This window comes from Pinus tabuliformis, chromosome 9 (genome assembly GCF_031772625.1).
Source record: "Pinus tabuliformis cultivar Carrire ecotype Pingquan chromosome 9, CPIR1, whole genome shotgun sequence".
In the NCBI taxonomy this organism is placed as follows: domain Eukaryota; kingdom Viridiplantae; phylum Streptophyta; class Pinopsida; order Pinales; family Pinaceae; genus Pinus; species Pinus tabuliformis.
The window spans coordinates 205,136,485-205,208,573 of record NC_142307.1 but is presented as its reverse complement, the minus strand read 5'-3'; the positions used below and the strand labels follow the sequence as shown (position 1 = coordinate 205,208,573).

Sequence of the window (72,089 nt, the reverse complement as noted above, 5' to 3'; positions counted from 1 at the left end):
TTCAAGCCTACAGAGAACATATGGCTGAACATGCAGTGATTTGCAATTTCATGGGATTCTGGCCAACAGAAAGAGCACTATGTCAATGGATCAAACAGCAATGGAAACCCAAAGGTGATGTTAGATTACACCTAGGAGCTAAAGGTTTTTTTACTGTTGTTTTTTCGAATCTAGAAGATAAGGATAGAATATTTGATGGGGGACCTTTCTTCTTTGCTTCGGCAGATCTCTATATGAGACCTTGGAAACCCAACTTTGTGCCAGAGAGAGAAACTTTTACACAGGTCCCAGTCTAGATATGCCTTTTCTCCCTTTCAATAGACTATTGGGGCTATGCAGCTCTAAAGCAGATAGGAGATCATCTAGGAACTTTCATAAAAGCTTCGAAAGCCACGCTGCAGAGAAGGTACACTTCCTGTGCTAGAATATGTGTGGAGCTGGATGTTTCAGGAGCTTTACATGAGGGACTATGGTTGGAATACAGGGATGAGGACTATTTCCAAGCTATTAACTATGAGCAGATCCCTTTTCGCTGTAGAAAATGTCATGAGCATGGACATTTAATAAGAGAATGTCCATTAAACAAGAAAGAGGAAGAACCTAGAGGAGAGCAGGTAGGAAAGAACAGGGATACCTTCATAAGACCCAAAGCAAAACAAAGAGCAAACAAAAAAAAACCAAACAGAACAGGAACAACACAAGGCAACACCAATAATGCCTTTGAAATATTAGATACGGAAACAGAATCAGAAGAGAAAAATAAGGAACCAAATACTGATGAAGGAAATAAAGAAACAACAAATCATACAACCAAAAGAGTGGAGGATCATCTTAATAGCACAGAAGTTCATATGCAGGGAATAACAGAAGGGCCAGATGAAGATGCAGAAATGATGATTAATGATGTTGGAAGTGAGGAAATGGAACTGAATGAGGTTTTGGAATAGGAAGGTGTTAACCTACCAGTAATGATAGAAAACTGGAAAACGCAAGGAATGGAAAACGTCCCGGAAGAGGAGATTAGAAAAATCAATAAAATATTTATTACAAGCAGAAGGCGGAGCTGGATAGGCAGAATAAGAAATTGGGTATAGCGAAAGGATTGGGAATCCACACAAAAAGCCCACTTTATTCATCAACCAGCTCGAAACAAAGTAAAAGAAGAGGTCGCAGAACAAACAGTGAGACACTGCAGGACCTGGGAATATTAATGATAAACTCTTGTAAGATGAAAGCTCTAGAAGCTTTCCCTCCTTACCAATAATCTTTTTAGTTTTAAATGAAGGTCATCTCATGGAACGCTAGAGGGCTCAATAGCCAAGCGAAACAAAGACTCCTGAAAAGGAAGATCCAAAAAGAGAAACCAGATATCATGTTTGTACAAGAAACCAAATGTGCAAGCAACACCATGGAGACTATCCGCAAAAGGCTTGGTAAACATATAAAATATATGGAAACTACCAGTCATGGCTGGAAGGGAGGTCTAGTTACCCTATGGGACACCCGGGTGATCAACATTCTCTCAACAGAAGCGACCAGATCCTTTATAGCTATAGAAACTCAATTGATTGGAAATTTTGAGACATTTCTATGCACCAACGTTTATGGACCTCAAAAACTAGAAGAAAAATTCATATTCCTACGTTCTCTTACAAATTTAAAGCTCAGATATCCCAGTACGAAGACAATCATGGGTGGAGATTTCAATATGATAAATTCGCTTTTGGAAAAGAAAGGAGGGATTAGGAAACTCAACAAGGACTCGGAAGTTTTCACTGATTTCATTGGTTCAGCCAAACTAGTGGACATCCTACCAAAAAATGGAGCCTTCACCTGGAATAATAGGAGAGGAGGTGAGAAACAGATAGCCTCTTGGCTTGACAGGTTTCTTGTTTCTGAAAGCATACAGTTGGAGGGAGTAATAGCGGAATCAGATATTCTTCCAACTGGGGGGTCAGATCATTGGCCCATCTCTCTTGTGGCTGCTATCCAGGGGAGTCCTAGAAACAAGCCATTTAGACTCGAGAAATTTTGGCTTAATCACCCGAATGTTATTCAACTTGTGGAGAAGTGGTGGCAGGAACCGACGGACTTAAGAGGAACCAAAATGTACAAACTACAAAGCAGATTAAGATACATCAAAAACAGAATCAAAGAGTGGAATGTTACAGTTTTTGGGAACATATTCAAGGAGAAAGCCATAATTGAGGAGAAATTAGAACAAATTCACAAAGGTTGGACAAATGGGGACAGTGACCAAGACTCAGCAGACCAAGAAAAAATCCTAATGCAACAATGGCAGCTCCGCTGTCAACAGGAAGAAACACTATGGAAACAAAAGTCCCGGATACAATGGCTCAAGGAAGGGGAACAGAACACCAAGTTCTTTCATAGGTCTGCTCTGGATTATAGAGGGGCCAACAAAATCCTCAGTCTCAACAACGAAAGAGGAGATACTCTTCAGAATCATCAAGAAGTGGCTACCCTGCTCACAAAACATTTCAATAATATAGCTCAGGAGCCTGAAGTAGACAGAACAAAAGCAATTGATGAGCTTACCAAGTCCATTTCTAAAACAATCACCAATGAGCAAAACCTGGCTCTAACTAGGGAAATCTCGTTGGAGGAAGTGGAAGAAGCTGTTAAGAGCATGCCGAATGACAAGGCACCTGGGCCTGATGGTTTCACCATCAACTTTTATAAGGCATGCTGGGAAGTTGTTAAAACTGATGTCTGGGAAGTGGTGGAAGACTCTCGGCGTTCTAGCTCGATTCTCAAATCGCTAAATTCTACCTTCCTCGCCCTGATTCCCAAAGAAGCAGAAGCCATCACCCTAGCGAAATTTAGACCTATCGCTCTATGTAATGTAATTTATAAAATCATTTCTAAAGTTATTGGCAACAGATTGAAACCCATTCTTCCTGGCCTAATCTCTGAAGAGCAATCTGGGTATGTTGAGGGAAAACAGATTATGGACAATATATTACTGGCCCAGGAGATGATTCATACTCTTCACACCATGAAAACAGCAGGGATGATGATGCAATTGGACTTATCTAAGGCTTATGATAAGGTCAACTGGAACTACCTTGAAGCCATCTTGAAATCTTTTGGTTTTGACAATCAATGGATTAAATGGATATTGGCACTGATCAAATCCACTAAGTTTTCTATCCTTGTCAACGACTCCCCTGCCGATCCCTTCTCCCCCTCCCGAGGTATCAGACAAGGAGATCCACTATCTCCTTTCCTCTTTGTCATCCTGACGGAAGGTCTGAGCAGACTCATTTTCAGAGCTAAAGAAGAAGGAAAGATCAAAGGATTACAGCCTTTACTGTCAATTCCAGCAACAACTCACCAGCAGTTTGTTGATGATACAATGCTGCACGGGTCGCCTACTGTTAAAGAAGCCCTGTGTTTTAAGAAGATTCTCAATCTGTTCAGTGAAGCCTCAGGTATGGAAATTAATCTTTCTAAATCTACCATATTTTTCTTCAATACGCATTTAGTTGTTCAAAAAAATCTGTCTAGAATTTTAGGCTTCCGCAGGGGAAATCTCTCCTCAAAATACCTAGGTGCTCCACTTATAGATAAACCCTGGCAAAAAAAGCATTGGGAGAAGATTCTCGCTAATATGGAGAAGAGATTTCAACACTGGACCCACAGAGCTCTCAATTTTGCAGGGAGGCTTGTCCTAACAAAAGCAATTTTGCAAGCCATTTCTCAATACCTGCTCTCCATTATCCCTGCTCCAAAAGGAGTATTACAGCAGATGAGAGTAATTCAAAGATCCTTCGTATGGACTGGCAATGCAGAGAAGAAAAAATGGGCACTAGTGGCTTGGAATAAGTTGTGAAAATCTAAGAACTTGGGAGGTTTAAATTTGTTGAACCCGTCTACGATCAGCAGAGCTTGTGGTGCCACGCTTTGGTGGAGATGGCTGAAGGAACCCAATCTTCCGTGGGCAAAACACTAGAAGGAAAAGTATGCTCCAGGGTACAACAATCAAGACTTAATCAGAATGCAAGAAAGTCCAGATGGTTCTCCAATTTGGAACCTTACCAGAAGAAATCGAGGAATTGTTCAGGAACATAGCTTCCCAGAAATTCGCAATGGGGAGACAGCTTTATTCTGGGAGGATGCCTGGCAACAATTCCCGAAGCTGGGAAGAGCCGAGTTCGCAGACCTACAAAGACAATGTCAGGAGATGGGGAAAACCACAGTAAATCAGTACTGAAACCACAGTAGCAGGGACCAGGAATGGAGAGAATGGATGATTAACGAAACAGAAAACACAACTGAGGCGAACAACAATGTCAGGGACCTGCTTAACCTTCTAAACAAAAGGAAAATAAGGAAAGATGAGGACAAAGACCAACTAAGATGGGGCAAGAAAGGAAGTGGCAACTTCACGCTCAAAGAAGCCAGAGATAATCTCGAAAACTCAGAGAAAATTGAGGAGTTTAAATGGAGCAGAAAGGTCTGGGATTCTTTGTTTTGGCCTAATATTAAAACTTTCCTCTGGCTCCTGATGTGTAGGAAAACACTCACCTGGAAGAATCTCCGCAAGAAAGGGTTTCACGGCCCATCTAGGTGCCCCATGTGCAACAAGGAAGAAGAATCGATGAATCATCTCTTCAACACATGCGCTTGGGCTTGTCACCTATGGAACTGGGCGGAAAACATAATGCAACAGACAGACAGAACTAGAGACTCTATCCAGGATTCCATTATGAATTGGCGAAGCATTTATTCCAGCAATTCGAGAATCAACAGTATATGGAGAACACTGCTAGGATTTATTACCTGGACAATTTGGAAGGAACGAAATAGAAGAATTTTTCTAAGCGAACACAGAGACATAAATCATTCGCTAGAAATAATAACCCAAAATGTGAGACAATTAATTCTGGTCAGATGCAAAGCAGAAAAAGGTAACCAAGTTTCGGTTAGAGACTTACGTATTTTAAAAGCTTTCAAACTGGATGATGGAAGAAGCATGGTCACAACGAACTGTCAACAGGAGCCGAACACCACGTCAACTTTCTGGAAACGACCTCCTGCAGGCTTTCTCAAGCTAAATTTCGATGGAGCGTCAAGAGGCAATCCAGGTCTGGCAGGTATCGGGGGCATCATTAGGAACAGTGCAGGCGAGATTCAACATATCTACAGCAGAGCCTTAGGAGAAGGAACAAACAACGAGATGGAGTTCGCTGCCATGGAGCAAGGTCTCAGAATTCTCAGAAAGATTCAGGTTGGTGCAACGGTGGTTGAGGGAGATTCTCAGCTGGCGATAACAGCGGAAAGAAAGTTATATGCGGGAACAAAAGCAAGCAAGGTAACAAAACACTGGAGACTTGCCAAGGTGACTGAAAACATAGCAGAACATCTGGGGGAGCTGAAAGGCTTGATTTTTCAGGTTGTGCGACGTAAAGCCAATATGGTTGCGGACCATCTGGCGAATTATGGAATTGAGCACCCAACTAGCATGTGGGACAGCCGTTGGCAGGACGTCGCATGCCCCGAATTAAAAGAGAAGTGTACCTTGCTCTCAAGGCAGGATTTGGCCAACGAAATATGAGGCTGTTGGGTCGGTAATCTAAAACCTTGTCATTCCATGAAGAGGTTTGTGCATACCACAGCCACTATTAAGGAAGGACAAGCAGATCAGGAGCATTCAATGCTCAAGCAGGAGTTAGGGAGTCTCATCCCACATATGATTACTAAGGATTTGCGCCGTCGACGCCCCGTCAAGAAATGGGACACTTGGCATGATCCGAAGGAGGAGAGAAGAGGTGACAGCAAGGGAAAGAATTCGAGACATAACCAAAACAAACTGTCACCGCACAGAAGTAATGATGACAAGACATGCAAGCTAAAGGGGAAGGAACGGTCTTCTGCCGGTAACTCCTCCTTCGACATCTATATAGTTACAGCAACAGGCAGGGGCAAAAGCATTGTTTTATCGTGTTGTAAGCTTGAACTCGTCTCTTTCGCCGGCAGAACTCAGAGCTATCTTGTGTGTGTTAGTGAGATCATGGCAGGGGAAGGAAGTCGGAATGCCTCTGCCAATAGGGACCTAAAGAAAGCCAGGGAGGCATATGAGACCCGCACTTCGCGGAAGGACAAGCGGAAGATTGAAGACCTGGAGGCTAAGGTCACTGAAGAGGAAAGGAAACTGAAAGAGCAAGAACTGGAGAAGGAGGTGGACTGGATCCAGGATCCAGGCTCTGTAACCACACGCGCCACCCAATTTGTAAGAACGCAAGCTGAAAGTTGGAGGATGAAAACTCTGTTAGCCAAAGCCCTAAATATGCAGGGAAGCTATGCGGACCAACTGCGTCAAATCCAGCATAATATTGAGGCGATGTCTAAGAAACACATGGCTATCCTAGAGAGCTTGGATTTCAAGATAAGTGCCCTGTAACAAGAGGTTGAAACCATCACAAAGAAGCTCACGGTTCTAATTAAGCTCCTAAGGCAAACCATTGAGCAGGATGTTAGGCTGGCTGAGAACAGAAGGGATGATCATGCGGGCAACTTTCAGAGCAATCATCCCACACCTGCGCAGGCAGGAAATTCGATGACTGAATCAACTCCGGAAGCTTCCAAGAAACATATTGTGCTCAAGAAGTAAATGGCTTGGCTTCTGCCTTGGCTGGTTTTTTGTAATTTGGGTGGTCATTGGTGCTCTCTACCTGGTTTAATTGGTATGTCGATAGTGATCTCTGTTTGTTGCTTCAGTTAGGTGTTTGTTTAGTTAAATGGTTTGAGTCAAACCCCTTTTTGCTCTGCCACCCTGTGTGGTGTGCTCGGGGTCGTATGCTGGTCTCTTATGGTAATATTGTGGGGTCTTGCTATGCATTTTGGCAGCCCAGTGTCTGCATGAGCAGACTTTTTGTAATCTATGTACTTTTCTAATATAACAAGCTGATTTACAAAAAAAACCTCTTCGAGGGGGAAACCTCCTTTACATTACACAAATGAACAATTCTTGGATGATACAAATGACAAAACCTCCTTTCTATATATAGGAGTCTAAGGGGTCACAATATAATCAAAGCTGACATAACAATAATAATATAAGGGCACAACAATAACAATAGTGGGCTTCTATGGGGCACAATAATAACAATATGGGGACAATAGGGGCACAACAATAACAATAAGAGCTACAATGACAATAGTAATGGGGGAATCACTAGTATTATAGGGACCTAACATTGAAGCATAAAAAGTGGACCATATATAATGTTAAAGCCATATGTCAAACAGAGTATATGTTATATCTATACAAGTTGCCAAATTTAGGTATGGGAGGATCATCACATGCCCCTATGATGTTCTCCCAACCCTAGGGGGAGGAACGATTCCTAGGTTGGCCCTTCAATCAATAGGTGTGAGCGATGAGTGATAGGGTCTAAGGTGTAGTTTATGAGAGTTGGCATAGTCTTATACATGGGCTATGCAATACCATCATCCATAATTGCCTTTGTGGAAAGAGTGCTTACATTACTTGAGTTACACTAATTTTTCCACCCTTAACTTAACCTTTTTTATTTTCCTTGATTAGCAAGAATTCATTTCATTTCAATCCCCTTTTAATATGGGAAATTTATCGCTCATAGGGATTGAGATGTTTCTTTAAGTCCCTTTTACTTTAATAGGCTTGATAGCATGGGACTAGGGTGATGGCATCACATGAGGGGGTATGGCTCAAGTTAACTTGCCTTTTAGTTATTATTCATCCCTTGCCTTTTTTTTTTTGCATTTAACAATTGGTGCATGTTTTTAGCTTTCTTTCCTTTTACAATTGCATCCAAGGAGCCAAATGAAAAAAATCCAAGGTTGACCAATGATCAAAGTTGAGTATGGTTTGACCATGCTCAGAGTCCCTAAAAATAAGGAAAGGTTGTCAACTGAGCAAGTGTGGGGATGTAGGAGAGGCATTCAAAGAGTTCAAAAAGGATACAGATTGGGTCACATGCTAAAAATTCAGAAAATTAAAGGTCACAATATGGTTAATTGCATCATGTACCTAGTAGTAATTCCTCGAGACACGTGCATGTAGCAAGCATGTCTATGTACACATGTTTGTGCAAACTAAAATGTGCATTGTGTTAGGATTGGATGTTATACTTTATGCACCAACCTTAGTGTAGCATGAATGTGTCATGATAGCTTCAACAAGTGTAAGGGATGGAGTCATAAGTTCACATATGAAAATTAGAATTTGAGAAGTGTTTAATTGATATGGGTTTTAATGTTTCCATATGTTGAGGGTGATTTAAATTGTTATAACAATTAGGTTACAATCACTTTATTTGCCTTCTAGGCTCTTAAATATTCCTACATATTAAACATGCATACGACAATAGCAAAGTTATCAAAATGGAGTATCCATTATCCCTTTACAATGAGCGCATGTATAAAATATGTATGTTCAACTTCGGCCTATAGGTGAGATGGTTTGCGCAACACCCCCTCCCCCCCCAGGGGGCTTTCAAGGCTAAAACATGTCAAGCTAGTTATTAGTAAGCCTGCCACTTCATTATTCCCAAGTAGGTCAAAATGGATTCATCCCTGCCCCTAGTGGCATGGTGGATACCTTGCTTTTGACAGAAGAAAAAGAAATTTCTAGGTGATGTACCCTTAGGTGACAACGCAATTGAGACCAAGTGCAAGCCCTAGATAATTTTAGCATAAAACATACCCATTGTCTACAATTTCCAATGCAAACCCATTATTTCACATTTTTTTATATGATATAAATAGCAATATATAACATCTTTTGTTGTTAGGTCGTTGTGTATGTGCCCCCTTAAGGTCATAGATCAAGTTTTCTTTGGGATAAGCCCCTCTCATTATTAATAAAGTGGAGATGTTAATCCTTCCAAGAACACACATTTTCCAACCCTTTGTTAAACCATACATAGGTAACAAGTAACCGGCCCTTTGTACTACATAATAGTGGCAAGATTCTACACATAATCCAAGGGGCCAAATGGTAAAAAAAAAAAAAAAAAAAATCCAAGGTTGACCAATGATCAAAGTTAAGTATGGTTTGACCATGCTTAGGGTCCCTAAAAATAAGGAAAATTTGTGAACTGAGAAAGTGTGGGGATGTAGTAGAGGCATTCAAAGAGTTCAAAAAGGATACAGATCGGGTAACATGCTAAAAATTCAGATTGGGTGAGATGGTTTGCACAACACCCTCCCCCTCCCCGCCTGTCCCTTGGGGGCTTTCAAGACTAAAACACGTGAAGCTAGTTATTAGTAAGCTTGCCACTTCATTATTCCCAAGTAGGTCAAAATGGATTCATCCCTGCCCCTAGTGGCATGGTGGATACCTTGCTTTTGACGGAAGAAAAATAATTTTCTAGGTGATGTACCCTTAGGTGACAACGCAATTGAGACCAAGTGCAATCCCTAGATGATTTTAGCATAGAATATACCCATTGTCTACAATTTCCAATGCAAACCCATTATTTCACATTTTTTTATACGATATAAGCAATATATAACATCTTTTGTTATTAGCTCACTGTGTATGTGCCCCCTTAAGGTCATAGATCAAGTTTTCTTTAGGATAAGCCCCTCTCTCATTAGTAATAAACAAGTGGAGATGTTAATCGTTCCAAGAACACACATATTCTTATTCCCCAAACGAACAGTTAAGCCAGTGTTGAATAATGTAATATAATTAACAAAGTATCTAATTTGTGTCATATATTTAAATTTTTGTATCTTAGACTAATCTTTCATTTCATTTGCTTATAATGATTATGTGACATAGGTTCTTTAGCTCGTGTAAGCTTGCAAACACATATCATGTAGACCCACAAAGATTGTGTTATATTGAGATCCTTTATAAAGAATAATTGTGGTAGGTCAAAAAGAATAAGTCAAAATGTCAATTCCTTAATAAATCCCCAACCATTGATGGAAATGAAATGTCTACATAGTGTAACCTTTGGTGACAACATAGTAGATACAATGCAAGCTTTAGATAATTTAAACATAAAAGACACTGTCACCTACAACTAACAAGGCAAACTTGTTATTCAAGCCTCCTCCACTACAATACGATAAACTTTTTTCCTTTTTCTCCTAACAAAAGAGTGATTGTTTTAGTGTTAATTTGGATTATGTAATTAACAAAAGAATGCATTATATATAAAGTCATTTTAAGTTTATATGTCCCTACATTTATCTTCGAGTCTTGTTAACGTAAAGTGATTATACAATGTGGTTATTTAGGCTTAGCAAACACATAAACACATTATATACGCTCACATAATCGTTATTTTGAGATCATTTATAAATAATGATTATGATAAGATGGAATTTTTTTTTTATTGGGCTAATCACATAGTCATTATTATGATAGATGAAAATTTTGTGTCATTAGACTAATCTTTGAGCCCAGTAATGGTTATTCAATGTAAACTCCAAGCTCACTAGAGAACGTGAACTTGTAAATATATAAAGTCATATTAACTTTTAAATATATCAAGCCATGAAACCTACACCATGCAAACCCACTATCTTAATAAATGTAAATGGTTCTGTTCTTTCAAGCTTTCTAAGCATTGTAAACACATATGTAAACCCACAGATATCATTGTTCCTGAGATTATTAATTGTTTCTAACTTTATAAAGGATATCTTTATAAAGGATACTTGTGGTAAGAAATCATTGTTTTTGAGATTCTTAATCATTTATACTTTTTATATTGTGATAAGAAATCATTGTTCTTGAGATTTTTAATTATTTATATAAAATTTATACCTTTTATATTGTGGTAAGAAACCATTGTTCTTGATATTATTTATTTATCTTTTATAACAAATCATTATAATAAGATGAAAAATTATAATAAAATGAAAAAATTATAATGAGATGAAAAAATTGCCTTTTATAAAAAGTAAAGATGAAAAAATTATAATAAAATCATTATAATAAGATGAAAAAATTGTGCATCATTAGTAATTATTTATATCTTTATAATTCTTTATATCTTTATAAAAAGATGATTGTGGAAAGAAATCACTGTTTTTAATATTATTTATTCTTATTCACTATAAAAGAGAACAAATTGTGTATCATTAAGCTAATTTTTTTGGCCCCTGCTCTTGGGAGCCTGAAAGCTTTAAATACCCTTGGCCCAGTGATGTAAGCTCTTGGGAGTGTGCAAGATTTAAAAACCCATAACATGAGGACCCAGGAAGCTCACACAAAGCAAAGCCACCATCTTAATAAATGTAACTAGTCGGGTGGTAAGATCAAGTTAAGCTCACACCATGCAAACCCACTATTGGGTGGTAAGATCAAGTTAAGCTCACACCATGCAAACCCACTATCATAATAAATGTAACCGGTTCGGGTGGTGAGACCAAGTTTAGTGTGCCTTCGTAATTACCCCATCCGACCGAAAAGTGAATGAGACAAAATGGACCGTCATCAAAAACCAATGGAGTTTTATATAAGAAAATAATATAAAATTCAGCCAACAAAACTTCGAAATAAAATTTTAGTAACTGAGTCTATTTTTTTCAACAGATTCTCTGCAATTGTTAGGCAGGCGTGCTGATATTCTCCCCACCAAGATTTAAACATAATTTAACCCTTGATCCATATTTAAACAAGCAATATTTAATGCTCAGTTTATATTCCAAGTCTTCAATACTATTGTTACAATATGTGAAACTTCATCAAAAACTATGCAATATCCAATAATCACTTGTGTCCATCTCTTATTAACATTGCTCAAATTCAGTATTATAAAATACATATAGCATTGCTCAAATATAACATTTCTCAAATTCAGTATTCTAAAATACATATAACATTTCTCAAATTCAATATTCTAAAATACATATCTCAAATTCAATATTCTAAAATACATATTCAGAAACCCATCATTAAGAAAGGTAAATATGAATCAGCAAATTTTGATTGCGTGTCCGGGAAGGATGATTATCAAAATGCTAGAAACCAGAAATGAAATTCACGATGCTCTATTTCACTGAAAAGAATTGAGGCCGTGGTGGATGATTCCAAAACCAATCATCCCGAGAAAGAGAAATATGAATCAGCAATTCTCTATTGCATGTTCAGGAAAAAGATTCTTATAAAAATGCCAGAAACCAGAAACGAAGGTCGAGGTGCTCTACCTTATTGTAATTTTATTGAATTTCTACTATGTCTCATAAAGTGAACATTGATAGAGCTATAATGTATTTACATCTGTCCGGGTACAACATACAGTAGGAAAATAGAAAACAAAGTGGCATTTTATGCTCTCTAGCTGTCAAGAACATATGAACCTGTTCCTTTGCCTCGGGACCCAACATATACCTGCTGCGAAAGCCACACAATAATTCAGCAATGTTATCTTTTCCAAAAAAATGGCCTTGCTTATAGTTTATGATTTATACAGTTACAAAATTTACACAGAGCACAGTTGCTCAGCTTGAATTCTCAGGTCTGAAAATTCTTTTCACCCCTGAAATACACTGCTAGCTTTTTATCTATGGAACTTTGAACTGCATGGCATTGCTCTAATAAGTTAGACAAATTATCCATGCCATCGTTGGTCACCCAAGTTGGTTCGCAGATGGTCATCCTGCAGTCAATGTCATTTGATGGTAAACTGTCAGAAACTCTTTCATGTGATCTTCTCATCTCTCCTGGAACTAGAACTCTTCTTTCAGTATATGGTGTACTGTCTATAACAAACTTTCTAGCTGTTGGATCCAATACAGCTGGACAACCCATTGTAGTTGCCCCTTCTACTGCCAATGCAGTCTTCCTGATCTGTTCATTTACCTTTTCACAGAATTCAGTGGCTACCTTATCAAGCTGAAGCTCTCCCTCTGTCTGACCAAAATCTATAGTGTGCTGCACCTCATCAAGATCTGGAATTTGGTAGTTCACTTCTTCCATGCCACCTTTTTCTACCAAAAAATTGCTCATCAGAGGTGATTGCACAGGTGCATCCTTGAGTTCTCTGGTTATTTTATCCAATACCACTGATTCTTGATTGCCTTCCCTTGCATGCTGCACGAATTGATTTTTCAGAGTCTGTCCATTAGGTGCCAACCTTAAACCCCTTGATAGAGCCCTGGAACTTGCTTCAAGCATTTCATTTAATGAAGGTTCCACTTTGGTAGCACTTGCACTGGATATAAAGACTTGACGAGCAGATGAAAGAAGGTTCTTTACATCATTTCCTGCCGAAACAATGGTGCGTGGTCGTGAAACATATGCAACAGGAGCAGGTTCACTAGCTAAGAGCATTAACCGCCAATTGTAAATTTTCCGAAATATAGGAGCCCACTTTGGAATAATAAGACATCTAGAACCAATGCATTCATAAGAAGTGTTGTTTTGTACCATTGAATCAGCCTCCTTCAACATCATCAAATCACCTTTTCTTGCCAAGTTTATCTCAGTCAAATATTGACATAAGGATTTCTCAAGATATGTTTTCTGTTCTTGGACGTCATCCAATGCACTAATTTGAGGATGTAAATTCAATGATGAATATTCTTGCAATTTGACCCCACAAGAAACAGGACCCCAGTTTAATGAAGGAAAGTAGGGAAGCTTGCACACTCTGAGTGCATGAACAATTGAATCAATGTTAGAAGCCACGTTCCATCCAGACTTGGGCAAATATGAGTTTAGAAATCCACCTTCCACAATATCATCAAACACATTAATTTCAGGTGGCGGCCAACCAGGAACACTGTTCTGAGCTGCAGAAACAATGTCACTTTCAGTTCTTTCCAATGCCTGATTGAAAACAGTAATACAATCCCTCGGTGTCACTTCTGATGGCTTCACATTTAAGAGGGCGTTCAAATGAGGGTCCAGAGACTCTAAAACCAGATCTCGAACGTCTGAAGGATAAACATTTGGTTGTAAAGGAGCATGATGGGCAAGCCACAATAACCCCTCTCTTAAGCAATCATCACTAAAAAACCCTTTGACATCATTTTCATTCTCTCTAACAAGAATAACAGACCAGCTACTAATCCTCATCCTATCCAATTTATGAAGCTCTAACAGGTTCTCTATTGTGATTCCTTCAACATTTCCAGAGCTCAAGATCAGGAGAGGTAAGTGGGAACCCGGTTGAACACTCCTTACAAGAGACTGCAGTCTTGTTCGTTCAAGATCCCATCGAACATTGTCAGCCAATAGAAACAGAAGGCCGCTTGCTCCTACTAAGCTAGCCTCGTTGCTTTCAAGACTGTCAGCATCAAAAGCCACATCTCTCAAAATGGACAAACTTAACAAATCATGAGTGCCACTACCTTCAGTATCCATGGCAATCCATTTCTTCAAAATAGTCATATCTGACTTGCACTCTTTGCTGTCTATTTCACCATTGCTCATTAATTCAGCACGCAACCATCGCCCCACCATGGTGCTGTGAAAGTTACATGATTCCATAGAATGGCCTAATTTATCCCGCATTCGAGAACATGTCACTAACTTCCAACATAGACACTTGGCATGAGGATTTTTTTCTTTTAGAATAGGCATGATTATCTCAGGCACATCCAGTCTTGACCACATTCTTTCATGTCTCTTACGTCTTTCTCTTATAATCTGATCAATCTTGATCTCTAACACCGGTGGAGGACACGTGGGTATGCCTGCCATGAATTCTTCAGAGCATGCATTCTGTTACAGACAATGGGCAGTTATTTCCTGAAATGGAAGACAAACACTATACACATAAGAGACTATTGGAACAGAATTTGTTAAATACCACTTTGTTGGATCTAACAGGAGGGCCCAAAAAGAGAGAATTCAGAGCTTTAGCAGCCTTCATTCGACGCATATTGTGCGCCTTTTTTGCTGCCTGGCGCTTCCATTTCCTAGTTTAAAATGTCAAAAAATGTCAGGAACAAGCAAATAGAATCCTTACTACCTATAATAAAATCAAGTTGCGGATAAGAAACTACCTCAGGAAAATCTTCAATTTAGCACGATTAGCTTCTGCCATCCACATAGCCAGTCTTGCTTTCTCTTCTTCAAGTTCAGATTCAATTACGACATTCTCATCTTCTTTGACTCTCTCAGTACCATGTGTTTCAGCTTTATCACATAACGGTTTTGATACATCCTTTCTTTCAACTGGATTCACTAAGCATTCTTCCACCGGAATAAGACTCCTGTTAACTTCCAACTCTAGTTCAGAAGCAAACACATTTCTACGTTTTTTCTTTGGCTGATGCTCTTGCAGTGAATTCGACAAAGGTAGTTTAGACTTTCCTGCTACAGATCTGGGTGTCACATGTTCTATGCCCAAATTTGGCATGGGCAATGAGACTGGCAACTTGTCTGCTTCCTCTACCTCTTCCATTTGATGACTTCCAGACTCTTGAAGAATCTGCCAGTGTTGGACCTGATCTTCATCATTGAGTTGCCCATCCTCTTCATAATCAGGCATTTCCTCTTCTGGGGGGACAATGGAAGCAACTGTAGATTCTTTGGACTGAGTATCCCTATTAGACTTATCAACTGGAACATCCAAAGCCTTCATAGCTTGCCAAGTGCCATCCATAATTGGCACCTGACCAGAAGAAAACACGTCGAAGACTACTTTTGCAGACCTTTTCTGATGTACAAGTTGGGAACACTTGGTGGGAAAATCCATATCACTACTCAAGAATGGACCTTCTTTCACCATGTAAGCATCTTCATATTGCTTGAGAGAAAACCCGTGGTATTCTAGAAGACCTTCAATATCTTCTCCCTGTAATATGTTACAACTTCAACTCAGTTACACAACAGATATGAGAAGAAAATATAGTGCATAAAATGAACCAATTGCATCACATAACTAAGAAAAAAGAAATAAGACTTCAAGAAGAAACGTACCTCCATGCCTAACCACTTTACAACCTGAGCAACTGGAATACCCTGATTCTTCTGCAACCCACTGTGCAATGAAGCTAATGCTTGAGTTCGCAACTGACAAGAGAGGTGATGCATAAGTTTTTTGCTTTATAGCAGACGCATTAGGCTAAATCTGATCTGTTTTATGTGTGGTGGCTCTATACTAGACTCTAGTATACTGTTTACTTGAATACAAAGATTCTCCCATATTATTGCATATTAGATTGGTTTAAGTAAAAGTTTATTTAAAAAGAACATGTCATTAACCATTGAAAAGGTGATCAACTGGTTAGCACTCACATCAATAAAATTCCTGAATAATATGAAAAACTTCATATTTCAAAAAATAACATGTTTAAGATCAACCATCATATTTAGTATTTACTATTGATTGGAGGAAGAAAATGTTTTTCATGACTCTTGTTCACTTCCAAAATGTTCTTTATGGTCTCATTCACCTTCTTAGAGAGTGAAAATTTCAAAACTAAAACAGTATTAATTTCTCATCACTAGCACTTATTCTCCATATTTTGTTCTCACTTAAAACGTAAGCAGTTCATCTTCCCTCCCATTCATTGAACCTAATAAGATTGATCAACTGGTCAACTATCACATCATACAAAGAAAGAGAACCCTCCAAACTTTATGCATAGAAACTAGCAGGTTAAAGGTTAGCCATCACACTTTGTGAAAACAAAAGCTTTCTTATCAGCCTTCACTTCCGATTTCACCACGTCTTTTATTATTAATATTTTCTCTTACACATTGCACAGTGCTTCTTCACTACCCCTTTCATTAAATTTTCAGGTCGTACATGTTTTTAGTGCGCTGCCCTTTGATATGACTTATATCTGGCATACAATGCATTCTGAAACTCCATTTTCAGCTTAGTTCCACTGAATTTTCAAATGATGTGTTTTCAAATAATTTTTAAGTTCCAAGCTCTTATCTGGCATACAATGCATACTGAAACTCCATTTTCAGCCTAGTTCCATATTTAGAAATTAGTGTCCGTATTCTCCAGAATTGAATTTTCAGATGATGTATTTTCAATTGACTTCCAAGTTCTTGATCCAGCAACAATCCAATTATGATTTTATTGCACTTATTTTGGATTTTTTCCAAAACCTTTTTGTGTGACAATCAAGCCTCCTTAGATTATACTAGCATAACATCCAGAAGGCCATTAAAATTCTATAATATGTGCATGTTAAATCACCAAGATCCAGTTCATATTCAAATTCAGCAAATAAAAACTAAAAGTCAGCAACAAACTGTCCTTGTCCAATAAATCGCAAAACAAATCATCATCAAATTTCCCGTTATGAATATTTGAAACCCCTTTTAAGTTTTTTGTTATAGATGAAGTTAACCAGGTACTGATGTGGGTACAGGTATGACACTTTCCAAAACAGGGGGGCAGGGAACATGTGGGATAGTAGGATACATATATCAAATTTTATAGATACAATATATAGAAAAAATAGAACTGAAATTAATTAGATCAACAATGACTCAAACATTTTTAGATTCAAATCATTCTAGTGCACCATTCATCAACTGACATTCATCATTACACATTCTTTCCCTTTCAAGATATGGTGTGGAAATAACAAACAAAATAATCTGAAACTTGAAACTTGACGATATCTAAATTTGAGAATTTGAAGAGAGAAGAATGTCAATAATGATTAAGAATTCTTAATGGTGAATCACCAGCCTGGACAACAAATTCCTGCAGCAAAAACAGTGAATGATGCCCTATTTCCTCTATTCTCCTATGCTGGTGTCTTTCAATTTTACATCACCAAACTGAAAATGCAAAAGCTAGCATGAATTTGGGGTTTAACGATACAAAAGGGCGTCAGCACTTAGTTGTTTTAGGGTTTCATGCTGGGCCCACACTCTAAACAGTACAAAAGGGGTCAGCATTTTGTTTTTTTAGGGTTTCCTTCTGGGTTCACCCTAAAAAACCTTACTTGAGCTTTTTAATTACTAAAAAACTTTGTTTTCATGATAAAATCAGCTTTGCAATACCCAAAATCAGGGTATATCTCCAAACCGGCCCAAGTACAATGGGGTACATGAAGGCATTGCAGGGTACAAGTCAGGTGCAACAGGGTATGAGTACATTTCAGGTACGTGGTAGATATAAAAAGAATCCAACCTTCATGTGCACAAACCCATGCCACTTATAGGTCTTAGGTATCTTTTTTTTTTAATTATTAACTTTAGAGGAATGAAAAACAAGATTAAAATTGTTGTTCTGGTGTACTAAACACCTCCTCACGAGAGCTTCTTTATATGGCTTTGAGAAAGGACAAAAACATTACTACATCCCAGCCTCGTAGAAGAGGTGCAGAAGCATGCAGAAGTTGCTGAAGGCCCAATGCTCATCTCTGGAGGGGCAACATTGGGGCCACAAATTCATGCCTGTTCTTAGAACAAGGCAAAGTACCCCCTGGAAGGTGCTGAAGAAAGTCAAGCCATCCCTCAAGGGATCTATGTTGCATGTGTGATACCACCGAAACAAAACCTCTCAGGATTAAGTGAGATCACCTTCATTAGGGACACAAAACAATTAAAGCATCATAATGATGTGACCATATTTAATGTTAGGTGCACAGAAATACTTTGCACAAAACTCCCCTTCAAATGTCTAATAGGATCAAGACCTGTAAACATGCTACCTCACTTATGTTAGAGATGATTAGGTAGGCAACTTTATTAGGTGTTTCCAACCCCCAAAGGGAGTGACATGTTCCGAGTTGACCCATCAATCCATAGGTGTCTGTGATATGGTGGTCATGGAGTAGGAGATACTTCCAAGAAGATGCCACACACATGAGACCAGCCAGTGGGGGTCCAACATCCAATATCCAGAGTGTAATGACATGAGGAGGGAGCAATTGTGGTGGCATGAGCTACCCCTTTCCTCGACCTACTTTTTCCACCGCTCTAGTGCACCTTTTACTTGAATGATTCATCTTTGTTTGGTGCATTGCTTAGGAGCCCGAGCTTGTTTTATGTTTTTCCAACACCCCTGTAAGATGTATCAGTTTCTTGCTCATCGAGGTTGGGACACTCAAGAGTTCCTTTATTTTAGATGAAGCATTGAATGCTTGAGGAACTAAGTAATGGTTAATGAGGGGGGTAGAGATCATGCTAGGCTTTTTCCCCAGCCATTTTTTTCATTTTACATTTTATTTCCATTGTGGTTTCATATGCTTTTATCATTCTTTCATTTGCCTCAACCTTTGGGGCCAAGTTTCCATGCCCTACTTCAAGGATGTGGATATAGCATGACAATCCCAATGACAAATGACTATCAACCCAAAGAATGGAGATGGACAATCGACAGAGATGGAAAGTGGTATGGATTATTCTAGACATGCCATATCAATCAGTGCCTCCTTAGTATTGCGCTTCCTAAACCATGAGGGCTCAGAGGAGGTCCCACTAGATAGAGTCAAAGACAAACCTCCTAGGAGAAGTGTGGGAACAAGGATACAATCCAAATGGATCAAACATCCAATTTGGCCCATAACATTAAATGAAAGCACATGATTGCTAGAATAGTTAAGAGTATCTGTCAATAGATGACCCACCTTCTTTCAAGAAGAATGCCAAATAGGTGAGAGTAGTGACCAACGTAATAGGCAAAGAACTCTGGCAGAATGCTATTTGTTGACCATCATAGGGTTGTTGGCTAGTTGGCTATCAAATAAGGACTAAACTTTTCTCCTATGGGTTACCCACTTTTGGTGGGTAACAAGTCCTGCATTCCATTCAAATTCAACCCTTCATGATTGGAAATAACAATTTTAACAAGCTTGTCTCCACTTTGAGAATCAAGTCTTGATGAAATGCATAGAAGAATAGAAGACTATTTAGCAAGGACTACTAGAGAATCCAAGTTCTCAAAAGGATTTTAGGGATTGAGAACATCTTTTATAGGCCTTATACTTCTACCTCAACCCTCCAATCCTCATCCCCTTTCCCTAGAAGACCAAGTCCCTTGCTTAAAGAGCAAGCAAGCACTATCCTTAAAACTCTTCTGGAAATGGAATCATTTGGGTCACTCTGCCCCTTCATTGATCTATACTTTATAAATGACCTCCAAACTACCGGGTCTCCTCCCATCAGTGAAAGTCTATAAATGGTAGGGAGTCTTAGCTATGGTGATAGTGGGCTAGGTCTCCATCGTTTCCCTTGACCTCGCAGTGGTCCTCATAGGAACCCCTTTTAGGTCCCTTGCTAGTTTGAGCGGTAACGCAGCCCAACCTACCCACTAGACCTCCGACTGAATTTCACCACTCTTTACATTCATTTTGCATGTCACACTGAAATCCCAAGGTTGGCAATATTCTACCTTGCTTTGTTGTATAAGAAATTTCTCCCTCACCCTCCCTAGGTTCTTCTCCACTCATCTTTTTTAGCAACAAACTATTATGGTGAATTTACTACAACTGCACATAAACAAAAATATACCTGCTTCCACTACTTACCATCCTGTTTTTCTTTGCCATGTAGCCATGTCTCTCTTGGTTGAGGAAACTCCAACAACAATGCATCTTTGAATGGTTTTCATTTTTCGATTCTATCCTCTCCAAATGAGCATCACATACAGTCTCATTTGGTGTCACTTCAGTCTCTAAATCAAAATGTGCATCTTGCACAACATATACCCTAAATGGCTCCACTTCTCCCTACAACTGAACACATTCCATCATAGTTGACTTTTCAGAATCAAAGCAACAAAAATAGTCAATTTTTAGGTTGGATTAGTATTATGAAACCAGCTCAAGAAAAAAATAGAAAAGATAGATCAACGCCTTAGAATTCAGCCTCTTCGAGGGGGCAACCTCCTTTACATTACATAAATGAACAATTCTTGGATGATACAAATGAAAAGACCTCCTTTCTATATATAGGAGTCTAAGGGGTCATAACATAATCAGAGCCGACATAACAATAATAATGTAAGGGCACAATAATAACATTAGTGGGCTTCTATGGGCACAATAGTAACAATATGGGCACTACATGGGTAGATCAATATAATAAGTGGGTTGTACTAATAACAATAAGGGGTTACAGTAGTAGTATAGGGGCCTAACATGCCCCTCTCCTTCAAAAAGCATTGTCCTCAACACTTGAGTAGTTCTTGATGCTTCTGTATAAAATTCTTGTCCTCCCATGTGGAATCTTCAGCGGGTAAGTTCTTCCACTTAATGAGATACTCTGAAATTAATCGATTTCGTAGCTGTCGGGTTCTTGTTTCTGTGACTGCTCCAGGTTCCAATATGATTTTTCCTTCCTTTTCAATTTCTAGCAATATTGTTTGAATTGGTATCTTTTGCAACTTTTGAATAAGTGGCCATACTTCTTCGTCATTCTTCCATTCCTCCCTTGCTTCGTTTATCCAATCTAGTTGGATAATAGAATTGGTGCACAACAATGCTTCCAGATCCTCATCCTTTCTTGAGAGTGCATCTGCCACCACATTTTGCTTCCCTTTTTTGTAGATGATTTCAAAGTCATAACCCAACATTTTTGTGACCCATTAGGTAGGGTCGCCATTTCTTAAGTGCATGGAGTATTGCCAACATTTCCTTCTCATAAATAGTTGTGTAAAAACTTTCCCTTGATTGGACGACTATCAAAAGCAATGGGTCTTTCATCTTGCATTAAAACAGCACCAATTCCATTTCCTGAAGCATCACATTCCACAATAAAGGTTTTTGTGAAGTCCGGTGTAGCTAAGACCGGTGCTCGGCACATTGCCTCTTTAAGATGTTTGAATGCCTTTGTTGCTTCTAGAGTCCATGAAAATGCATCTTTCTTCAATAATGTTGTTAGAGGTGCTGTTACTCTCCCATAATTCTTAACAAACTTGCGATAATACCCTGTCAACCCAAGAAATCCTCGCAGATGCTTTATGGATGTGGGAATTTTCCATTCCTTAATGGCTTTAATTTTGCTAGGGTCTACCTTAACTCCTTCATGAGATACAATATGACCCAGATATTCCACCTCTTGTACTCCAAAGAAACATTTGGATCTTTTTGCATATAATTGTTTCTCCTCCAATAGTTGTAGCACCCTGTCAACATGTTCAACATGATCCTTCCAAGACTTGCTGTAGATTAGTATATCATCAAAAAATACTAACACAAATTTTCTAAGGAATGGTTTGAAAATTGAATTCATCAAACCTTGAAATGTTGAAGGTGCATTGGTAAGGCCAAAAGGCATGACCAAAAATTCATAATGACCCTCATGAGTTCTAAATGTTGTTTTAGGAATGTCTTCAATCTTCATTCTGATTTGATGATATCCCAAACGAAGATCCAACTTGGTGAAGTAAATTGATCCAAGCAATTCATCCAGTAATTCATCAATGATGGGAATGGGAAACTTATATTTAATAGTGAGCTTGTTGAGCTCCCTATAATCCGGACACATGCACCATGATCCATCCTTCTTGTGCACCAATACGACTGGAGCAGAGAAAGAACTTTGACTTGGTTGAATTATACCAGCATCTAGCATTTCTGCAACCATACGTTCAATTTCACTCTTTTGGGCATAGGGATATCTGTACGGCCTGATGTTTGGAGAAACACTTCCTGCACTCAGATGAATAGCATGATCATGATCACGAATAGGTGGGATACCTTTGGGAGTCTCAAATACCTTGGAATGATTGTCCAAGACTTTTTGGAGATCTGGAGAAATAGATGATTCCACTGTGGACACATCTAGCGAACATAATTGTGCAATTACACCTCTTTGTTCCTTTTTTAGAAGCTTTGTCATACCGTTAGAGTTGATTATCTTTCTCGGTTTCCCTGCGATACCCCTTAATTCAACTTCCTTTCCTTCCACAAAAAACTTCATGAAAAGTTCTTGAAAATTAAAAGATATTGTACCCAAGGATTGCAGCCATTGGACTCCTAGTACAACATCAGCACCTCCCATTGGAATGGAAAACATTGGGCTAATCAATACATATTCTCCCATGGATAGCTTGATATTATGGCACTTTCCCGAGCAATTTATTGTTCCTCCATTTGCAACCATCACTTGACACTCTGGTGCTGGATATAAGAAGCAATTCAATTCTCTTGCTACCTTACAATGAATAAAATTGTGGGTACTTCCTGAATCGATCAACACTATTACCTTTTTCTTCTTGATTTGTCCTTCTATCTTGATGGTTTGAGGAGTGGTAATTTCCGCCAATGCATTACAAGATATGGTCGGATTCATTTCTTCTTTATCTAGGCTTTGTTCCTGAAGTATATCCTCTTCTTTTGACCTTTCTTGCTCCTTTTCTTCTTCCTCTTCACAATCTATGTAGAATAATTTCTTCTCAGCACACTTATGACCTTTAGTGTATTTGCTATCACAACTGTAACAAAGCCCTTTTGCTCTTTTTTCTTCCAATTTTTGTGGTGTCAACCTTATAGGTTGTGGAAGACTAGCGGCAACAACACTTCCGTCTTTATAGTTGTGAGTGGTATGCTTCCTGGTTGCCATAATTTTGCTTTCCATTTTTCTTGCTAACCTGAATGCCTTCTCTAATGAATCAGGTTCCCAAAGGCGAACATCATGTTGGATATTATCCTTTAAAGACCCTATGAATACATCAATCCTATGCTCCTCTGGAATATTTTTTACCCTTATGTTCAATTTTTGGAACTCCTCAATGTGCTCCATAATTGAACCCTTTTGTTTGAGACTTATCAATTGGCTAAAAAAAGTGTTGCTTTTTGTATCATCATAATGTGCTATCAATTCTTCCGTAAAAATTGCCCAAGTGATAAATTGTTTACGAGAGCAAAGCCATTGATACCATACAAACTGATTTGGTTCCAAATATAAAGTTGCAATACATACCTTTTGTGTGTTTTGCACATTATTGAGATCGAAAAATTGCTCCATCTGTAATATCCATGTTGCGGGATCCTTGCCATCAAACTTCCTCATATCAATTTTTGGAATATGGTGGGTCTTTGATCCAATATTAGAGTCTATGGAATCATGATTAACATTTCTTTTGTTCTCATCATGAGTTTCCTTTACTACCCTTTCACCATTAGTGACCCTTTCTTGTAGCAACTTATTCATATTTATCTTCAATTCTTCCATGTTTGTCTTCAAATCTATCTTCAAATCATCCATCTTAGCTTCCACGTCATTCATCTTAGCTTCTACACCTTTCTTTAAACAATCCATCTTAGCTTCTACGTCTTTCTTTAAACCATCCATTTTAGATTCTGTTCCTTTTTGTGCAAGGGACAGTTGTTGCACTTGGTCTTGTAATTTTGATATATCATGTTGCATTTCTTCCTCTTCTTCATGAGTCATGCTAGAGCTTTCAGGTTCCTTACTAAGTGTTTGCATTTTCTTTCCTAGAGGCATCAGTTACCAATAATAATGCTCTACTATGCCCTTTGAATTCCTTCAAAATAAATTTTCAAACCAAGCTTAAACAAAAATTTAAGAAAATCTACACACCTTTTTTCACTTTGTAGGAGCTCGATATTGCCTCTGATGTATATCTGTACTTTCCAATCATCTAGATCTAAATTTGTGACCTGTAGTAGCCTTGTGTCCTCTTTCCAATGCCACAAGTCTGACCCAAATTGGATTCTCCAAGGAAGAGTTATGCGAAATCTCCCACAGTGACTTGATTATAGACTAGTTCAATAGAGCGAACTTGTACGACTTGCCACGAGTCACTGTTTCGACCTTTGGATCTGAAAATGCATACAAGAAACTACAGTCCGTCCTCTTTTTGTACCTTCTTACGAAATTTCAAACCGATCCCCAAAGAGAAAGTTATGATGCTTTTCCCCAGATCACCTGTTTGGAATGTAATTCATGAGTCTGCAAAAAGACCCACTTCCTCAGATCATATCTCCGCAAATATAGCGCGAACAGCTCTGAAATTCGGACCCGAGGTTCAGCGTGATTTCTTCTCAAATGGGTTTTTTTTGCAACTTCTGAAATGTCGCAGAAAAAAAAAAAAAAAAAGTTATAACGAAAATGCCACGATGACCTGTTTGGAGCAGCGAAACCCTAGAATCCAAAGCTCTGATACCAAATGTTATGAAACCAGCTCAAGAAAAAGATAGAAAAGATAGATCAATGCCTTAGAATTCAGCCTCTTCGAGGGGGCAACCTCCTTTACATTACATGAATGAACAATACTTGGATGATACAAATGAAAAGACCTCCTTTCTATATATAGGAGTCTAAGGGGTCATAACATAATCAGAGCCGACATAACAATAATAATGTAAGGGCACAATAATAACATTAGTGGGCTTCTATGGGCACTACATGGGTAGATCAATATAATAAGTGGGTTGTACTAATAACAATAAGGGGTTACAGTAGTAATATAGAGGCCTAACAATTAAACTTTAAAAACCTGAAATTTCAACTAAAAAAGGAACTTTGTTGAATACTACCTTGTAGCAATGTACAACAATCGATATGCCTTGCATTGTTCATTGTAACCAACAAGTATCAAATTTCTACATTTGGCATCAAACTTTGGCATTTTCTCAATTGGAATCAACACAGGTTAGTTAGGGATAACTAATTACATGGTGTATAAAGAAAGTCCCATGCTGATAAATAATACTTTTCCCTATCTCCTTCTCTCTCATGGTCTGAATCTCTAAATACGATTATGCCATATGGTATTAGAATGATACCAACCTAAAGCTTGGATACATGTGAACACATTAAAGGCACTCGATTGGATGCATGGAGAGAGATAGAACATGCTATAGAAAACAAGGTAAGTTGGTCCATTCAATTGAAAAAGAGAGGGTCACATTTATTTAAAAGTGTATATGTCAAAAATTGTGGATAGTTTAAGATTAATATTTATATAGGTCACTAAGAGGAAAGAAAATGTTGAAGTTGAAGGAGAAGGTTGACAGCCCATACATGCACAGTAGTGACAAAGCCCCGACAACATAGAGAGCAAGCTAGAGCTTGTGAAAAGAATAAGATCTTGAAATTCAACTTTTGTGCATTTTTTCAGGTGACCAACACATACAATCATTTTTACTATGTTTTTCATTTGATTGTTTTCAATGAAAAAAGAAGAATGGTAAAAATCTTACATATTGTATAGCTTATAGAACCTCCAACGCTTATGTCCCTATCTAGATTGTCCTCCATGTCATTGTTGAACTTTTATTGAAAATTTGACTATGACAAATCCGTATTGGTTTCTCTTTGCAAGTTCTTTTTTCCCAATGTTACCTGCTAAGTTGCACCTAGCAGAATTAAAGACCCCATGGCCCAATGGACTAGGCACCTATCAAAATTTTTGAAGACCAAAAGTCTAGCAGGGCAAATCTTGCCCATTCTTCGCTCTCCTCTTCTACATTCTTCTATGCAAATTTTGCACCCTCGCAGGGGAATTGTAATAAATGACACTAGCATGATGAACTTATGTAACCGACTTATAGACAACTTAGGACCTGGCTACTAAGGGAGTCCACTCTAGAGTGTTTTTTTCACTTAATTAATTATTCATTTTCTAACGATGAATAACTAATTGATTATTTTCACACATAACCTCCAAAGTTGGGGCGTGTCTCAATAACTGGGCCTTGAGTGTTTTTCCGAGTCTAGAGTTCATGTATATTACCATGCTAGGTCATATCCAAAGTCTTACGGAATGGAATTAGGTAATTTTAGGAATTTTTAAAATAATTAAAATTTCCCGCAAGACAAGATTTTTAATTAATTTTGTATGTAATAAGTCAAAAAGTGGTAATACAAGATGTTGAATCAACATGTGAGTTGATTCATAAAAAGACTTTGGAGGTCTCATGGTGATGGTCTTGTGTGTTGAAAAATTGGGAGGCTTATCAATTGTGGACAGATTTCTCTTTACATGATAATTACTTGTGAATTTGTTGATATTTTTATTATTATGTTTTCCTTCTTTCATCAAGCAATTACCATAATAAAAACATGTAATAAAAACACATGTAATAGGCTCCAAGCCAGCGCAAAACCCCTCCAAGGGGAAAACCCAAAAAAAATCACTTCTTATAGACCCAAGTCAAAGTGAGATATCCAAGACCCATGACCCTTCTAGATGCCAAGTCAAACCCTCCTTCATAGCGAATTCATCAACAACAAGAGACCAGCAGCATATTTATCATCAAATCAGCGCTTCGACAAGAGATACTTCAAGGCAGAACTTCCACAAACTCAAGCTTATGAAGAAACCCTTCTTTTAGATTTTGGCCCTCCTTCCTTCTGTGAAATTTCAGATCAGATCATGTGAATTGTGTGTCCAAATGAGCTCAACTCTCCTTCTATTTATATTGTCCAGAGGGGTTCGAATAGACATGTCCATTGGGGCAGGGCCAACTTGGCATCTGGAGGGGTTTTTGACCCAAATTACATATTTAAAGTTATTTTTCTTTTTCCTTTACAATAGGTCCAAATAGGACTTTTGACTCTTTGACTCAACAAATCCTAGAAGCATGAAGAACATGCTTATCTAATAATAATAATAATAATAATAATATTTTTCTTTTACATAAAATATACAATGATATAAGTACAAAGGTCATTATGAAGATCAAAACTAATTACATTTTCTAACACTCCCTCTTAACTAGGGAGGTATTCATAATTCCACAACCGGTACAAATATACTTCTCAAATTGAAATATTCTCATAAGAAGAGTCAGATTGATAAGCCATCTTTAAGCATCAACGTCATAACAAGCATTGTCAAATAGCAACATAGTAAGGCCTTTTGATTAACAAGCTCTAACTCTCCACAAGATTAGAGCACAACATTGGGAAGAATACATATGGACACCTCAGCCTCTCAAGGCACGTACCCCATCCGGATGTCCGCTAGTTATGTCCTAGGACTATTCTTATCTTGGATTTCCAATCCTCAAAGAATATTGATCCTCTTCGACCACTCTTATCTTGGATACCCGGTTAGATCCTCAAAGAGTGTCGGTCCACAAGACTACTTCCTATCTTGGATTCCTAATCCTCAAGGAGTATCAGTCCCAGATGCCTATCAATCCTCCATTCTCCCTCCCAGTGTGATACACTAAATGTACGGCGCTTAGTCCTGGTCTAGTGCACGACACATATGGAGAATATGGTGTCCACCATCACTCCCTCTCAACCAGGGAGGAGGTCCCTCCCAATCAAAGAGACATCATCACAATCCTTAGTTGGTCTCATACTTCATTAATGCACCAACTACTTGTTCTTTTGTGGAGATCTTAGTGGTAGCTGCAAGGGCTCCTATCTTGCAATAGAGCTTCAACCTTCTTTCACATTTCATCTTCATGACATGGTTTCTCGGCTCCTAGCAACATCATGTCATATCAAACTTCAAGCTTCCTGGATCTTGTCAATCATTAAACAATATTGTAATCAATCGGTTCATATGTCCTCTACAAAGCGTCGAGCTTTCTCACAGTTGCTAACACATGTCTTCTTCCTTCATAGCATAGTTCTACCGACTACCTCATAATTCATATCAGCTTTCAATATTAATTATGCTCTCATGCTTACCCAACCATCAATAATGCTATTCACACAATTCATGTGTTACATGATTAAATCACGCAGTTGTAAGTACAATAATATCATCTAACAAAATATGGCAATTGTTATCCTCCCAGCGTTTGCATATATTTCTGCAATATGTCTTTCCAGGGAGCCAAATTGTATCTCAAACAAATCATCAGTATCGAACTTGTCAAGTAATAATGATCTCAAATCACGCTGTCAAAATCTACTCCCAGCTCCCTCTGAAGTCAATCATTCCTCTACATGTTTTATCTACATATTGCAACAAGGTTTTGCTTCATCTTTCAATCATTAATGTGTACTTATCAGTTGGAAGCTTCAGGGTTCCTACAGCTCCATCATGTTCATCGTTATCAAGGGGTCGCCATCAAGCCAAGCCTTGCTTGACTTTGTTCGACCATCTTTCTCACCTTGCTTTCACAATTTTGATAGTCATCATTATGTACCTACAATTCTCACCAACAAGTACAACCAAGAAAAATATGCAAAGACATGAGCATGATGTCAATCCTATCAATCTAGATTATTCAAAAATATACTTCTAGGGTTCTAGTTACAAACCCTAGATATTTCTTGACCTAACCCTTATTAGGGTTTTTTATTTTAGCAGAAAACATCCTACGGTTTTGACTACATCCTACGGTGGTGCAAAGCCTCACCGAGAGAGGAGCTAGACCTTGTGGCAACAAAAAGGAAGGGTTTCCACTGTCACCTCAACAACCTTCCTCCTACTCTTTAGTGGGATTTAAACCACAAGGGAGGCTTCCCTAAATCACCTATAAGGATATTCTAATACTATGGCTCAAGGTGATAAGTTTTTGAAGGTCTAAAGATGGATAAAGTACTTGGTAGGGGCCAAAGATGACCTAAGTTTTCTATGTACTCTAGGCCTAGATTACAAGATGAGCTGCTATAAGTTAGGGTTTGGATGATCTTCAAAAATATAGCATTTAATGTCATATAGCAACCTTAGAAAAGGCCTTAAAATGATATTCAACAAGAATGGGACAAGGCCTTCAAATAGAGGTTAGGGTTAGGATAGGGTAAATTGTTTTATGACTATTAAATATCAGTGTTGATAATATCGGTATCGGGAAAATATCGGCGAGGGTCCGGAAAATATCTTATCGGCAATATCGGCGAAAATATCGGCAAAATATCGGCAAATATCGGCAAGCATAAAAAATGCATAATATATTCATTTTTTTCAGATTTCTAAACATATAAAGCAATAACAACATGAACTAAACACATTGGCACATAAATATGAAGAAGGCATTGATATATATGATGTCAAATAGAAATGATACATCAAACTTCAAAGGCGATACCAAATCCTGCTGATCCCTGATAATTGTCCAATCAAGGACTCAAACTCCTCAGTGAACTAAACCTTACAAACTCAAATATATGTATTATGGACTGATATTTAACGTAGCATGTAATCATCAGAATAGGCAATTACTTCAATTACCTCTACAGGTAAAAAACATCAAATTAATAAACAGTTGTAGAGGGCCGAGGCTTTATTAATTGATATGCCTACAACTGAAGGTGTGCATTTTTCCATCCAACCATAGGTTCATCTGTGCCTATCTCTATCCACAGTTGGTCAGTTCCTAGCCAAGCAATGAAAGGCCGAAAGGTTCCTCAGGTAGGCTGAATATTTCAGACAATTTAAGAACAATTTCTAAGAGATTGCATATGTGCATATAGTTACTCATAATGTGGAATAAAGTTAGTGCTACATGTCCCGAAGGCTTAGAGGGCTAGGTATAAGAGCTATTCATATTTCAAAGCTTCACCACCGATACTTAAGACTCTGTTATAACTTATGATATATTTTATATGCTCAGAATACAGTTACACCATGGTGGTTACATGCAGATATGCCAGTTACAGTCAACCAGGTCTCCAAGTTGCTGGACTTCACATGACTGAGCATCAGTCACCAAACTGATGATGCAATGGTTCTGTTCCTTAGCATCAACCGCAATCTCCTCAGGCCACAGTCAGTTAGTCACTATATCCCAGGCTGCTGAGTCTCAAGTCATCAAGTCTCAACTTATATGATTATGCTTTATTCTACGATATATTATGTTACCAGAAACAGTGTATGCAGATAACTGAGGCCCTACTGATATACAAAGAAAAAGCAATTAGCAAAGGCTATGGTTTCATTTGAGAAAGGTATTAGTCATAGGGGGAGCAGAGTGCTACAATAGTAAACCTTACCAGCATTAATGTTTGGTCACTTGGTGTGTTTATCGTGAACTGTCACGTGAATGGCAACCAAAACCATATCTAATATACAGGCCTTAGAGACCATATAGGCAGAGACCTCAGAGATGATTTATGCAAAGTTTGGAGGGCACCAAAAGACTATATGGATCCCTGCAAAATGATGCACAAACAACCAAAACAGAAAGCGCAAAAATTCATTTATACAGCCCGCGCGGAATTTTTTTAACCGCAGCCGCGATATTTACCATCGTCGCGCGATTTTTTGGAAAATATCGCCGAAAAATCGGATTTCTCGCGCGATTTTCAAAATGGGAAAATAGCGCGATATTTTCCTGCCGATATCTCGTTTCGCAGAAAATCGCGCGATATTTACGAATATCGCCGAAATATCGGCGATATTATCAACACTGTTAAATATGCATAAACAACAAAACAAAAGGATGATGTCAACTACATCAGGGTATGTTAGGCTACCCCCATGCTAGATTTTGCTTGTAGATAATTTGTAGGTGTTAATCCTAAATTATGGGCCCTATTGACAGGTTTACTTTAAGTGTTCCACAAGAAAGAGGTTACAAGCCAACCTCATTGCTCAAAAACATAACAAAAATGAAATAAAAGCCCACGTGTGGCAAAAAATTGCTCTGAAAGCATGACATTATCCTCCAAATGATCTCTCTAAGCCACCAAAAGTTGTGATATGGGCTAATGAGTGCTTCTCACACCAAGATGCATCTCAAGGATCATGTGCAAGCCTCCAAAGTAACTCTATGCCAACACACCACGTCCATGTTGCCCTATGTCACCCTCAAAGGACTAAGAGGGGTGATGTGGCACTCTCCTAACTCAAGCGTTGGGGCTCCAAGGTGATGTGCAAGCCCTCCCTTGTCATCTCAAGGATGACCATCATCATCTAGGCTCTAGATCAACTGATGCCCATCAAACAATGTCAAGGCTAGCCTGGGACAGTCTTAGGTCCATTGGGCACATCATCAATATCTACAACACCAAGCTCCATGGGATCGATGTTTCAGCAACTAGGGGTCCCTCGAGGTGTCCAGCATCATGTGGGGTCATTAAATAGCCCAATGCTTTGCTCTGGATAGGCAATGTTACATCATCAAGGTCAATTTGTCTTTCTACACCAAATGGTACGGCCTCAGCTGCTCTGTAGCTCTGCTACGAAAGCGGGGCAATCACCTCAAGAAGCCATTTATTGCTATGATAACCACGTGACGAAACTCTCTCAAGATCAAGTGAAAGTCAATAATCATCAAGTAACAAAAACCATGGATGCATCATAGTGGACCATACTTAATGGTAGGGGCACAATAACACTTCACACAAAAATCACCTTCAAATATCTAACTAGACCAAGTCCTGTATAAGTGTTCCCTCCTTATGTTAGGGATGGTTAGATGGATAATCATATTCGGTGTTTCCAACCCTCAAGGGGTAGTGATAGGTCCCAAGTTAGCCCGTCAATCCATAGGTGCATGTGAAGTTGGTGGCAATGGAGTGAGCATGACTTCAGCGTAGGGTGCCTTAGCTAAGTGACCAGCTAACGGAGGTCAAACATCTAAGTGTATAGATGTAATGAGGGGAGGAATCATGGAGGCATGAGCTACCACTTTCCTCAACTTGCTTTTTCCACCCCTCTAGTGCGCCTTTTACTTCTTAATGATAATGCTTTGATTTGGGTGCATAGCTCTGGAGCCCAAGCTTGCTTTTAAGATTTAGCATTCACTGCTTAATGATGAGGCAGATTATCACTCATCAAGGTTAGGACAATACAAAGGTTCCTTTTTATGGATGGAGTATCATGTGCTCGAGGAACTGGGTGATGGCTAATGAGGGGGATAGAGCTCATGCTAAACTTCTGCCCATGCGCTACTTTTTGCCCCAGCCACATCTTTTGCAATTTTTCTTTTTCTTTCATTGTGGCTTTCTTTTGCTTTTAACTTTCTTTTAGCTGCATCAACCTCGAGGGCAAAGTTTTCCAACCCAGACTCAAGGATGAAGATGAGAGGGTGTCAATCCCCATGACCAATGACCACCAACCAAACTAATGGAGATGGAATAATGGGAAAGATGGAAAGTGGTAAGTAAGGAATACCATGGACACACTACTTCACTCAAAGCCTTCCTAGTAGTGTCCTTAAAACCCTAAGTGTTCAAAAGAGGTCACACTAGTCAAAGACTAACCTCTCAGGTGAAGAGAGGGAACAAGAATAGAGTCAAGATCGATCGATCATCTGTATCACCCCTTGACTCATATTAGTGTGCCCGAAAACATTAAGTAAAAGCACATGATTACAAAATGGTTAAAGTACCTATTGGTAGATGACCCACCTTCTTTTAAGACAAAATGTGAGATGGAAGAAAGAAATCTAACCAAAGCCATAGGTGGAGGATCTATACAATCATGTCATGTGTTGATCACTAGGGCTGTTGGCAGGCTGGCTGTCCAATTCTCCTATGGGTTACCCACTTTTTGGTGGGTAACATTGACAATTGTCTAGAAGCATTCAAGAATTTAAGGAATTTGGGAATTCAAAAAATTTTACCTTTGCATGGATAACATCCAAAATGAGCACCTTTAAGAGATCAAGATTTGTTAGAGGAAAGGAGCAACTAGGAATTAAAATTTCAAGATTCATGACCAAGCTTTTGTAAACATCAATTTATATCCAAATACAAATATGCTCTTTTATTAAATAAAGTCACTTTCCCTATTCTAATTTCATGCTTTCTAACAAAGTAACAAAGAGAGTTCATTCCCAAAAGAGATGATAATAAAGACCCAAGTTCCTTACAATTGAAATAAAGGATACTTTATCTAAAACTTGATGAATAGTGATGCAAGTCCTAGCCTCCACATCTTTAACTTCTAGCATTATTTCTTGAGAGAGAGTTCTTATTGCATCCAATGTTTGATTTGTTGCTTTTTTGCTTTTCCAACAAGAGATACAATTCTTCCTTTAGGCTTGCATTCCCCAAGTATCAACACAAATTGAGAGAAGCAAGGGGCCAAGGAATCATAAGGCTATGAAGTGAGCTAAATTCCATCTGGTATTACAATCACTATATGCATCTCAAATTGCTTGACTTAAATTATTTGACTGGCCATGTTGTCTTTGTTACATTTTTGTAGCTATGGTCGGTCTTCATATTGATTTATTGATGTATTTGTTCATGTAAAGCATGTTCTCCACGCTCATAAGAAAATCAAATTTTGTAATTATTAAAAGAACGAAAATTTAAATTTTAAATTTTGGTTTTGGCTCCCAAGTGTTCAAGTTGGCCCTCCATCTCCTTCAAGTCGGCTCAACCAACATTGACACCTATTCAACCTCATGAAATGATTATAAACATGACCTCTCCATCCTCCTCAAAGGCACAACTGACACAAGCACAAAACATACATAGTAATTATCAGCGTAAGGACTCTATATATAATCACAAGTAATTATCAGTGTTTAGAAATCAGTATATTGCCCTTGAATTTTTAACATGGTATCAGAGCTTTGGTGAAGGAAGAAAGTTGAAGATCACATCTTGTTGGATCAATCTCTCTCTTGCTGGGATATCTTATCTCTATGTCTAAGATTTCTGAGCAAATGGCTCCTATATGTAAGGAGGGAAACAAACTTAATGGAGCCTCTAACTTCAAAGCATGGAAGAAGAGGATTGACCTTGTCCTAGAAAAACATGAAGTATTGCAATATGTCCAAGGCAATGCACCTAAACCAGGCGATGATGATGATGACGATGTGAAAGTGAGGTTTCGAAAGGGTGAGGTCAAGGTTCAAAGAATCTTATTTGAATCTCTTAACGATCATTTGATTCCATTTGATTCAGAATTAGCTACATCAAAGGAAGTGCATGATACTCTTGTTAACTTGTTTTCAATTAACAACATTGGTCAAAAGATGTCATTGAGAAATCAACTTCATGATGCAAAAATGTCAATAGATGAACATGTGGCCTCCTACTTAATGAGAATTGCTCACATAAGAAATCAATTGCAAATTATGGGTGAAGTCATTTCTGAATATGAGTTAATCACTAATGCTCTCAATGGCCTACCAAATTTATGGGATTCATTTGCAATTGGCATTTGTGCTAGAAAGGATACTCCAAGCTTTGAATAATTATGGACCAGTTGCACTCAAGAGGAACCTAGACTTATTGCTAAAGGGAAGATCCAAAGACATGATGAAGGAGAATCTCAAGCCTTTGCTGCAAATTCTAGAAGGAGTAATGGTAAGAAGAAATTTGGTTTTCAAAATAAGAATGCAGGTAGAAGATCCAAGCCACAAAGAAAAAGAACCCTGTCCAAAGTCCATTGTTATGGATGTCACAAGTTTGGACATTATAGAAGTAGTTGTCCTAAAGCATCAAAGGATAAGAAGAGAACGGGCAAAGATCATGCATCTACAGCAGAAGATGAAGAACATCCCAAGAAAATCAAGGATGAAAGTCACAAGGATTTCTATTACATTTCTACTCTTACAGGTTTTGTTGAAGATGATGATATGTGGGTAATTGACAATGGTGCATCAAGGCACATGACAAGAGAATGTGACCATCTCTCAAGTCTATCAAGAGGAAGGTTCACATCACAAGGTAGAACTTGGAGACAAGAACAGGTACCCCGTCGAAGGCACTGGATCTACATCTATCAAGTTGCAGATAGGAGAAAATGTTCATCTCAGCGATATAATCTATGTGTCGGGTTTGAGAAAGTATTTGGTTTCCATATCATGTTTAGAAGATGAAGGTGATAGAGTAGCTTTTATTGATGGAAAAGTAATCGTGTGGCCTAAAGGCTCTAGTATAGAAAATGATAGAACTATTAGTGTTCGAGAAGGAAGGTTGTATAGACTCCTAAGTCAACGTCCTCAAGCCTTGACACACATTGAAATCAATTCATGTGAACTATGGCATAGAATGTATGCCCATTTTCATTACAAAGCTTTGCCTTCATTAAGTCAAATGGTTTCAAGCATGCCCAAAGTGCAAGTAGATCATGAAGGAGCATGTAGAGGGTGTGCTCTTAGAAAGAATTTCAACAAATCACTTCCTAGTAGTGATAGTAGATCCAAATAATTTTGGATCTAATCCATTCTAACGTGTGTGGTCCCATGTCTGTGAAATCTCTTTATGGCTCTCTATATTATGTGACTTTTATTGATGACTAATCATGAAAGGCATGGATCTATTTCATGAAGTCTAAAGATGAAGTATTTAGCGGATTCCAGGAATTCAAGGCTGAGGTCGAGAATATGTCAGATAAAAGGATCAAAATTCTAAGATCTGATAATGGAGGGGAATATACTTCACTGAAGCTTGTTGCATTCTATAAAGGAGTTGGGATTAAGAGGGAGCTAATTGTTCCTTATAATCCACAACAAAATGGCGTAGCAGAAAGGAAGAACAGGTCTATTGAAGAATTCGTTAGAGCTATGCTATATGATCAAGACCTTCACAAGTTCCTATGGAAAGAAACCTCCAAGATAGTTGTATATATTCAACATAGAAGTCCTCACAGAATTCTAGAAGACGTGACTCCTGAAGAAGCATTCATAGGTCACAAGCCAAGGGTTGATCATCTAAGAATCTGCGTTTGCCCTTTATATATTCACATTCCTAAGGACAAAAGGAAGAAGCTTGACCCTACAGGAAAGAAGGGAATCTTTGTTGGATATAGTGAATCATCAAAAGCCTTCAAAATCTACGTCCAAAGACAAAGTCAAATTGAAGTAAGTCGAGATGTCACTTTTGATAAGAATGTTGCCTTGAAGAAATCCAAAGAAGTCCCCATGGACTTCGATGACAATGAAGAACCTAAGTCTCCTAAAAAAGAAATTCCAAGCAATTCCCATCCTTCAAAACCACCTGTTGATCAACAAGAAGAAGAACTTGAAGGACCAAGTGAACCTGTGGATCCCATTATTATTCCTAAGAACAAGAAAAGACTAGCATGGCTTAGAACTACTCTTCAAGAAGCAAAAGGACATGCAACTCCCCGTGGCACATTTAGAAAAAGCATGAAGCCAAAGAAGTATTCCAGGTATGCAGCACTAATGACCAAGCTCATCAATTCTAAACCTTCTATTTATGAAGAAGCAGCAAGACAACAAGTTTGGAAGGACGTGATGATGGAAGAGTATCAATCAATTATAAAGAATGATGTATGAGAAATTGTACCAAGGCCCGAAGGAAAGTCAGTTGTAACCTCTAAAAGGATTTATAAGATTAAGCATGCAGCATTAACAAGTACAAGGCTAGATTTGTGGCTAGAGGATTCTCCCAGAAAGAGGGAGAAGATTATGATGAAATCTTTGCTCTGACTGTCAGGTACACAACTATTAAATCTCTTATTTCTATTGTAGATTCTCGAGAATAGAATATACATCAAATGGACGTGAAGACAACTTTCCTTAATGGTGCAATTGGTGAAGAAGTATACATAGAGCAACCTCAAGGGTTTGAGGTTCATGGGAAAGACTCTCATGTATGCAAATTGAAGAAAGCCTTGCATGGATTGAAGCAAACTCCTAGAGCTTGGTATTCAAAAATTGACACTTATTTGACAAGGCTTGGTTTCGTTAAGAATGAGGTTGATTCTTCGTTAAGAATGAGGTTGATTCGAACCTATACATCAAGATCATGAAGAGTGAGGTTTTGATTCTATTGCTATATGTGGATGACTTACTGTTGACAAGTGTGGAGCATCTCATTCTTCAGTGTAAGAGGGAGTTAGTTGTTGAATTTGATATGAACTTGGGCTAATGCATTATTACTTGGGGCTAGAAGTATGGCAGAAACATGGTGAAATATTCCTTGGCCAAGGGAAGTATGCTATCAAGATCCTTCAGAAGTTTCGCATGATGGATAGTAAACCTATGGAAACTCCTATGATAACTAATTTAAGGAAGTTGAGGGGTTCTGATTCTAATCTTGTTGATCAATCTATATATCGGCAATTAGTTGGTTCATTGATGTATTTGGTTAATACGAGGTCGAATATTTGATTTGTTGCAAACACATTGAGCCAATTTCACATGGGGCCTAATCATGATCACTGGATTGCAGCAAAGCATGTTTTGAGATATCTTCATGGTATTGTTAACTATTGCTTAAGACTATGTCACAAGCTTCATCGAACTTTAACCTTGAGGTTCAAATTTTGGCGAACCAATGTTGAGGTTCGACGAACCTCATGGAACGTCATAGCCATTGACAAAGTCCATACCATAGATGAAAACTCATAACTTCATGTCACAACAAACTTGTAATTTATCCTTTCAATTTCTATGTCCGTGATAGCATTTTTTATGATTATTGATGTTGATTTCTTACTATTATATCCTATAATTCATTTTATATATATATATAAAGAGAGAGAGAGAGAGAGAGAGAGACGAACCTAATGGCAAAATTCATCTGAACCTCATCAAAAAATTCGAACTCAAACTGAACCTAATCATTGCTGAACCCAAACCATGGGATATTGGCTTAAGATATGTTGCAAGCAATGAGGTTTGTCTACAGGGATACTCTGACTATGATTGGGCTGGAAGTGTTGAAGACGAGAAAAGTACAACTGGTGGTTGTTTTAGTATGGGCTCTGTGACAATTTCTTGGATGAGTAGAAAGCAGAGCTTTGTTGCTCTTACCACTACGGAAGCAGAATATATGGCAGCCTGTGCAGTTAGTTGTGAAGCACTTTGGCTTCATAAATTGCTTGCAGTTTTATTTGATGAGGTGTTGAAATCAACCATGATCTTTTGTGATAGTCAAAGTTGTATAAAGCTTCCAAAGAATCCTATCTTCCATGGAAGGTCGAAGCACATTGGAATCAAGTATCACTTCATTCGAGACATGGTGCAAAAGGGAGTTGTCAAACTCTAGTACATTTCCATTGATGAGCAAATTGTTGATATACTTACGAAGCCTCTTTCCAAAGTGAAGTTCGTGTACTTTCGAGTGAAGCTTGCTCTTGTGGAGAATGTCCCTCTCATTGAGAGGGAGTGTTGATTGCATCATGGATGTGTTTTCTCTGTGTGTCATGTACTTTGACCAAAATTAGGGATGTTATCCCTATGGCAAGTACATTGGTCGGAATTAGGGAGAATGGTTTGATAGATTAGATAGCATCATGGGCAGACATTCTTCCTGTGTCAGATACTCTGATCGGAATTAGGGAAATTATCCTTGTATCAAGTATATTGACCAAAATTAAGAAGAATGGTCTAGTGGACAGACATTCTCTCAAAAACTATGACCAAAATTAGGGAGTATGGTCCTAGAGGCTGTAGCCTCCTAGCATCTTACTCTGGTCTCTTTCTAGAGAGAGTGTGATTTTGATGACTATTATGGTATTTCACCTAAACTATTTTCGTAGTTGTTTGATGGTGAAATGTGATAATGATGATGTTGGTGATTATAATATTGATGATGCTTATCTTAATCTTGATCTTTCCTTAGAGAACTTGTAAACTTGAGATTATCTTGATAGTCATTATGAATACCTCCCTAGCTAAGAGGGAGTGTTGAATTTTTGTAGCTATGGTCGGTCTTCTTATTGATTTATTGATGTATTTGTTCATGTAAAGCATGTTCTTCATGCTCATAAGAAAATCAAATTTTGTATTTTATTAAAAGATCAAAAGTTTAAATTTAAATTTTGGTTTTGGCTCCCAAGTGTTCAAGTCGACCTCCATCTCCTTCATATCGGCTTAACCAACATTGACACCTATTCGACCTCATGAAGTGACTATAAATATGACCTCTTCGCCCTCCTTAAAGGCACAACTAGCACAAGCACAAAACATATATAGATCTGGGCATACGAATCAAGTAGAAGCAGATCAAAGAAATCTCTTGGAATACAAAGTATCTTTGTGGTCTCTATATTTGTTCTAGAAGGTCGAAGCTAGTATCTTGTCTCCTGTGCATAAGCCGAACTCTGTGTCAAATAATTATGTGGTTCAATTCCTTTAAGGGAGGCTTGAATTCTTGCTAAAAGGTCGAGCTTGTGGTGACACTTGTGAATTGAAGTCTGAGCTTGTGGTGACACTTATGAACTGAAGTTTGAGCCTGTGGTGACACTTATGAACTGAAGTCTAAGCCTGTGGTGACACTTGTGAACTGAACTCTGAGCCTGTGGTGACATTTGTGAACAAAGGTCTGAACTTGTGGTAACTTTTGTGACAGAGATCTGAATCTATGGTTAATAGTTGTGACAGAGGATCGTATTCTTCTGAGGTACATTTTCAATGTTCAGTTTGATGAGGGCTGACTTGGACACTTGGTGGATGCTAGTTAGTTTGACCATAATCTTTGACTTTGATATCTCTTGTTGGATTGGTTCTCTAAGGAAAGAAGTTGTTGGGTTTTTACCCCAAGTGGGTTTTCCTAGGGCAATTATTATGTTGATATTGTGCACAATGATCTCTGCCTTCTTACTCTTACATGTTTGATTTTCTGAAGTATAGTTACTTGATGAAAAATGTAGTAATTGTTGAAAGGACTCTATATAATCACAAGTAATTATCATTGTTTAGAAATCAGTATACTGCCCTTGAATTTTTAACAGTCTTCCTTTGAACTATCTCCCTTCTAAGGATGTGATTGGCCTCCCAACTGTTAAATGACCTAAGTATAGCTTTCACTATGCTTACATTTCTTTCAATTTCGATATTGGAAGCTTGAGAGAGGTTAGTGTGATGAGAGATTATAAAATGAGAATACATCAACACTACAATGTTGTCCAAAGTGATCTCTCAATAGTTACACTCTTTCAAGACAACCAATGACTTTGGTGTGTTATTTGTTTTACCTACCTTATGAGATTAAGAGCATAATTCATTATGCTTATCCTTGAAGAATTTAATATTGTTTCCTAGCAAGCCAAATTTTCTAGGACAAAAGGAGTAATTGGTAACTTGATAGTCATCCACAAGAAGAAATCCACCTTGGAAATTGAATAGCTCAATCAAATTTTCTCGCAGACACTGTCTTGGAATAAGAGATAAATTTCTTCCAAAAAGCATATGACACCATTATTTAACAAATTATTTCCCAACATGTGGACCCCATATCAGTTTGTCTTTATGGTTTTAGAGATTTGGTCTATGCCCTCCAACTTTTGAATTAATTTTGTACAAAAGGAGAACGAGTGGATCTAGGAGATGTTGTGGAATATCTAAAAAGAGATGCAAATCTTTTGATATTCATCAATCCACTGTGAGATATCTAAAAAGAGATGCAAATTATTTTGTTAATGCCACTTACCAAGAAGCAATTATTGATTGAACTTGAGAGAGGCTTTCCACAACAATAGGTCATTCCATACTTTTACCAAAGAACCATCCATCAGAAAATAGGATATTGGATTTTGGAGTCATGGAAGAGCCTTAACAAGAGATTTTCCATAACTGAAGATCTAGGAGGGGGGCATATTTCTTTGAAAATGAAATTTCTAGATCCTCCAAAGTACATCTTTAAGATTGTTTCTTTCCACCACATATCTGATGATATGCTACCAAATGAGCTCAGGAGCCTTGACAACAAAAGCTTTGAGAATGCAAATTTCCACAATTGTTCATAATGAGAATACAAGTTTCTATATAACACTATTAATTTTTTAGATTTCCCCAACATTTTGAGCAGGCACTCCACTCGTCATCAAGGGAGAAGAATAACAAATTATTCTTTAGGAGTGGAGCACCCACTCCAATCGTTGGGAAATATTAAAACAAAAGCTTTAGCTAAAATTCTTCATATATTTCAACTTTTGGAGGGTTTCTTCTCAAACATAAGACTTTTTCCACATTACCTAAAGGCTCTTTGATTATGATCATCTTGACATTCCTTTTCCACATATTTCTACAAATCCAATTCATCAAACTTGCCTTTTTTCAAAGGGGCTTGTTAACACTTCAATTACTTCTCACTCTCCAAGGCTTCACCCCTTCCTTCGCCTAAGCAAGTTTGTTTAACCCCAAAACCAACCAAATATTCTTATATTTAGAGCATTTCCAATTGCACTCATTTAGATTTTGGCGCACTAGACCAACGTTGCAGGAAGCGCCCCCCCCCCCCCGGATCCTAGGCCGGAATCGCGCTCCGTACGGAAGCGTTCCGGAAGCGCCCCAGGAAGCGCGATTCCAAAAAATCCGAAGCGCGATTCCGTTTTTTTAAAACGATTCCTGGTTTTTAGGAAGCGTGGGCCCCGAAGCGCGCTTCGGATGGCGCTTCGGGCCTCCGAAGCGCCACGCTTCGGGCCCGGAAGCGTGCGCTTCACGCAGCGCTTCGGAGCGCTTCCGAAAAAACCGCGCGGGCAAGGGAAAATACATAATTTTTTTTAATTTTTTTTTAAAGTTAACTTAACTTAGCAATGAGGGGGTGGGTTAGGGTGAGTTTAGGGTGAGTTTAGGGTGAGGAATGAAAAGAATAAAGCCCCCATTCATTCCTCATTTTCTCACTTTGAGTTTATGAGAGTTGGAGAAGAGAAGAGAGGAGAGGAGAAGAGAAGAGAGGAAAGGAGAGGAGAAGAGAGGAGAGCTTGGAGGAGTGAAGAAGGAGGAGCTAGGAGAAGGAGGAGGAGCTTGGAGCAAGAGCTTGGAGAACTTCATCTACAAGAGCTAAAGAGGTAAGTTCAAACCCCAAACTCCCTTGTTTTTTTGAAAAAAAAATTGTATTTTTCTCCTCCCTCTCCTACTCTTTCCCATTGTTTCTACTTGCTCCTTTATTTACAGGTTGTCCACCACCTATATCCATATTCCAAGATGGTGTTCTTTTGGCTTCTATGTATCATTCCACTCTTGGTTTTAATGATGGCAAGGGTGAAGAATAGAAGGGAAGAAACAGAAGAGGACATTGGTGATGGTCCTAATAGTAGTGACCCAATGTATGATGAGGAGGAAGGGTTTGAAGAGGAAGGGGATGAACTTGAAGGGGACACTGAAGCACAAGATGGGAAAGGTACATCAACACCCTTGTGGAACTATGTGACCAAACTTGATGGGGGAAAGGGTGGTGGATCTTACAAATTTGTGTGCCCTCATGGTTGTCATGGAGGAAAACCATATTGTGGTTCATATACCCATCTGAGGAGGCATCTTTGTGGGGTGCTGGGCAGTGATGAAAAAAAGGGTTCTGTGGGGGTACAAATTTGCCCAAACATTTCAACTGAAGAAAGAAGAAAATACATCCAAATAGAGATGGCTGCACAACAAAAAAACAAGAAACCAAAAACTCATTCTGAATCAAGTGCAACCTCTAAATTTGGTAGTTGCTCATCTCCTCATGGTACTTCTGCAACCTCTGGAGGTAGAAGAACAATAGGGGATTTCCTTAATGTTGCTGGGAGGGATGATGTGGATGGAAAGATAGTCCGTTTTCTTTGTGCTTGCGGTGTACCATTCAATGTGCTTCGCTCTCCCTATTGGCATGACATGGTAAAGGGCATCAATGAAGCCCCAAAAGGATACAAGGCCCCCAACTATGAGAAAGCTAGAACAGTGTTATTAGAAAGAGAAAAAGCTAAGGTTCAAAGAGCTTTGACACGTTTTACAAATGAGTGGGTGGATTCTGGGGTATCCATTGTATCAGATGGGTGGACAAATATTAGAAACCAACATTTGATAAATGTTCTTGGTGTTTCTTCTAGTGGTGCAGTATTTATTGCATGTCATGACTCCTCCTCCATCAGTGCAACTGCACAAAACATTGCAGATCTCCTATTGAAATCAATCAAAGATGTTGGTCCGAATAATGTGGTTCAAGTGATCACAGATAATGCAGCAAATTGTAAGGCAGCAGGAAAAATTATTGAGCGTACTCATCCAAACATCTTTTGGTCACACATTGAACCTTTTGATGCATGATATTGTGAAACACAAAGATTGTGGGTGGATTGCTGAGGTTTACAGGAAAGGGAAGCAGCTCATTAAATTCATCACAAGGCATACAAGGGTAAACTACTTCTATGGCACTTACTCCAAGTTGCAATTGCTTAAAATTGCAAAGACAAGATTTGCTAGTTATTACCTCACCTTTAGGCGGCTAGTGAAGGTGAGACAAGCTTTAACTAATCTGGTGTGTGCTGAGACATGGGATGAAATTAACACTGACACAGATGGTGCTAATGCAGTCAAGGACACTGTTCTTGACAGTTACTTTTGGTCACAGGTTAAATATATTTTGCAATTCACCAAACCAATTTATTACATGATCATGTTTGCAGATTTAGATCGACCAGTAATTGGGGAGGTGTATGAGCAAATGGATAGCATGTTGGGGCAGATTAAAGACATTGTTGAGCCTAGAGATACCACCTTGTACAATTATATTCGTGTAGAGGTGCAAAACCGATGGGAAATGCTAAATATTCCATTGCATGCATTAGCATATGTTTTGACACCTAAATACTATCATCCATCATGGCTTTCAACACCAGCACCTAGGGGGGGAAGCAGGAGAAAACCACACCAAGATCAAGAGGTTCACCAAAAATATATGGCTGCATTGAGTAAATTAATCCCTGATGAGGAGGAGGCTGCATTGGTACGGAGACAGGTGAGCAACTATACGCTCAACACTGGTCCATTTGGGAGCATGCATGCAATTAGAGATCGAGAGACTTTTTCTGCTCTTGAGTGGTGGAACATGCATGGAGGGGGTACTCCACTTCTACAGAGTTTGGCATTGCGGGTGCTATCACAGGTGGTAAACACTTCTTCTGCAAAGAGGTGTTGGAGCTCTTATTCTTTCATCCACAGTGTTAAAAGGAACAGGTTGAGTTTAGACCGGGCAGAGAGCTTGGTTTATGTTCATTACAACTTGCGATTGTTGTCCCATTACTGTGAAGATGCAAAGTCTAATAAAGACTTGTTGATTTGGGACAAGAATCCAGAGGAGCCCAATTTGGAGGATGGAGTGTTGCGACTAGAGCAATTAGAGGATTCTCTTTTCCAGGTATGTCCATTGTGGTATGAATTTTCCAATTTTCCCTTATAAAGCATTTCTCTAATTCATGTTTTTAATTTTTTTGTTAACTAGTGCTTTTTTTTTGCATGAATTTTTTGAGCGATTCTAGGATGATGATGACCGTGTTGATATGCCACCACCCCCATCTGGTCCCTTGGTTCCTAGGTTCCATGGTTCAACACCAACAGCAGGGGGTTCTTCTTCATCAATTTCAGTGCCACGACTTCCACAGGCACCATCTTCTTCATTGCCACCACGTGGAGGCCCGCCACCACGTTCTATTCGTGGTGGAAGGAGGAGAGATTAGTAGATATATTCACAATCTATTACTTTTTGTCATAGATTACTCATTAGACTTGTAGACTTGTGAATTTGAATTTTGAACCTTTTTGACTTGGCTGTGACCAAGTGACATATTTTGTAAACATTATTATTTGAATTTTGGACATGACAAATGTTGACAGTTGCTCACTTGCTAGATAAATCATAATATGCTCTATGTTTTATGTTTTATAATATGCTTAAATGTTTTATGTTTTATAATATGCTTAAAAATTTGATGTATGTTTGTAATAGCTAGAATATAGATGATTGTTGTACATACTAGTAACTACAATGGAATCATGGATGCCATATCTATCTTGATTTATGCAAAAATATGCATGTTTTCATGTCTTCTACAATTAATTTGGTATTTGGGATGTTTGTTTTGAGTATAAATGCAAAAAAATATAAAATATATATATATATATAGCAGACGCTTCCGCGGACGCTTCGCTTCCTAGATTTTTGGAAAATGACGCTTCCGCGCTCCCGCTTCCGCTTCCGCTTCGCTCCCGCTTCGTGCAACATTGCACTAGACACTTGAATATTGTTCAGCATCCACAAAGATGACGATACAAGATTTTCTTGATACGTTTCAACAAATATTAATACAACAACAATTCATGAAAGACATGATGATCATGCTCCAACAAACGACAACTCCCAATGGATAACACCTAAAACTCATTTTCAATCAAACCTTCAACACAAATCCAAGCCTTCCACATTCTACTACCAACAACTACTAACAATCCCCATTTTCTTAAGTTTGTACCCTGATGTGCACAATATACAAACATAGTTGCTACTACATAACATTATCACTTGCAAGCTCTTTATAATATGGAGGAAGAACAAGCTCTTAATAAATCAGTTGATGGAAACACCAACATCGTCATGAAACCCCTCCAACAGTTGTTGCTCCACCCCTTGCATCAAATGAACATGATATAAAAGAAGACAACTACAATATCTCACACATCATAGAGTGCCTCTTCTAGCTCTTTACAATTATGAATAACTTGTCATCATCTTTATAGCACACCCTTTCATGAAGTCCCCTTCAATACTTATTATCTCCAAGTTAAAGCATCTCCCCTTCCACAACTTATGACTATCTCTCCTTCCATGACTTATGACTATGGTTGCTTATTTACACACAAACTTTCTAACTTCAATTAGAATTTGCCTCTCCTTTTCATTAACGGTGTTTCTTTCTCTATATATCATGTGTGCTACTAATAGTGGTCCACATTCAACTCCAAATGTTCCTTTTTGTAGAAATGCATCCTAATGAGGTCCTTGTAATTAAGCCTAACTAGGGTTATTATAAATTTTGACTTACAAAGTCCACATAAGGTCTTAAGAATCATGTTAGTCATTAATCAAATAATAGCACGACCATATGTCAATCCTAAGATTAGTGAGTCCTATCTCCCCTTTTTAATATGCTATCTCAATATAGTAAAATATTGTAGCAAAGTGAGCACTGCTACATTTAAAAACAAGCACCAATACTTAATTTATCATTCAAGCTTTGGGATATTGTTGATTGACAAGATTCTCATAGCTTTAGTTTCACTCTTGACTATTTTTCTCCTTGTGTTAATAGATTAGTTTGTAATCTACCTTATTAATCCTCATTTTGTTCTAGTTTCTTGTTTCCATGTTTTCAACTTGTTAAGTTTAGGTATGTTCTATGCTTAGAGCAATATATTTTAATTTTCACAGTTAGCTCAATACCTTTTCCAGATTAGCAATCACATCCGCATTAAAGTAAATTGCAGATAGAACATAAACATAAATCGCAGAAGACAAGCCAAGACAAGAGGACACAAGATGTGGCGCTAGCCAGGGACAAACCCCAATGTGGGGAAACCCTTGATCAATTCTTCTTATATGTTCTTCAATAATTCAGCAGAGAGAGAGAGAGAGAGAGATAGTACATATACATCAAAATTCAACACTTTGACTTGACAAGATAAGAACATAGATCTTCTCTAAGAAGATGTCTCATGTGGTAACTAATATGGACTAATGTGATTCCATCACCCTATCATAGTGTTGCACCATGCTGCACCATCATACCATGTCCATCGTCACAGAGCTGCGCCATGCTGCATCGCTGCTGAGTTATACCTCATCATGTTGTACCCATCTTTCTGCTCTTCATCATCATGCTACACCTCCTTGTGTTGCATCTTCAAACTGTCCAATCATTATTAACGCAACAACATTTAGCCTATAGAAATGTCAACTCTTGAACATGCTGTAATGTTGCAATTCAGGGACTGGTTAGGGTACTGACCACAGTCCCTAACAGCCCCTCTAAGTTGGCCCAAAATTGCTCTTAATGACTGCGATTGTCCTCCAATGAGATGCTGCCCTCCACACTGCATCATTGCAATCCTCCTTGATACAGTAGACCTCTCAAATAGTCCCACTAATGAAAGGTTGTAACCTTCTCTTTTCCTGTGGCTAGGGCAGCCATGAGACTGCATATAAGGAACCATTCAGATCCCTTCTCGCAGCAGTCTAAGGGCACATGAAACCCTCCACAAAATGCGGCCTAGAACAGTGTTAAGGTGACTGCATTTAGGCATGTGTTCAGCCATGTATAAATTGCGTCTAGGGCACATTTAACCCTTCCTTAGATATGCAACTAAGGCTCCTTTATGGCCTCCTCATGTCTGTGGATTAGGGTTGCCTTGCTGCGTGTACAAGTTCCCCTAAACAGTGAGTAGATCTCCCTTCTTTGTTGCGACTAAGAAGCCTCTTTTGACTGCGGTTTAGGGCATCCTTTAGGCAGCGTATTAGGGCAGGCTTGGGTAGCGTATTGGAGCCTCTTTAGGCTGTGAATAGGAGCCTCTTTACTGCGGCCAAATCTCCTTCATGACTGCGGCTAGGCTTCTCTGGACAACATATTAGCTAGGCCATCCTCATCGTCTTCATGTCTATGTTTTAGGCCTTCTTTACCATGACAGCCTTAGCGTAGAGCATATTTACATTAGGGCAACGTAGATTCTTGGTGATGTCTCCTTCCACCAAAACCCAAACGAGTGGAAGGAGACATCAAGTTATCAAGGGTGGTTTTAGCACACAAATATCATCATTCTCATATTTGTAATCGTTGTCATCTTTGTGATTGTAGTAGTCGTATTCATCAATTATAGTTTTGACTGCCATGTACAAGATTACAGTAATTGCATTGATGATGAGTAAATTGACAAGGCAATCCACAAAACAGTGAATAGAACACACACAAATTGGGAAGTGGATATCCCAAAACACACATTGCCATATATCAAGGAGGCCACAAAAAATTGCCAAAATCTTGAGAAGGAAAAACATCAAGGTTGCCTTCACTCCTACAACACCATCAAAACCTTGGTCAATAAAGGGCTTATTAGATTGTAGGCAGCAAAAATCATCTATGAACTCACATCTATCTTGCACAGGGTCGCGTCCCCTTGCCGCGTGCCCCCCCCCCAAACAACAACAAAAAACCACATACCTTGTGTTCCTGCATTTTGGGAACTTAAAACTAGGTCGGGAACATTCCAAAAAGGTTGGGGATGGTGTTGGGGATGTGGGGACTTCTAAGACATTCCCAATACATCCCTGTAGAAAAATAGGGGACAAACAATCGTACCTCAACCCCACTCAGTCTGATATTAAAAAATAAATTAAAAAGGAAAACCTAAATTCAAGCTTGTACCTACTTAAAATCTAAACCCCAACACATATATGTAAACCCTACCCATTAGTGGGACCTAAAAGTAAACCCCCACTATGCTATGCATTCGCATATGCCCTCCCACAATTAGATTCCTCAAATAAATACTTTTGAGGGTTCTCTACGGTGGTTCAAATGGGTTCTCTAAACATGATTCCAGAGTGGTCGCAACTTGTTGGAAGTGTTATTGGATTGCCTTTGTACATTCATCAGGGGATGGCCATGGATTGGTGATGTATCATTTGTCGGCTCGCTAGAAAGGTTGGGGATGACCTTATTCACCATCGGAAGGATTGTGGGCTACCTTTGTTTATCGTTGATGCCGAAGGGGTTAGTTGCCACTAATTATAACAACTTAATATTAATAATTTCATTTATATATTGATACAATAATATAATATATCTTTAATTATAGAAAAAAATAAAAAATAATAATAATAAAAAATTAAAATAAATAAATAATAAAATAAAATAAAAAATAAAAAATAATATATATATATATATATATATATATATATATATATGCTAGTCATGTTTATTATAAATTAATATAATATATTTTTAATTATAAAGCTGATTTGTTATTCATGTTTATGATAGATCGAGATTCTAGATCAGCTCTTGCAGAATACTCTCACAACACTGCTCATCAGATCTGTGTGGAAAATACAAAACTGTCAACGAGAGTACAGCACTACACAAAGAGAACGAAAAAAGAATCAGAAATCAGAAATAGGGACAACACTCTAAACAAAGATCACGAGTTGAAACTCTGTAACACTTGGAGGCCAATCATAAACCAATGCGAGAACAACTTAAAAGAAGGTTATGTCAAATTAGTTTAAGTTCAATAGTGAGCCAAACTCACTCCCCCCTTCTCCAAAGAACATAACCAAGATAATATCAGCTCACCTCTCCCTCATTTCAATTCATTCCAATGACCAATATTAAGATCCCCTGTAGATGGGCTCGTATCTTTGAAGTATGAAACATTCAGTTTAAAAACCTCCAGACAGGTTTCCTCTTTTCTTAAAAGCATTGTAATTTAATTAACCACTGATACTCGATCTACAGCTAACAAATCCAAAGGAATGGTTAAGATGGTCGGCAACAGTCACAGATCTCTGAAAGCACTGACACACTTGATGCAACTAGATCTGCTTCCATTGGTGGGGGATTCAAGGCCAGTTCAGCTATGCTGGTGTTATTCACACTATTTGGATCCTTTGTTAACTCCATTGTTGATTCAGACTTCAGCTGTATAAGTGTCATTCATCGTATGAATGCTGTAACATCAGAGTAAACTTTGATTGACAGTTTGGTATTATGCAAAGTGGATACTATGCTGCAGCTGAAAAAATGCTTGCAATGTTGGGTATCCATTCGAAGATGTATCAATGAAGATATAAACTTTAAACGAACCTTGTAAGCATCAACATGAACAAGCCTCAAATCAGCAAAACGGATGATTTTAATGAAGACCTTCTCTTACAGTAAACTGAATTTTTTTCTTAGTTTTCCTACAAGCTATGATGCATAATAGTTATAGCTTCATGTTATTGAAAACCATACAGTTATGTCTGTGCTCAACCTAAACAAGCTGTGGAAATGGAGCAGACATAAAAGGAACAGAAATCTGGATTATAAGCTTTAAACCTTAGCAAAATGAGCATGCATCAAGCATGCTTGTAGGTAGGTTGCTCTTCTTGCAAGCCGGAAAAAAGCAATATAGTTTCCTGATCTAGAAGCTCTGCAATCCAGAGAATAAGCAGTCAAATCTGTGCCATATTGTTAACTTTATAAATATTTTGGAGCAAAATATATTAACCATACTGTAGAGAAATAAATCTAACCAGAAATAGGGGAAAATAAGCACTAATCAGTTACTGAAGAACTAACATAATCCTTTGAAACAGGATAGACACCAAACCTTGCTACCTCCCGAGCAAATAGAACTTCATTTGTGTTTCTTATCTCGGGAGTCATCTTTGCCAGGTCAAGGGACAGCTCTGCAGTTTCCACCTAAGTAAATAAGCAAAGTGTGAATAAACATTTCAACTAGCAACCGGCAATTCTCTAAAAATTTCATGACAATGGAAGCAGCGTCACCTTATATCCGGGATGTTTGTCTAGCTTTAGCAATGCATAGTAGCCTCTGAATTCTGGCTCAGTGGGAACAGGGCAACCACGCTTTCTATGGTCGTCATACATTTGAAACAATTCAACAGATGTCTTGTTCATCTGTTCTATATTAAGGTGTGCGTCAAAGCCTTCTGAGAAGCCCTCTCCCCTTGTATATTCACATAACTCATGCATAGCTATGATGTGGAATCGGATCTAGCAGAGAACATCAGTTTCAATGTAAGCATGCCACCTTAAAAAGATGATAATATAAATTATGGTTTCATAAGTCAAAATACCATCAGCACTAAGTCACACACCATTTGTTCATGCATTGTTATGGCTTGCCGGTTAAAGATATGCTGCATTCGAAGGTCCATACGAATGGCCCTCATTCGATCCCACAGAAAATTATGCATGCTCAGAAAATCCTCATCATACGGGTGATTTAAGAGATCAAGAAGATGGTCTACAGTCTTTTGTAACACGGGTAGGGACCTTATCAGTGCTGCATCTCTCTCCGCTGTTCTGTTGTACTGTTTGGGGGGTAGATTGCAGCAAGCAATTCAGCAACCACAAATACCAAACTTACAATAGTAAATGAATTGCTACCCGTTTCTATAAAACTGCTTACTAAATTAACTGAAGGCCTTTTCACAACTGAAAATTTGCAATTATTTTTTACCTTTTTCACAGCAAGGGATTTGTTTGTTAGGTTTCTATCTCCGTCCAAACGCTCGAACTTGTCAAGGTCCCCTTTTCGCTCACGCTCTTCCCGTTCAGAGTCTGTAAAATGTGCCAGCAGGAATTGAAAATGGACATAGTCATAGCCCAATCAAAAGAACAAATAAATAACTTATTTTCCGTCCATGTAGACCACTGGGTATATCGAACCTGCTACAAGTCTGCTATGACTTACAGAACACCTTAAAGAGTTTTTCTATTCCAGCATATCTTCAAGGTGAAAGACTGAAAACATATTGATATTTCGAGCGTATTAACACTGGTAATTCAACTCTTTTGAAAATGTCAAAACCCCACCTAGCCTTTGGGGCCTTGGTTCTGTGGTGAGACTAACAGACCTTTTAGCCTTCCACGAGGTTCCATTTTCGATGAGGTTCCATCCTCACCATGAATTTCACAGGATGAGACTGGATGCAAATTCTGGGCCATTTTGGCAGAATCGGTTGCCCTCGGACCTGAAATCTAAGCTGAAGGAAGTCGAGCACCTATGGTGCAGCCCTTGGAATGTATTTCTTGGATGCCGGGACTTAAGAAAAAGAAGAAACTCACCTGGGCACATCTCAGAGCAGGCACCGATAATAGGCTCGGCATCTTCAGTATCCATGATCTCGTCAGCTTCCTTCTTGACCAGGGTCTGTTGCGTATTTGACTGTTGATCCAGTGGAGATGGAAGGGACTGGTTGACATATGTTTTGAAACGAGCTAATCTCCTGGCCTTCGCTTCGATGTCTCTGCAGATTTAACCATTTCCCTAGATTGACATATACAATTAAATATACACGTACATAACTGAGTTAGATGAAACAGCAGAGAGATACCTTTGGCGTTCATCCTGTTGTTGTTGCGGAAATGGAAGATGGGGAGGAGGCGTGGGGGACCTGGACCTGTTGGGCTTTGATTTGTCTGTTCCATTGAGCTGAGTGTGAGTTTGAATGTGAGGTCGAGGTCGAGGTGGGGATGGAGTTCTGGGGTTAGGAGATCGAGATCGAGGTCGAGGTGGAGACAGAGAAGAAGGAGAAGCATGATGAGGAGGAGGAGAAGACCTGCGCGGATTTTTTTGAGGAGCAGACGACTGTTCAGACCCGAAGGAAACGGGGGCCTCTGGGGGAGCGACTGGGCCTTTGTTGCCCGTGAAACCTTTGAACGCCATTCTCTTTTCGCAGCCACTGCCAGTGCTCCGACCTTATTTGCATATGTGTCTCTTCATAATTTCGAATTGCCCTTCAAACCACACGAAAAGTTCGCAAATGCTCTTGATTTTATATTTAGATGTAATGTCCTGCATTAAACATTCATATGAGCACACGTATTGAATGTGCCCAAACGTTCATTAAATCATTTTAAATTAAAATAAATTCCAAGGAAGGTTAAAAGGGGCACCATTTTAAATATTCTATTTTTTTATTTTTTATTATTTTAAATTATTAAATATTCATGGTTTAGGCTAAACCATCCAAGTATAATATGAGTTTTAAGGCGGGAAATTTATTTATGTATTTAAAAATATAATTTAAATATTAAAATTTTGCAATTTTATTAATAATTGAATTGAGATGCGAGGTTTGTTTGTTCAAAGACAAGTTTTGAACTCTTTTTTTTAATTACTCCATAGAGTATTGGCTTTTGGTTTCTTAGTTAGCTCTCCATAATGCGACTGCTTTGTTACCAATTTGTTATCTAATGGTGTAACTCTGTTGAATGAAAGGGGTACGCTTGTTTGGTCTTGGGACAAATCTTCTTGCAAGGTGACAGCAAAATTAGTTTATATGGTTAGGCAGGCGTGTTGATATTCTTGTAGAAATTTTGAATAATATGACACTTATTCACAGAGATTATCTCGATTATACACTATTGCGGAATACATACATAATACATAACCTCATCTACGTTGATCATCAATTTTGCAATATTAAAAACAATGAAACATCAATCGCATGCACACATTAACACAGTATGTAATCCGGGGAAAGCATACAGCTGAAAACCCCACACTATTTGTATATTATATTGATTGAGAACATGTAACAATACATAGTACAATACTCCTCACAAGTACTCAGTACTATCTCCACCTGTTACACACAAACTAGCTCAGATCTGATGCCGCAAATCTCCTCCACTGTTTGCTTGCCTCCACTGCGCAATCCTACAAGAGAATAATGATGAATAGTTGAAGCAAACTCGTATTCCTTGGCTGAACCACGCAATCCTCATTGGCATTACTCAATCCCATTGATTGTGCAAGATCTCATGCACAACTATAGTCACAACTGATAGCAATCTCAACCTCTAACACATGTCTCCACTGAACTGTCCATGCACTGAGTTAACTGATGTATTCTTTAGTTGCTTTATGAGTTAATAATTAGTGAATTAATTTAACAATTAATTCACATCACTCATCACTAGTGTATTTGCAGTTAGACTAAATACAACTAGTTTAACCAAGTCAAACTGAACACAACTCCATCAACTCCACCAAACTCAACCACATGAGTTCTAACTGAAGTCCTGCATGCAATAGCTCAACTGACCCACAAGAAAAGCGTATTTCCTTCTGACAGCTGCATGTGCCACATCTGTAGCTCAAACTGAAGTGCTCTAAGAGGATAAGATAATGTTTATAGTCCAAATATTATTATGAGACAATAATATTCGACTATTCTATTTTTAGCCTGGCATTCCAAAAATAGAAACCACCCATATGTCTAAAAATAGAAGTCCATCTATTTTTACCAACATGACCAATCATCCACAAATAGCATCCCGCAACTCATAGACCATGATCCATTTGTCTAAAAATAGACTTTGCGCCAAAAATAGCCTGCGAGCCCACTTAGTGAAGGTGACTTCTTTCCACTAAGCTCCATCATCTTGTTGCATTCTCAACAAGATATGGATTATCAGCAACCCCTATCCTGCTTCCGTGGTATTCGAATTTGCTCATGGTGAGCGCCTTCGTCAAGATATCAACATCCTGATCCTCCGTTGGAATGTATGAAAGTAACATGATTCTCCGCTGCACACAATCTCTGATATGATGGTACCTGATGTCAATGTGCTTAGATCTATCATGAAATACTGGATTAGCCGAGAGTTTAATGCAACTCTGGTTATCACAGTAGGCTCCAAGTATGAACCGAACAACCCGACCAGGATCTTCCTCATCCATATAGCCTCGCATGCAGCCAAACTTGCTGCCATATACTTGGCCTCTGTTGAACTGAGTGCCACAGATCTCTGCTTCCTGCTGTACCAAGAAACTGTTGTCGACCCGATACTAAAGACCCCTCCAGATGTGATCTTTCTGTCCGTTGGGCTCCATGCCCAATTTGCATCCGTGAAGCCACATAGCTTCACCTCATCCTCATGTTTGTACCACAATCCATATCCCAATGTGCCTCTGAGATAACGCAATACATGCTTGCTTGCCTTCCAAAAGAGCTTGGTTGGCTTAACCATAACTTGTGAAAGTTGGTTAACAGCATAGAATATATCAGGTCGTGTATTGACCAGATACATAAGCGACCCCACCAACTATCGATAAACAGTGGTATCCACTACTTCCACCGAAGTAGCATCCTCCTTCCTCCAACCTCCAGGAAGAGGAGTATCAACAGGCTTACAGCCATGCAGGTTGAACTTCTCCAGTATCTCCCGAGCATACTTACCCTGAGAAACAAATAGTCCATCACTGCACTGCCAAATTTCCAATCCCAGGAAATAATGAAGGAGGCCCAAGTCTTTCATCTCAAACTCCTTAGCAAGATCATCCTTACATGAAAGTATCAACAGCTCATCACCTATTAGAATCAAATCATCTACATAAAGTACAATGATAAGCAACTTACCCTCCACCACAATCTGGTACAGGTTAGGATCCGCCTCACTCTTGGAGAATCCAAGTCCGGTGAAATAACTGTCTATCCGTGTGTACCAAGCATGTGGTGCTTGTTTCAACCCATACAGCTCTCTCTTGAGCATGCACACATGCGACTCGCTGCTGAAGATCTCGAAACCTTCGGGCTGCTCTATGTACACCTCCTCCTCAATGACTCTGTTGAGGAACGCAGTCTTCACATCCATCTGATGAATGTGCCACCCCATCTGCACTGAGAGAGCAAGAATCATCCATATGGAAGAATACCTTGTGACAGGTGCAAAGGTCTCCTCATAATCGATCCCCTCTATCTGTGAAAAGCCTCGGGCAACAAATCTTGCCTTGTACTTCTCCACACTCCCGTTAGCTGCCTGCTTAACTTTGTAGATCCATCTCGAACCCACCACTGATTTCCCTTTCGGTCTTGGGACAATCTCCCATGCATTGTTTCTGACAATCGAATCATACTCTTCCACCATGGCATCTACCCATGCGGGATCCTCCACAGCTTCCTCGAAAGAGGATGGCTCAGTCACAACACATTTGCTCATAAGAGCCATGTATCCAGTGTACCGATCAGGTGACTGTCTCTATCTACGTTGAGCTGTAGGTGGTCCTACAACCTTCTCTGCATCTTGAGCCAGTCGCTTAGCTTCTGTCAAGCGCTTTCGCCCTCTGATGGTTGGCACTGCATGAGTGGTCTCTTCCACTCCATGAACTTCGTCTTGTGGCTGATCCACGTCCTAAAGCTCATCTTTAGGGACTAATAGATCCTCATCTGCATGCAAGTGTGGCTCCCTCTCAAGCGAACACTTCATGGCTTTCTCCTCCTGAAGTTTTATATCCCGTCGCACAACAGTCTTGCCACTGTCTGGCAAATACACATGATAGTTGTGGGGCGTATCGGTGTACCCCGCAAATATCCCAACCTCTACGGTCGGCTCCAGCTTCTTCCTGGCATCCTTCGCCACATGCATGTAAACGTTAGAACCAAAAATCCTCAAATGAGAAATATCAGGTCTCTTACCAGAATAAGCCTCCTCGGGTGTACTCATGCCAAGTATCCTGTGAGGACAACAGTTCTGCACATATACTACAGTATTGCATGCTTCCACCCACAAGTGAAGTGGTAGGCCCTGATCATGCAACATCGCCCGTGCAGCACCCATGATCTTTCTGTTCTTCCGCTCAGCCACCCCGTTCCGCTGTGGGTTATGGGGAGCTATGAGCTCTCTTCGAATCCCTTTTGCGATGCAGAAATCCTTGAACTCGCCAGAGATGTATTCACCACCATTGTCGCTCCTAAGAGCCTTCACCTTCTTCCCCGACTCCTTCTCGACCAGTGCTTTGAACTCACAGAACTTTGAGTATGTCTCGCTCTTCTTCTATATGAAGAAGATCTAGCACTTTCAAGAGAAATCATCAACAAAAATCACATAATAACTGTGCTTTGTTATCGAAGCTACTGAGAAAGGTCCACACACGTCTGTGTGAATTCTCTCAAGGATCGTCGTGGCGCGACTATCCTTCTCGTGAAAGGTGGCTTTCACAAACTTTCCCAAAGTACACCCCTTGCACTAATGTGACTGCACAAGAGTGCCTTTAGGAAGCCCTGTAGTAATCTGATGTAGTATCTTCAAGGCTCCATGGTGAAGGTGACCCAATCTCCTGTGCCACAGCTCGCCATCATCCCGGCTCACCAATCCTTCTGCCTTGCATGCCATTGTTGCGCAACCATCTACATGCAACTGATAAAGGTTCCTAACTCGAACCCCTATCTTCCGGGTTTCTCCAGTTGTCTTACTGCGTAGGAAAACCTTTCCCTTGCTGAAAACAACATCATATCCCTTGTCTTCTAACATCGCCACAGAGATAAGATTCTTCTTCAATCCTGGAACATGCATCACTTCCTTCAATACGAAGGGTTTACCAGACTCCCTCTCAAAGGAAATGGTACCGATACTGGTCGCACTGTATCTACCATCATCGCCCATCTCGATGTGCACTCCAAGATCTTTCTCCTCCAGATCAGAAAACAAATCTCGATCTCCTGTCATGTGAAAAGACGCACCACTGTCCAAGAACCATACCGATCCCATCACACTTGATACCAAGCATGCGATCAATGAAAAATCAAGCTCAAACTGCGAGGCTAAGGCCTCTCCCGCTGCAAATCCAGCAGCTTGCTTGTTCTTCTTCTTCTGCGGAAAATTAGTGGCATAGTGTCCGTGCTGGTGATAGTGAAAGCACTTCACCTTGGACATGTCCTGCTTCTTACCTTTCGCACCAGAATGAGAAGCTTTCTTGTTCTTTCCCTTCTTTTCTTTGGCAGCCAAAGCGCAATTTTCTTCATTAGGTCCCTTTGATGAAGATCCGTCCCTGGTATTCCGCCTGATCTCCTCCTACACAAGATCTGGCCAAAGTCTCTCCCATCCTGGCAATTTCTCCCGACCATTGACAGAGTCCTGATAGGAATGCCAACTCTTTGGAAGACCAAGGAGAGCCAAGCTCACCAAGTCCTCATCATCGACAGTCACCCCCACACTTCCCAGCTCATCCCTGCACTGAGTGAACTTCGTGAGATACTTGGGCATACTGTCTCCCTTATCGCATTTAATGTTTCTGAGTTTATCCTTGAGCGCCAGCTTCCTCTGATCGCTCTTGCTTTGAAATAGATCTGTCAACGCTTTCCACATCAAGTATGGAGAAGCCTTTCCATGCAGGCTGGACACAATGTGATCCTTCACGCCCTCCAACAGAATCCTTCGACACTTTGGTGTCTTCTTTTGACAAGCATCAACTTGCGCAGTATCAGTAGGCTTTGGGACATCAACCTCTATGAACTCCTTCAGCCCATTGTCATCTAACACCGCCTCCATCTTGTCCCTCCATGCAATATAGTTCGAGCTGCCCTCAAGAGCATACTCCAATTGCAATCCGTTGAAAGACATTACAATGTTGACACCAAGAAAACACTGCTGCAAATTCAAATTCCACCAGCTCAAAACTCAACCGCTTTTGATCTAGAAATTGTGAGAACAAAGTATTTCTCGTACAGAGATTGACTGTATGGGCTTTTACCGGATATCTCACCTTCCAAAGGAAGGATGAATCCAGAGGCTACCTGGCCCGATTACAGACTCTGCCTGAAGAAATAAAATGTAAACACTTTTTGAATAATAGATCTAATGATCAACTGCTCTGATACCATGTAGAAATTTTGAATAATATGACACTTATTCACAGAGATTATCCCGATTATACACTATTGCGGAATACATGCATAATACATAACCTCCTCTACGTTGATCATCAATTTTGCAATATTAAAAACAATGAAACATCAATCGCATGCACACATTAACACAGTATGTAACCCAGGGAAAACATACAGTTGAAAACCCCACACTGTCTGTATATTATATTGATTGAGAACATGTAACAATACATAATACAATACTCCTCACAAGTACTCAGTACTATCTCCACCTGTTACACACAAACTAGCTCAGATCTGATGCCTCAAATCTCCTCCACGGTTTGCCTGCCTCCACTACGCAATCCTGCAAGAGAATAATGATGAATAGCTGAAGCAAACTCGTATTCCTTGGCCGAACCATGCAATCCTCATTGGAATTACTCAATCCCACTGATTGTGCAAGATCTCATGCACAACTATAGTCACAACTGATAGTAATCTCAACCTCTAACACCTGTCTCCACTAAACTGTCCATGCACTGAGTTAACTGATGTATTCTTTAGTTGCTTTATGAGTTAATAATTAGTGAATTAATTTAACAATTAATTCACATCACTCATCACTAGTGTATTTGCGATTAGACTAAATACAGCTAATTTAACCAAGTCAAACTGAACACAACTCCATCAACTCCACAATCAACTCCACCAAACTCAACCACATGAGTCCTAACTGAAGTCCTGCATGCAATAGCTCAACTGACCCACAAGAAAAGCGTATTTCCTTCTGACAGTTGCATGTGCCACATCTGTAGCTGTGCCACATCTGTAGCTCAAACTGAAGTGCTCTAAGAGGATAAGATAATGTTTATAGTCCAAATATTATTATGAGACAATAATATTCGATTGTTCTATTTTTAGCCTGGCAGTCTAAAAATAGAAACCGCCCATATGTCTAAAAATAGAAGTCCATCTATTTTTACCAACATGACCAATCATCCACAAATAGCATCATGCAACTCATAGATCATGATCCATATGTCTAAAAATAGACTTTGCGCCAAAAATAGCCTGCGGGCCCACTTAGTGAAGGCGACTTCTTTCCACTAAGCTCCATCATCTTGTTGCATTCTCAACAATTCTCCCAACCAAGATTTAAACATAATTTAACCTTTGATCCATAATTAAACAAGTAATATTTAATGCTCAGTTTATATTACAAGTCTTTAATATTATTGTTAGAATATGTGAAACTTCATCAAAAAGCTATGCAATATCCAATAATCACTTGTGTCCATCTCTTATTAACATTGCTCAAATTCAGTATTATAAAATACATATGACATTTCTCAAATTCAGTGTTATAAAATACATATAACATTTCTCAAATTCAATATTCTAAAATACATATTCAGAAACCCATCATTAAGAAAGGTAAATATGAATTAGTAAATTTTGATTGCGTGTCTGGGAAGGATGATTGTGTGTCGTAGATGCTTTATGGATGTGGGGATTTTCCATTCCTTAATCTAGGGTCTACCTTAACACCTTCATGAGATACAATATGACCCAGATATTCCACCTCTTGTACTCCAAAGAAACATTTGGAGATTTTTGCATATAATTGTTTCTCCTCCAGTAGTTTGAGCACCATGTCAACATGTTGGACATGATCCTTCCAAGACTTTCTATAGATTAGTATATCATCAAAAAATAATAACACAAATTTTCTAAGGAAGGGTTTGAAAATGGAATTCATCAAATCTTGAAATGTAGAAGGTGCATTAGCAAGGCCAAAAGGCATGACCAAAAATTCATAATGACTGTTGTGGAGGTAAATCCCCTCTGCGGACAGAGGTGATCCCTACTAGTCCAAATAGGGTCTAGCAACAATCAAACAACGCTAACACGCAGGTTCCTAATTGCAAATTAAATACCGATGATGAAAGCCTACCTGGATTCCAACACTAGTACTTGTAGAAGAGTCGACGCTCCCGTTCCCTTGCTACGGCTGGTCACAGTCCCCACGATCCTCGTGCACGGACACCTGCACATGCAAAGAACGATACAAACACAAGCGTAAAATCCAATAGATGCAACTATATATCAATCAGAAAGGATATAACTCAATCACCATCATAAAGACAATAAGAGTGGAACCATAATGATAGTCGTCTATTATTGATAAACAAAGAAGAATACAACCATAGTTCTGACGTCAAATCCTTCTCAAGAGGGTCCAGCCAGCAAGTTCCTCAAGCATTCACCCTTGAAGGTAGATCTCCCAAGACAAAAACTCTCTCACTCACAAGTTTACACAAGATCAAAACACTTCACAACCTTCCTTAAGCTCTCTAACAATCCCACACTTGTCACACCAGCTACCTATCAAGCTCACACACTATCAACAACACTCCAAACACTATGAATTCCAAACTAGCAGCTCATAGCAATGGTGGAGGCTTAAATAGGAGAAGGAGTCTCCATGAATGGTGGGAGGATGAGCTTATCTCCAAGGAAGGTGGCTCAAATGATGAAACATACATGCTAGAGAAGGGAGGGCGACATATACAAGGCCAACAACCAGGTCTGGAGTCATCTGGAAGGGCGGCTGTTAGAACAAACCCGCCCAGACTGGATCATCGTGGGTGCATAATTGTATTGGAGCACTGACATTGCTATTGCATAACGGAGAAAGGCATGTCAGCACAATCAAATGTAAGCAACAGTCGCGTTGTCTCATGAAATTCGACCATCGCGGGAATCACCTGTACTTCCGCGATGGCAGCACGTTCGGTCTGTTTTGGAGTGCTCATCAGCGCGTTTATTTTTACAACAGTCGCGATGATGGAAAAACTTTGGCAATGTGGGTCATTTGGTAACATCAGAGAGCATGAGCATGAATGATTTGGACTCATGACACAGTAGGAAGACTGGTATGAAGGTAGTGACAAATTACTGTGTAACAGATGCCCCCTAAAGCATGAAGCCCGAGAGAGTGGGAGGGGTGAAATGCTTTATGAAACTGACTGAACTGGAACACCACTGGGAAGAACCTGCACGCAAGTACAATCGATATCTCTGATAATCAATTACATGTAGTCTAGGCATGGGCACAACCATCCAAAAGACATACGAAATGGGTTTGTGGTATGGACGTAGCCACCCAGCTAATGAGACCATGATGATAATAAAGGTATGGTCGCAGCCATCCATGAAGACTCAGGTATGGTCGTAGCCATCCATCAACGAGTCATGTAATGATCATAATAATCCACAAAATCGCAACCTGGATCTCAACAGACAAAATCTAGGGTCTTGTGCTCCATCTCGACCCGAACAAAGTACAAGTTCAAGCATGTGAATATAGGAGTTGAAGTCGAACATGCAAGAACATCGTCTGATTATCAGTCAATGACAAAAACTGTTAACAGACGCGAGAGGTACCACCAATAATGACAATGGTCCTCAAGGTACTATAGGTACAATCTACGGCGTGCGAATCAGTAAGCTGGCGTCGAACACCCACAGAATCATTCGATCGGAGGCCAATGATGAAAACCTCGCGTCGAACATGAAGAACCTGTCATTGAGGCATGCAGGCTCCAAGGCACCTAAAGGGAGTCTCTAGGTCAACTGCCTGGATAATGAGATGAAGTCGACGAAAGTGACCTTGATCGAAGGTGGGCCATAATGTTTCCCACATCGTCGACACGAGACAGAGAGGGATAAAATGTTTTGTGTGAGGTATCAGAGGGAGGTTGAGTATTCTGCAGAGGTCAACTTCTCTTGAACATATCGACGGCACGACAGTGGACTTGGCAGTATTTGACATTAAATGATCAGGGGTCATGGTGACAAGGCAATGATCAGATGAGAGGTCAAACGGGATAACCCAAACCCTCGGGGGAAAGTGTAAAAACAAGATGAGATGTCCCCACCCAGACACAAATGCAGACAAGTGCCATGTTCAAGAGCGACATACTACCAAAACGACAAAGATTGTGGTTCCATTTTCCCCACCATTGCTGGCGAGTACCCCGGTTATTTTTTGATGACAAGCTTGACGGGGATAGCATATGCTTGAAAGGCATCATCCGATGTCATTAATTTTTAACGAGTCTAACAAAGGAAGAACTCGACGTCTTTTCCTATTTAGAGAGTCTGAAAAGACAGCAGAAAAGTGAACTCCAGGGGGGTTCTTTTTCGTAAAGTTGTTTCTCTCGAGCCCGAAAAAAGTATAAAACAAAGCTCGAAAGAACCGCCTGACTAGTATGATCGAGGAGTGCTTTTCGTAAATAGTGACTTCGACCCGAAAAAGTAAAAAAGCGGTCAGAAGCACGTCGTTTTGTAGCCAATAACGAGTTCGAAACGACAAAAACCCGACGATCTTTTTAAGTTTAAACGGTCGAAAAAAGAGCTTTAAAGGCGACCGCCTCTCGCTTCTTTTAACGAGTTGAGAGGGAGACTCGGCTATCTTTTCTTGTTTCATGTCGAAAAAGAGCTTAAAGACGACGTTTTCGGGACCAAGTGCGTATAGAACTGTCGTAATTCCACCAGCTGAGATCCTGCACAAGGAACACTGCACGCGTAAACCCGTTCGAGATAATATAGACAATGTGCATAAAAACATAGTAAAAACTATATCGGAACCAAGCATATAGTAAAAACCATAATAAAAACCCATATTTATGGAAAATAATATTTAATTTTTAAAAAATTACCATAAATAGGGGGGGTAAACAATTTTTTTTTACCATTGTTACCATTGAAGCTTTGTGGAGCGACTTGGAGCATTGAGGTTGGCGAGCGAAATTTGACCCCGTACGTGCATCATCCATCCTGAAATCAGTTCCAGGTAGATACATCTTGCCCTACGCTCTGTTTTGAAGTCTTTTTTCTGCATTTTAACGGTGGAAAGTGGTTGTTTGAGCGGATTTTTTGAAACGCATTCCGCTCTCGGTCAACGCGGATTTCCCTATCGGGTCCGCGCTGACTGATAAAAACTTCCACAGGCCGCGCCCGGATCAGCGCGGAAGAGTGATGTACTTCCGCGCTGACCCGGGAAAAATAACAAAGGCGCCCATTATCAGCGCGACTGTTTTAAAAACAGTCGCGCTGACGCCGCGCAACAAGTTTTTTAATAAAATTTACGTATGAAACTTTGCAAGCAGGGTGCTAATGAAATTTTTTGATTATGCAGGGTATAATGGCGTTCGTTTGGCAGGAATGTGCCCACGATAACGATGATATAGCGGCTTTTGCTGATGCCGGGTGCCGAAATGCATTGCGGGGGTGCGGGTTGCTTAAATTTTTCTTAACTCCACGCTTGCGGGCACAGCCTGACCTTCTGGAACTCTTGATCAGGGCCTAGAATCCCACTGATGGGAAGTTCGTTATCCGAGGCCGAGACATTGAGTTTGATTACACAGACATCTATTTTTTGACCAGGTTGTCACGTCGAGGTGAGAGGCCTATTCTAGAGTGGCAGCGACCCGGTGGTGATACCTTAGATACGCTGATGGCTCAGGTGTGCCCACGGGCACGCAAGTCGCGGAGCGGAAAGGTGGAAATTCCTACGGTGGAGGACATCATCCTTCGAGCTATGCTCTTCATGGTGACACGGGCAGCGAGCTCCCAGGCCCAACACGAGGCCTCGAAGACCCATCTCCGACTGGCTCTTGAATGCTTGAATCCTACCATATTTAACTGGGCAGAGGCAGTAGCGGCAAACATGAAGAGACAACTGACCAACTGTCGTCGCGGAGAGACGAAACAGTTTGGCTATGGATCGATCTTACTCCCGCTCATGCTGGAGCGGGTGCCGGCATTGCAACTGCAGGATATGGTTTTGGACCCACCTAGGCCACGCGAGACGAGGGCCACACGATGGGCCCATGTCATGCCACGAGGAGGTGGCGGCCGACCAGTGGCATGGGGGGTATACTTCTGAGAGTGGTTGGAGCGACAGACTATCTTTGTGGAGGACTGGCCGTATGCCGGCCTAGACTTCCGCGGAGACCCTGACATGCCGCTGCCTGCTGGAGAGCAGTGGGATGACGGTGGTAAGACACTTGATCTCATTTTTTTTATTTTTTTTTATTTTTATGATGTTTTTGATTTTTTCATGTACATGTCCTAATGACGAACGCTATGGTATGCAGATGTAGGACCGGCGAGACCCCTCGGCCTGGCTCCAGAGGCGCGGAGGGACGCGCAGGGCATTGGAGCTCTAGCCCTGGCTTCTTCGGGAGATGACACGATGGAGACCGTAGAACCTTGAGGGCTTGCTGACAGGGATTCCAAATTACCTGGGAATAGAGGAGGTCCCCATAGCATCCCAGATCCATACAGTGGGAGTAGAACCTAGGATGCATCGCCTTTTGAGGCGGGTGGCACGAACGACTGTGTAGTATAGGGAGCACAACCCGCCACAGTAGATATCTAGGTCTTTATTTCCTACTGGTGATTTTTGAGAGACATGTGTCTCAGATGTACAGAGAACACAGGCCCTATTTAGACATGTACACTTATTTTTGAGCGCCTTGGTGCACCACACGATATATATATATATATATATATATATATATATATATATATATATATATACATATATATACATATTCCTATGGTTTATTATTGTGCTTTTATGTGCTTGCTTGTATAATGTTTTGATTATATGTTACGCAAATGTCTGTCCAATACATGATTAGCCAATGCATCAGATAATTTGTTTAATCGTCGTGGAATATGCTGATATGTAATGAAATCAAAATTCCTCTCTAACAATTTAACACGTAAATACAACCTTAAAATGTGACAGTCTCTCACGGAATATCGCCCATTGAGCTTATGGACGACAAGTTGAGAGTCTAGGTTGACAACCAATGTACGAATATTGAGATTAATTGTCTCAGCCAATAATTCAATCACAACACTATATTCAGCGACATTGTTTGTGGTACAGCCCAGACACACACCTTGAAGGTCTATCAACTCACCGTGAGGATCGTAGATCACCCACGCCGCAGAAGACAAATTGCGAGTGCTGCGGCAGGCCCTGTCAGTGAAACCAACATAAGGTGCACCAGACATCTGCACAAGAAGCAAAAGACACAATAAGCGGCAATCACGCCTTCACACCAAGCCAAAAACATGAAAACACACACACACAACACACCTGCTAAAACACACACATGTACAAACCGAAGTGCATGGAATCATGCATAGTACTTTTTCAAGTATAGCCCGTTGCGGGGCTTATCGAGAGGATTACCTTCGTAGTCAACTAGCTCATATGCCCCTTTCTGCAAAACTCTCTTTACAATATAAGGGCCCAGCCACATGGGCTCGAGTTTGCCTGCCCCCAGCTTATCATTCGCTTGATCGTATAGCAGGACTAAATCTCCCTCAACAAAGGAACGAGGATGGATGGTATGGTCGAAGTGAGTTTTAACTCTCTTCTTCTGTGCTTCGATAGCTAGAGAGGCTAGCCGACGGGTCTCGTCCAGCCGTTCTAGGTAAAGAAGACGTTCCTCTACCGGAGTAGTGTTGGGAAGCAACTCGACGGCCAATTTTAACGAAGGGATTTCGCATTTGATAGGAAGGGTAGCCTCTAGTCCATAACTTAATTGAAATGGAGTGAAATCGGTGGCATCCTTCATAGAGGTTCGGTAGGCCCACAAGGCGGGAAACAACATCAAATGCCAATTAGACTTATGCATGCCAACGGTACATTGAAGCATCGTAACCAAAGTCTTGTTAACGGCTTCAACCTGGCCATTGGCCTAAGGATAGTATGGGTTCGAACTATCATGTCGTAAGCCTAGTTGGGTTGTCAGTTCGGTCATCATGTGATTACGGAAATGGTTCCTGTGATCCGTGACGATGGCCTGAGGAACTCCGAACCATGAAATAACATGGTTGAACAAAAATTGCGCCATTGTGTGACCGTCTTCAGTTAATGTGGGCATCGCCTCGGCCCATTTTGTAAAGTAATTGACGGCAACGATAATATACCCATGCCCCCCGGCCGAGCGAGGGTTACAGGTCGCATAATCAATGCCCCATTTTGCAAAAGGGCCAATGGTGACAACCGGGTGCAACAGAGCTGGTGGCGCACGCATCTTCCGCTGGTATATCTGGCACGTGTGACACGAACGGACGACAAGAATGCAATCCTTAAAAATGGAGGGCCAGAAATAACCGACGCGGAGGATTTTTTGAGTTGTGGCATATCCGGACATGTGACCACCACAGGCGCCAGAGTGGCAATCATTCAGGACTCGCCTAGCTTCCTCGAGAGTTAGACATCGGCGAAGGACGAAGTCAACGCCGAGACGGTACAGGGTGTCCCCGATAAAACGGTAGGGTTGAGACTGATGACGGATCCGTCACCGAGCATCCTTGGACATAGCGGGACAGAAAGAGGATGTCTGCAGATATACAATGATATCCCCATACCAGGGATCGAGAGTGTTGATCAGGAATAGAGTTTCGTCGGGATATGGTCCTCCGAGTGAGAGGGTGCGGAAGGAGATGGCAAAGAGCAAAGTAACTCAGCAAAGACTAGGGACTTCTTAGACTTGGCAACAGTGAATTCCAAGTCAAACTCTTGGAGGATGATGATCCACTTTGAGTATTTTCCCCCCAACAACTGACGTGACAAAATGTACGTCATCGGGTTGCAATCAGAAATCACGGTCGTGGTACGCAACAAGATATAATGCTGGAAACGTTGGACGGCACAAATGGCGGCCAATGCCAACTTCTCGACGTAAGCATATCGAGTTTCGTGTCTAAAAGGTTGCGGCTGAGGTAATATATGACATGCTCAGTGTCATCATCATCGTCTTGCATGAGAACCATGCCGATAGTGGTATCGGCGGCGGCCAAATATAGAGTATAATCGCGATGGTAATTCAGAGGACGCAATAATGGAGCAGAAACAAGGAGACCCTTGAGACGCTCGAAAGACTCTTGAGCAATAGCATCCCAATGAAAAGGGGTATCTCGCTTCAATAACCGTGTAAATCCTTTAGCCACTTCAGTATAGTTCGGAACGAATCGTCTTAAGAAATTTGCTTTGCCCTGCAACTGCTGCAAAGAAGCAGGGGGAGGAAGATTCATAATAGCTTCGACTTTAAGGGGATCCAGACGGATGCCCTCTCGGGAGACGATAAACCCGAGCAGTCTGCCTGATTCAACGCAGAAGACACATTTATGAGGATTAAGCCTGATGCAGTAGTGTCGACAGTGGAGAAAGATTTCACGAAGATGGGAAGGGTGGTCCTGGCGTTTGACTGAATGAGCTGGTAGATCATCCAGGTACGGTTGTACAATGTGACGGATGTCATGAAAAGCATAGGACATTGCACATTGGAAGGTAGCACCAGCATTCTTCAAACCGAAAGGGAGATTTTTGTAAGCAAAAGTGCCCCAAGGACAGATAAAGGCAGTCTTATGCTGATCAGCGGGCGCAATATTGATCTGGTTATACCCAGAAAAACCGTCCATAAATGAATAGATTTCGCTCCCCGCACACTCATCAATGAGCTGATCGATGAAGGGTGTGGGGAAGTTATCCTTGGGACAGGCCCGGTTGATGTCACGGTAATCAACACAGACTCGAATGGTACCCTGTTTTTTGTTCACAGGGACAATATTGGAAACCCAATCTGTAAGTGGAATGGGGTAAATAAAACCAGCCTTGAGAAGCTTTTCAACTTCTGCTTTAATGGCTGCAGCCTTTCGGGGGTGCACGGGGCGTAGACGCTGGCGAACAGGCTTAGCACCCAGGTACATAGGTATCTCATGCACCACTATGCTAGGGTCAATGCCGGGCATTTCTTCGTAGGACCAAGCGAAGACATCACGAAATTCGCGAAAAAGATCGGTGTAGAGCTGAATTTCCTCCGGAGTACAAGTGACTCCAATGTGAATGTGCTCGACAATCCCTGGTTTCGCAGAGATGTCGATAGGTTGGGTCTGCATGATGTTTCCCATATTTCCTTCAGAGGACACTTGATAAACTTGGATAGGTGTTTGAAGGGGCTGAGATGGGAGACAAGGAGAAAACCGCTTGAGACAGGTGATCATTGCCTGATGGGCAGGGAGAAACGAGGAACGATGGTGATGATCAGACTAAGGAGGTTCTTCGAGAGACATGGTCTCGATAATGGTTTCATCGGAAGGAAATATTTCTTTTAAAGGGTCCGAAGTAGCGTCATCTCCAAGCCAAGGGGCATGAACATACGAGTCGGGAGCCCTGCTTGGAGGAGCAGGTTCAGGAGGGGGAGCCGATGCAGCAACAATTTCAACGTAGTTGAGCTCGGCAGGACTCAACGGCATCATATCACCCCAAGATTCTATCTGATTAGCGGGGGGAAGAACCCACGGATCAGAGCGCACGAAAATCATATTAATAGGAGCGAGATTAGGAGGTGGGAGGGAAAAGACACCCATCAGGGCAGGATCTTTAAAAAGTCCGGCTCCCACACTCTCACATGATTTGGAGGTATGCTCCACGAAAGGCACGTTGCCTTCGGAAGAGGAGGTGAAGAAGGAGAGCTGGTCCACGGTGACAATCTTCCCCTGATGAGGGAAACGAATGACACGGAAAAGAGACGAAGCCACGGCTTGCATGGCGTATGTCCAGCTACGTCCGAGGAGGAGGTTGTAGGTAAGATTAGCATCGACAACTTCAACCTCCACTTCGACCGTCTTCCCTTCCAAAGAGATGGGCAACTGTTGGAGTATACCATAAGGACGAGACTCTCTTCCGTCAAAGGCTTCCAATGTTGTAGGAGACTGGCTCAGCGTCGGAGAACCAATAACTTTCCAATAGGCAACAAACATGATGCAAGTCGAAGCACCTTCATCAATGACTGTACGATGAATTGTTTTAGTGTTGATAATGACCTGTATGAGGAAGGCGATTTGGTGAGGCAGTCTCAGCGTATGGCCTTCGAGGTCAAAAGAAATCAGATCCGAGTCAGCCGGGTCTATGCCACCGATGGCCGATAGCAAGGACTTCCTCTGGGAGGGGCAGCTCTGGAGCACTTCTAAGGCGGACATAGCAGACGGAGCCTGAGCTAAGTCCTCAACGATGCTGTAGTGCTGGGCAGCACGAGCATTAGGGTTGTAAGAAGACTTCCGGAGTACACCTTTTGGAGGGGGTCGGATGGGCGTCTCAGTGCTAGGTCTCTCGATATGGAGTGGACCAGAACTGGATGGAGGAGCGTTGGAGGGGACCTCAGGCTCTTTCCCGGCATGCGACGGATATTCTTTTGCCCGAGTACTGATGTGGACGGGGATCGTCCCAGCCATAAATACTTGAGAGCCAAATGAAGAAGAGGGTTGCGATGGATCAGCCACCATTTGAGTTTGCTGTGAGGGGAAAGGTTCTTTGAGCACAACAGGAGTCCCGGGAGCACCTTTCAACAATCGACTAACTTCGGACCGCCTGGGGCAGTCTTTAGTATAGTGATCCTCATCACAGATAAGACAAGGATACTTGGGTTTACGTTTGGCTCCTTCCTCAGGCGGAGGTTTAGGGGAGTCCTGTCTGGGCTGCTCAGATTTATTCTTCACTTTCCCTTTCTTCTTTCCTTTCAAGGATTTATCTGCCGTGGTGGACTGGACGGCGTTGACCTCGGAAGTATTTCCAGAATTAGATACACCCTGAGAAGTGTTTTCGTTTGAAGCATTCGATTTTTGCTTCCCAGGGTTCGCGGATGATTTCTTTGAAGACGAATTTACAGAGCCAATAACACTGTCAACAGATGGCTTTGGCGGAGCTTTGGATGTTTTGGGTCTCGGGGCATCAGGCAAATAATCATATAAGGTACCTGACTGAGAATAAACTAAGTCGAGGTACTGAGCACGCGCGATAGCTTGCTCTTCAGTTACACAAGCTCCCATAGCAATGTCTCGCGCGATTGCAGGGACAAAGGAGGTTGTAAACCAATCGGTTAGGAGTTGATCAGGAATCCAGAACTTGATCAAACGACGACGCCGTCTCCATTCATGTATATGGTCGGATATGTGCATGGCCGTGTCCTGTTTAAGAGACGTAAGGAGATGCGTCCCTGTCTCATACCGAATGGGCAACTGAAAGTGAGTTAGAAATGCCATTGCCAACGAGTTGAAATCTTGAAAGGATCCGCGATTTAACTCAATGTACCACTTAGCAGCCGAGCCGGTGAGAGTCCTTTGGAAAAGGTGAAGCCGAATGGAATCGTTAAGCCACGAATTTGACGAACACCAAAGGTGATAAGTTATGACGTGGGCTTGAGGGTCCTCTCTAGCTTTGCCATCAAATTTGGGACAATCACCGGGTATCTTGGTTGGAACTAGTGGCTAGTATGGATTATGAAGAATAGGATCATTAATCAATTTGGACACATCTGGCAGTTCCAATGTTGCTAAGAAAGGTAACTGAGGATTGAAGGACATCTGTGGCCGTGGATAAGAGGTAATACCAGAGTTCCAACCAGGTGGTGGTTGCCCCCATGGACTTTGTCCGGACGGGCCTGGCCCATAAGGGTTCTGCCCATAGGGATTCTGTCCATAGGGGTTCTGTCCATAACCGGACGGTTGACTCTGGATCTGCCCCCCAGCACCCCATGGATTACCAACTTGACCTGCAGGAGCAACATATTGTTGCTGGTAATTCTGATAAGGAGTGACCTGCATTTGTTGATAATTTTGATACGGGGCCAACTGAGCTTGCCCCTGGGGTTGCTGGTAACCATACGGTTGCTGAGCTCCATACTGAGCCTGGTGACCAGGCTGCGCTTGGTAAGAAGGTTGGGATTGAAACCCACCTTGCATCTGAAGACCAGTTTGAGTCTGGGGCCCAGAAGGATGTCCTTGAAAAGGTGGAGCTTGGGCCACCTGGCCGGAAGGTTGTCCTGGTTGAGTTTGGGACGGACCCATTTGCCCAGAAGGATGAGCTTGCTGGGTATTAGGTTGTCCTTGTACAACCGAGGGTTGTCCTTGCGGAACAGATGGCTGAGCGGGCTGGATGGCTGGTTGACCCTGAGGCCGACCAACTTGTCCAGATAGATGACTAGGCTGAGCAGTGGGTTGGCCTTGCTGCACGTAAGGCTGACCACCCTGCCCGGAAGGGTACCCTTGCTGGATTCCAGGTTGTCCTTGTTGCATATAAGGTTGTCCTGCTTGCCCAGATGGATACCCTTGCTGGACACCAGGTTGACCTTGTAGGATGTAAGGTTGTCCCGGTTGCCCAGACGGGTAACCTTGCTGAATACCAGGTTGCCCTGGATTACTAGAAGGTTGA

The 72,089-nt window shown here is 40.3% G+C and overlaps 1 protein-coding gene across 1 annotated transcript; it reads right to left on the bottom strand.

Moving 5' to 3' along the window:
- Positions 1–12,417: 12,417 nt before the first annotated feature.
- On the bottom strand, positions 12,418–52,957 carry LOC149147855 (SAC3 family protein B-like). Its single transcript, XM_089439331.1, has 11 exons — positions 52,526–52,957; positions 52,257–52,438; positions 51,649–51,749; positions 51,284–51,499; positions 50,952–51,179; positions 50,773–50,864; positions 50,499–50,592; positions 15,902–15,994; positions 14,983–15,776; positions 14,787–14,895; positions 12,418–14,698 (listed from the first exon to the last, which is right to left on the bottom strand). The coding sequence occupies exons 1-11, from the start codon at positions 52,855–52,857 to the stop codon at positions 12,485–12,487; spliced, it is 4,455 nt and encodes a 1,484-aa protein (XP_089295457.1). The 5' UTR covers positions 52,858–52,957; the 3' UTR covers positions 12,418–12,484.
- Positions 52,958–72,089: the final 19,132 nt, after the last annotated feature.

Bases quoted from the DNA above. Each gene is read 5' to 3' on its own strand.
- LOC149147855 (XM_089439331.1), bottom strand. From the start codon at position 52,857: ATGGCGTTCAAAGGTTTCACGGGCAACAAAGGCCCAGTCGCTCCCCCA. The intron at 51,500-51,648 runs GTAAAAAATAAT...CCCCCCAAACAG, and splicing joins AATCCCTTGCTGTGAAAAAG to TACAACAGAACAGCGGAGAG. The intron at 15,995-50,498 runs GTTTAAAGCTTA...CTCTCTTGTCAG, and splicing joins TGCATGCTCATTTTGCTAAG to TTGCGAACTCAAGCATTAGC.